The sequence below is a fragment of the Hermetia illucens genome, chromosome 2 (assembly GCF_905115235.1).
Source record: "Hermetia illucens chromosome 2, iHerIll2.2.curated.20191125, whole genome shotgun sequence".
NCBI classification, from domain to species: domain Eukaryota; kingdom Metazoa; phylum Arthropoda; class Insecta; order Diptera; family Stratiomyidae; genus Hermetia; species Hermetia illucens.
In genome coordinates, this window is record NC_051850.1 from 4,526,777 (window position 1) to 4,597,396 (window position 70,620).

Below are 70,620 nucleotides of genomic sequence, written 5' to 3' on the forward strand. Positions count from 1 at the left end.
GCACCATCTGTTCATCGACTTTAAAGCCGCCTATGATAGCATAGCCAGGGTAAAACTGTACACGGCCATGAGAAAATTCGGTATCCCGACGAAATTAATAAGACTGACTAGGCTGACCCTGACCAATGTGCGAGGCCAGATAAAAGCAGCAGGATCACTCTCAAGACCATTCGACATCAACAACGGTCTACGACAAGGGGATGCGCTATCATGCGTCCTCTTTAACCTGGCCCTCGAGAAAGTGATCCGTGATGCTGAGGTAAATGCAACTACTACTGGCCTATGCTGACGATATCGACATCATGGGAAGAACCACCCGAGACGTACAAACTGCCTTCATCCAGATCGAGCAGGTGGCGCGAGATCTTGGGCTGCACATCAATGAAGGCAAGACAAAATATATGGTGGCAACGTCAGCACCGAAGACGAACCAACCAAAAACATCAATCCGCACTGGTCAAACACAAACACGAAGAAGAATAAGGATAAGAGAATACAACTTTGAGACCGTTGATAATTTCTCCTATCTAGGGTCGAAAATCACAATCGATAACAACTACGATGATGAAATCCGCGCACGATTGTTGTCAGCCAACAGAGCCTATTTCAGCTTACAAAGACTGTTCCGCTCGAAACGTCTCACCATAGGGTCAAAGCTCTTACTGTACCAGACTATGATCTTGCCAGTCCTCATGTATTCCTCGGAAACTTGGGTTCTTAGCAAGAAAAATTGCGAACTCTTGGCCGCGTTCGAGAGAAGAATCCTCCGAAGAATTTTTGGCCCCCTACATGAGGATGGACGATTCCGTAGCCTACACAATGACGAAATTTATGAGCGATACCATGACCGTCCGGTTGTGGATAAAATCTGGCTCAATAGGTTACGGTGGGCGGGTCACTTCATCCGTATGTATGAGGATGATCCCACTCGGAAAATCTATAAGGGCAATATCTATGGTAGAAAAAGAAGACGAGGCGGACCCTGTCTAAGATGGAGCGATGGCGTAGGCCAGGACGCCAGACAGCTTTTAGGGATATCGAATTGGTGGACCTCGGCGCAAAACCGGGATGTCTGGAGTTCCTTATTAAGGCAGGCCTAGACCGGATACCGGTTGTTGCGCCGTTGGTGATGATGATGTTCAGTAGTAAAGGTGACTTCAAGTTTGCAGCAGCGCATCTCCTGAAAAATTTGCTGAGAAATTAGAATCGCCATCTCTATCGTTGGCATTGATAGAAATTGTAGAACTCGTCAAATTGACAATCGATCTGACGGTGATGGTAATAATCGTCGTACAAAAACTAACTCAAAGCAGAGAAAAGTGCATGTGGGGTGCCTCGCGCCATCGCCTTTGTCGTTATGAACGACCTTTGAGAACGAGCCTCAAAGAATTGCGGAAATTGTTTTTAGGTTCGTCAAGTGCAGTGGTCGAAGTGAGTTTCGCATGACGATTTTCTAGCATTTAGTATTGAAATTTGGTGTTTCGGTTCGGTGTTTTATTCTACATCTGTTTTCGAACGTCCGTTATTTTTTTAACATTTACTCAGACTTAATGAAACGCCGCTTTTCTTGTGAACCAATCCCAGAGCTCTGAGAGAGGGGTGAACAAACTTCTTCTAGTATTTTATAATTTTGTTATATCTTTTTCTTTATTTGATTTCATACTATCTTGGGGGAATGAGCAACTTGTGTATTTGACGTACGCAAGTGTGAGTCAAGGCGGCCTCTGCATCCCCCGTGATAGCAGTGGCGATACGGGTGCCACCATTTTGGCGACGTAACCCGGAAGCCTGGTTCCAACAATTGGAAGCGCAATTCGCGCTCCCGAGCATCACTATTGACGCCACGCGCTCGTCGGCTTGGACGAGGAGTCGATTGGACTCGTGGAGGACGTTCTAGATTAGCTACTCGAAATTGAAAGCACCCTCATCAAGCACTTGTCGGTAAGTGAGTCAGCAAAGTTGAATCACTTAATGACGGAGCTCACCTTAAGCGACCACTCCCTGGGCCAATTGCTGCATGAGATGAAGCGGTTAGGCGGGGGTAAGGTCGAGGTTGAGTTCCTGAAGTCGCTGTGGCTGCAGCGTTCTTGGACCTGCCGTCAACGTCAAGCCTAAAGAAGTGCTCCCCTCTCTTCAACATTTGATATAGGCCCTCATATGGTGGCTAGAAGGACCTCCGGGAAGCATCCACGTGAATAAAGACTTGTATGCAGACGTTCAGGTCTTTGAGAGTGTTAGCCTTCGTCGAAGAATGGCGGGACGGCGGGGGTGATTTTAATTTGCTCACGGTGTCCCAGAGCAAACGCAAAAGCCAGTGGTGGAAAAGGCTGAACTGGTATCGAAAATCGGATCGCTGGGGAGTCTCAAATTTTCCCCGTATACTAGCTCAGCGGAGCTGGCGGCAAATTCTTCATGATGCGCAGGCCAAGTAAAACGAAAAGCAAGACTTGTGACGACGAAGAATCATCGTGTGCCTCTATAGCGAACTTGAGTGTCCTACGCCAGCATTCCACCATCCACCCCCGCAGTTGCCCCGTTGCGTTTGAAGCCCAGGAATTTGCCTTACTCCGAGAACAGGGTAGACACGAACTGGACGGAACTCCAAAGCCTGGGATCCATTCCAGACAAAGAGCCTAGGCGCACGATTGTGCGGAAATGTCAGCCAGAAGTATTGCTTCAGTCCACCGTGTAAACTTATCGATGATTGTGAGACAATATTTGACGCCATGCGTATCTCGCAAGGGGCCAATGATATCAATGTGGACTGTCTGAAAACGCTTTGTAGGCCAAGGGAATGAACTTACTTCTTTCTGTACGTGGTTGGTGACTTTACGCTTTTGGCACGCGATGACTGTATGGCCCAGGAGTTAACATCCTCACTCATTGAGGGCTAGAAATATTTGTTAGTGACAAGCCGATTCGTTGTTCGAATGCCTGAATGCGAAAAATAGTGTATTGCTGAATAGTGTATTGAGCCGAAAAGAGGAAACTCCCGAAATTAATATTTGGACTTGTCCCCGAGGCTCCCCTTCTGTGCCTCGGTGATTGCTAAAAAGTCGACCGAGGCAGGGATTTTAACCTCTGAAATGTGTATCAAGGCGTCTGCAAATACATTGTCCTTGCTGTACACGTGCTGGATATTCAAAGTAAACTGGCTTATGAAGTTTAAGTGCCGAAGCTGGCGAGGGGTCGTTTAGTCGGGCTTCTGCATAAAAGCGAAGGTAAGGGGCTTGTGGTCCGTAAACACTGTGAGGGGCCCGCCTTTTAGAAAGTATCGGAAATATTTGACTGCCATGTACGCGGCTAATAGCTCACGATCGTAGTTGCTGTAGTTCTGTTGAGCTGAATTCAATTGGCAAAGAAGTTAAAGGGCTGCCAAATTTGGTTCACTTCTTGATGAAGGGCAGCACCTATTGCGATGTCGGAGACGTCGACGAATACGGTTAGGGGTGCATCTGATTGAGGGAATGCCAGAAGTGTAGCATCCGCCAGCTGTCGTTTGGTTAGCTCAAATGCCGGCCTCTGTGGACCATGCAATCACGCGTGAGTTTCTGATCTTCGGTCTAGACAAATAGGCGTTTAGGTTGACAGCCACGAAGCCGGCGATGGAACCGGGGAGGAGAATCACCCAGAAGACCAGTACGCTAGACGACCTGTTTTGGTCGCAGGTTCTGACCCTCGTTCTACTTCTCCTCCGGACAGCTAATCGAGAAGAATTTACTGTAAGTTCCGCGGACATTAGGTCGGTACTCAGCGCTACCGGTCTGTTGCGTCTGCTCAAGGACGCAATGCCAAAACTGAAGCCGCTACCACCCGCCAACCACTCGGAAACCGTGGCTAACCTGCCCAGGGATTTCGAATCCTGTACGCATGTCCTAATTTGGAAAGACGCTCCTCGGAAGCCATCTTATGAGGGCCCTTCGAAGTCCTGGAGCGAGGTCTACATCACATTAGAAGGCCTTTTTTCACGTACCTTTTGGAGTTTTTTTGTGAGAAGAATTGTTCGGGATTCAATCAAATTTAGACATTATATTATATTAGCCATATTCCGAACAACTTTTGAAAATTTTCTTGGAAAGTTTAAACTAAAAATAAAAGTGTTACGCGACAAAGTTGCGCTCAAGGTTGTAACTGAAGTTCTCCAAGTGCGGGACAAAAAGCCTTTCATTTTACATTACTAACTTATTTTCTAAGAATAAGAATGAATATATTTTACAACGACGAACTCGGCAACAAAAACGGAACAACAATTTGAGCATTTCCCCCTGTAACGTGCCTTCCCTGTATCGAACGCTGCTCAGCAGGTAGCCAATAACTTCGAAAGAAGAATCTTAGGAAAATTGTTGGGCCTCCACATGAAGATGGCCGATTCCGTAGCCTACATAACGACGAAATCTATGAGTGGCCCAATAGGTTGCGGTAGGCGGGTGCTATGTGGATCGACAGCTCAATGAAAAGAAAAATTGTAAACAAAGAAAATATAAAGTATTTTATTAAAATGTAAGTGGTAAGTAGTGGAGGTTATTCCTCGCTCCCGCGTTCCGTCAAAGAGAGCTCAACACTGAATGCCATCAAATTTTAGCAAGTCCGCATAGAAAACGGATGAAGTGGACTGAGGATATCAACCTCTTTATCATCCGCTCCTACTACAAGATAACAACAACGGAGGCAGGTGCAACATCTTACTGCCCCTTGTCTCATCAAAAATTCGTCGACAGTTGTAGATCAGTACAGCTGGCACAATTGCGGTCTTCATGAGGGCCGAACACACTCCCCCTAAGATTATTGCGGAAACTGGTGACCAAGAAACGATGGGGTAGAGACGATGGCGTCAACAATATCACGGTAACAATTTCAGTACTTGCCGAAGCACCCTTTTTCACCGTCTCCACTGAGGTTCGGGACGAATTCGAAAATGGATCTTTTGTATAGACCAGGCATTCCCAGGGTCTATTCATTGTCAACAAATCCGAGAATTCTACTTAAATCAATGATGAGATAGCGACTGAGTTGTGGCTCTCAGATTGGGGGAAATCGACTGTTATTATAAAAAGTGTATCGGAACTTATTGGAAGTTTGTGTTTTCTTTGAGAGGCCGGGTACTTTGGGACAAGTCTAGTAGCGTAGCTAAGGGCGGGCCTCCTGCGCCCTATCTTCGTGCCTGACCTACCCGTGATTTTCTCGCTCTTGGGATGGTTTTTGGGTCCTTTATAGATTGATCTCCGCTGCCCTTCTCTTCTTCGGTTCCGATGTTGTAGAGTGAGGTCTATCCTGAACGTTTCTAAAGGTCAAGGTTTTCTTCCAGATAGTGCAAAGATCATTTAGCGCCGTTGAGCCCTATTTCGTTTCTGACGGCTAACATGCTGACCTCAGACGTACTTTTACTGGCCTCTGCCTACTGATCAAGGACCTTAATTGGTTAGTCTTCGCAGTCGGTCAATATTGAGATTTGCTTCTACTCTCTTAATTCCAAAATTGTCCCTTTTTTGGTTGTCAGTATTGTGGAGACGTCCCTCTTTCTGATGGACCAGTTTGTGTGCGGTAGGGAATCCAGCTTTTTTCGTGCTTTTAGTTCGTATACTCATTCCACGGGAACGAGGGTTATAAGGTCGACCGTGCTATAACTCCACTGAGGCACGGTAAAGATAGGGTTGCCTACTGAGGCAACTAGGTGTCAATGAGGTTACGTCCGAATACAGTCAATTACCTCCGACTATCAACTATTCCATGGGTACGGTTTGCACGACACCCTGGATTCAGGAAGTACTTTGCGACTCCTCGGTCTAGATCCGTAGCGTTTTGTTAATAGTATGATCACCTAGTGAAGGAGCGGCTGCCACCACGCACTAACCGTCTTGAAAGGAGGGTTAGGCCCTTGAAGAGACACATAACAATTTTCGGTTGTGGTCCGTCTACTCTGCAGGCCACTGCTTCGCATGTACTTATGCTAATTGTAGGTTCAAAGTTTTAACCTCTACACTCAGAATAAAAGGGGCGGCTCGGTCTGATTATCCTTCAGGTTAAAGTTGCATAATTCGGCAAGTCCTCACACGACCTCCGCGTGGTGGCCGCTGGAAACCGTCTCCGGGCGGGCCAAGAGTGTGTAGGGCCGGGCTGGAAGTAGGCTCATCCAACTGACGAGGATCTGCTTGTCTGCTGGTCATGTGTTAGGGGCAAGTAGATCTGGCGGGGGGATGGACTGAAGCAACAGCCCGGGGATCGTCCTCCCTGCACCGGAGAAGGTGCTAATAGGACCCCAAGCCAAAGTGGAACACCATACGCCGAGGGCTGCGTGGCCAATGGGGAACTTGGTCTTTAGTATGCGAACTCTGAATACCTTGGGCACCTTCAGTTTCAAATAAGACCCTTACCCTGGTGGCCGGGCCAGCCAGGGTGAACATTCTTCCCGGACTACTCGTGGGACCAAGACATGGACTCAATTAACAAGAAAACTAAAACGACGATAGAAGAGGAGGCGATGATGCCAGGCGCATCATCGGAGGACGAGCTGCTGGCCTCCAGCCAGGAGACAGTGGCCGTCGAGAGCAGTACACTCGGTGCCAGCCGTAGCACCGTTGTGCTGAAACCAACCGCAGAGACCTCCCGGAGCGAGGTGTCAGACGGACTAGTGGCTTCCGGCCTGGAACCCACTGCCGTCAAGCTGGGTGTAGCGAGTACCGAACATAGTACTCCTGACCCGAAGCCCTCAGCGTCGGGGGATCGCTCGAAAGCGAAAACCGACAAGAATGTCGGTCGCCGGAAACCGGCTAAGAAGCGAAGGTCCACGGGTGTCCTGCTCAAGAGCCAGTACCAGAAGGCCATGCATATTCTCGGTAAGATTGCCAAGAATAAGGAGGCCGGTAGTATCGACGAGCGGGATGAAAAGGACCTCGCTAAATAACAGGCGATTGTTGATGAATACAACAGCAAACGCCGGGCTGACGAGCAGAAGGCGAAGCCCATCGCTCTAAAACGCAACCGATCTCAAGACGAGGTCGAACAAGATAAGAAGCGGAGCAGAGTGGGCAAGAGCGCGGATGACATAAAAGGTTTTTCGTTGGCGTTCTGGGGGAGCATTGCAGTCGTGCTTTAGTGGCGCTTGCGGTCCTGGACTCTGTTCATATTCTCAGAAATTGAACTATCCCAAATGGGGTGGAAGAGGAAAACAGGAATATTGATTTCTTATGTTTATTTTCCATTTCAAAACGTTACACAAAATCTTACAACTACATTGGAGGTGGTGGTACTGGCAGCACACCCATGGGTGGTGGCGGCGGAACCGGATTGAACATCGGCGGCCTAGGGGGAGGTGGCACTCCACCCATTCCCATTACACGTAGATTCGGCGGTGGCGGCGGAATAATCTTCGGCTCCAATTTAAAGGCGAACTGCAAGAAGAACTGCTTCGTGTCACGGTTCCAATAGGTCCAGAACTTCCCGTCGGTCTTCTCCACCTCCCGCGACGGCACCTTGAATGCAATCGTTTCGTACGGCTCAGCTGCAAACAGCAAATATTGCCATTTACGGTCTGGCGGTTCGATCTTCTGCTCGTATGCGGACATGAAACGGTGCCTGGGAATGATATTGTCCGAAATTTCAGGATAATCGATTTGAAAGAGAAGCGACTGTTGTCCCGTTTCCGGGCAGCGTTGTTTCGTCACCCGATAGCCGGGTCGTCCGATTTTTACGAATTTTTTAGGTTCAACTCGGGGTTTTTCAGGTGCCAGGAGGGTGGGCGCTTCTTTTGCTTCCTTCGCGGCGCGACGAGCAAGGTTCGCTTGATGTTTTTTGCCTTGGGTGTGGGCTAGGTAGCTGCCTTCGTTGTTGTGAAGGGTCAGACACAATTTGCACTCGTACGATCCCAAGTGATTTTTCATGAAATACGGATCCTTGTTGAGATCGATGGTTTCGAGGGCGAGTTGACGTAGACGTTCACGCCGGTCGCGATTCGTTTCCGACCATGAGGCTACGCCACCGCCGCCGGTTTTGCCACCGGGACGATTTTGAAAGTCCATTTTCTGGAAGTATCGAGTTTGTTAGTGACTTGGAGGTGAACAGTGGGAGGGAAAGTGTTTGGAATCAAGGGAGGGAATGGGAATGATTAGTGTGTTTTCGCTTTTAAGCGGGAATTGAAGCTGATGCTCTAGAAAATTGTGAAAAAGATGTTGAAGCGAGACCGGCATCGAAAACCCCCATAACCTCTACCAGCACAACAAAAATAATTTCTGTATACACGCAAATCATACTCAAAAAACGTATTCAATGAAATTATTGTACAAAAGAGCTTGAGATCGCAAGACTTTTGATATTTTTGCGAAAATTGAAGATGCTCTTCCACGGAAAGCGGGTGAGGGAGTTGCTCGGGATCGGAATCAACCTTTTTTGTTTAAATTGCTTCCAATGAAGGAATATTTTTGGGAAGGACCCTTGCTTCTTTGAACGCATATTATGGTCACTTACGTTTTATTTACTCGGTTTACTCTGAAAAGCAATTAATTCAACGATTGCAATCGAAAGAACACACTCCACCGCAGCGACAAGAAGTAAACACGTCAAGTTGACATTTCTGATCTCACCGCCTCTGGTGTGGTGAAAATAGTTCAGATTGGATCCTATCGCTCCTGTTTGGTGCTGCCATCGCGGGCACGTACTGAAACCTCACAAGATGTCTCTGCCCCCAAAGTCGCACAGCTGGCCCGCTATCGCGCTGTCAAAGTCCTTTCCTAATTGCGCAATTCGCGTTCTTACCGGATTTGTTTGATGTCCCATTTCCGGGAATTTGTTCTATTTTCGTCCGCACAGTCGCCTTGCCAAAGTGCCGTCTAATGACATCACCGTTTGTTGTGATTTCGGCACCGTCGGAAGATCCTGAACCCGTGCCCGCCCCCATTGCGCAGGAAGCAGAGTCCCACGTTGACATGCTGAGCCGAGCAGCTGCCGTCGCGGCCGCGAGCGTTTCGTCAGTTCGCCTAGCAGCGTCCGCGAGTGCACGTCAGGTCCGCGACAGGAGGAGAAGTAGCACCCAAGCTCGGGAAGCCATGAAGTATATTTTAGTGACGGGCGGCGTGATAAGTGGCGTCGGGAAGGGAGTGATAGCGAGCTCCTTCGGGACCTTGCTCAAGTCGTGCGGGATAGACGTGACCTCGATCAAGATCGATCCGTACATCAACATCGACGCTGGGACCTTTTCGCCCTACGAGCACGGTAAGTAGGAGGAAAGTCGCAGGTGGCATGTGTCGTTGGAAGCTGGGTGGTCTGGCCATCCCTGGCGACCCGTCCCCAGCAGGCAACCTGGCCCCGTTCGCAAAATCTTGACCTTGGACCTGTGCCCGTCATCTGTGGCGAGGAATGCTTCGCGTGGTCATCCCACTCGCCGTTGAGGTTAGGAATTCCGCTCGGAGAAGGGAGATTGCAACTACGCCAATTGGACTCGATCGGCGGTCGCGGCAATGGACGCCGTTCTCTGGCTTGGCGCGCTCCACTTATCAGTTTCCGCGTAGTTGGCGGAAATTTTCGATATTTTCCCGACGTCAGCTGACTCGGTGCAAACTTCTGTTTGGCCTCGCGGCGGCGGCGGCGTTTAGCTGGGTCGGCTCTTCCCCGGTTGCGAAATCCACACGTGCTTGCCGCGATCGGTCGGTCGCCAGCCTCGATAGTGTCTTGGACTTGTTTATCAAAAATGTGATGGACAATCGCGTGTTGGGCAATGTTGACCGCGTTGCATATTGCAAACTGCATTTGGAATGGAGTTTTGACGGAAAATATGATAATCAGCTGAGGTAGGAGAAAGGAATCACATGCGCACCTGTGGCTGGTTTCCTCCCCCAAAGTCACTGAAGTTAATGTCAGACACTCTCGGGAAGCGCATCATGTTGCTTCGGATGCTCAGAGTTTTCCTCATCTTCTTTACCTGAGGGTGAGGGTGCAGGAGGTTGTCGGTGGTTGGGCTTGGGAGTCACAGGAATATTCCTCAATGTGACGTGAATAGCTTTCGGGAATGTTCTTATGTAGAAGGATATCTTGGGGAAAAAATAATTTTTAATGTTTGTGGTGCAGAATGTGGGAGTATCTGGTGGGCCTTGGAACCGAGCCCAGTACCTTTGTTTAAGGATTTTCAGCTCTGGCCCAAAGTATGGCCGGATTCATGCTCAATATACTTCGTAGTCATGTCGTGTTCTCCGAATTATATAAAAGAGCAATTAACATCTGCGAGCCGCTTCGATTACGCTACTCTTAGGGCAGAGGTGAGGCAGCGTCTGATGATTTGTCTTTTTCCTGGTAAGAAACCGTAAAGCCGTCTTCGTCTTAATATTTTTTGGAGTTGACTTTTCTCAACACCTTGTAGTTGCCAACCTGGAACATAATGCGCCCAAAGCAATTTTTCAAGTCAACAAAAAATTAGGCTTGTTATCATCATCGGCTGGAAGCGACTGTCGAAAAAATCCGCGCTTTTTTCATGAACAAATCCGGTTTGCATGAATCTTATCAATTTGCATGCCCGCATGGAGTGGTGTCGTTTTCGTGGAGCCGATTTTTTACGAGATAAAAAGAAGAACCTTAGATTTTTGCTTCATGTGAGCCAATCATACTTCGAAGCATCGAGCTCAATATGGGCGGTACGGGAACTAAGGTAGTTGGGAGGCAAATTCTCAATCTGGTGCTCTAGGTTCGAAATTCGGTTGCGTCATGAATGTTTTAATTTGTTTTTTTTTTGTGCTTGCCCGGCAGCTGTAGGCTTATCGCTTGCCTACCATGAGTAACACATACACCTTGTCCAAGGGGAAAGCATTGCTGGATCTTGTCAATAATTGTTACTACAGCTTCTTGAACAAAGGCAATTTTACCTTCATGGTTTAGAGTGGAAATAGTTGCAGTCATAAGTCGGTCCTTGGCATAATCCTCTCCAATGAATCTAACACTGCATGGTCCTGGATCACTCTGGATTATGCCGTTTCCAGCAGTGACCATACTGTTATCTCGCTTACTACGTCGATCTTGTCCCATTATTCACAATAGGCTCGATGCTTGAGATGCTTCCCCCTTTCTTCCTTTGATAATCTCATCAAGGTCATTCAAAGCTGCATTCTCTGGGAAAGGGAAAAGGGCGATCCCTAAAGGTTGGTGGCAACCACGCCTTAAGCCCCCTTTTTTTAGTGAAAACAGCTGTTTTGAAACCTTTTAGAACCTGCTCCAACTGGGTCACTCATAGTCGGCTCAAGGATGATCAATTGAAATGGGTTGAAGTGGTCAATGCTGAGAAGAAGAAGCTCTGGGAAGCTACTTTTCAAGACGTCGTCTCAAATTCCAACATCAAGGACTTCTTTCAAGTCGGCTCACGATGGTAGCAAAGATGATAGCAGGAGAATTGCCGTCTGGAACAATCAAAACAATAATCGATATCTCCAATACCAAACCCCTCCTATCCCTATCGAAGCCCAATTTTTTCATCCCTTTGCCCAGAAACCGTTCTCTTCAAATGAATCCCACTTAGTTCTTGAAAAGCATAACGGCCGTTTGGCTCTTAGGGTGGACCAGTTCACATATCAATATGTGGCCTGGCTCAGTCCTGAAGTCAAATCGGCTCTTCTCGCCTCCCTTGACCTTTTCTGGCTTCACCTCGCGCCTCCGAGGAACTAGGCCGAGATTAAAATCATCTCTATCCCCAAAAATGGTAGAGATCTAAACAACTTGAACAGTTTCAGACCGATTTCTCTAATTTGTGTTTTTGCCAAAATCGTGAATTCTATTGTCAAGGACAGGCTGATTTCGTTCGGATCGATAACTGTTACCACCCAATTCCTATGTGTACAGAAGGGGCTTATCCACTGCTTCCTACATCAGCGACAGTCTCGTCAAAATCTGTGTTGCTAGGGACAAGTCTTTATGTATAAGCCGTCCCCTTTGATATAAAAAATGTCTATTAAAGGGTAGATTTGTTCATCCTGGAAAACATCCTCAGATCTTTCTATGTTCTTACTGGTCAGTCAGTCAGTCGGTCTGAGTTATCAGATATCTCTGACGCAGAAAGCTAATCGTTGGAGAAGAGGCCACTGAAGTTTTCAAAGGCATTCTTCAAGGTCACGGACTCAGTCCAGTTAATTTCATCAAATTCCTGGGTAGGACTATCAGTAGTTCGCTTTCCTCAAGGAATATACGGATGATGTGTCTTGCAATGCTAAAAAAGCTGCTGGGACTATTAGGTTTGCCTTGAGCTATACAGGAGGCCTCTGATCAAGCCAAATTCTAAGGATTTATAGAAGTGTCATCACACCCATTATCGACAATGCGCCCTCCACCTGGCTAGACACAAGTACATCGAATCAAAGCTGAAATTCTTAGCGGCTATTCAGCTCAAAACATATCTAAGCTTTACAAGAACAACCTTTCTCCATTTGGCGAGTGAACCTCCACCCAGGACGAAAAGGTTAAAGCTAAATGCCCAAACATTTTTCTAATAATAATAATCGTTGGCGCAACAACCCAATTGGATCAGGGACTTCACGTGTGTTAGATCACTTCATTCAAGACCGTAACGGTACACTACAGGATTACAGTACCATGTAGGAGGCAATGTGGTTAGTATTGCGCTCGCCCAAGATTATTACCCTGATTTGACTCAGGTACTCATTCACAGCTGAGTCGACTGGTATCCGACGTCAAATCACGATACAAATCCCACTGCTACCAGTGAGATTTGAACCGCGACCTTCCGTACGGTAGCCTTGTGCTCTAAACACTCAGCTATCCGGACACATTTTTATTGCGCAGGAAAATCCGGATGTGAAAAATTATCATCATCAACAGCGCAACTACAGGTATCCGGTCTAGGCCTGCCTTAATAAGGAACTCCAGACATCCCGGTTTTGCGCCTAAAAGCTGTCTGGCGTTCTGACCTACGCCACCGCTCCATCTCAGGCAGGGTCTGCCTCGTCTTCTTTTTCGTTTTGGATTATCATAATGTACCGTCTGTTCCTTGCCAGTAACAATACTATGCAGAAACCTTTCTGACTTCGTTGTTCGAGTACTAGTTCACACGTGGTTAATCGCCTTTCCATGACTCGGTGCTTCAACTCATATAGTATCCAATTTCCTTGCTTTTGTGAATAGCTATCAATGACGCTGCAAGTTCTTCTCGAAATCGCGGGTACCACTTTTGATACATTCAAACTGACGGAACACTTTCACCATGAACTTCGGAGAGCAAACAATGGTTTTAGGTTCCATGTTTGTTTATGGGAGTTATTAGTTTCCGCAAATGTAGCTCCCATGGTCCAAATTGTGATATTAGAGCGCTCGCTCGGCCCCCTGTGCCGATCTATTAAGAGACCGTGATTAGCCCCGTTGATGGTTTCCTAAAATGTGTTTCAACGCACTCTAAAAATAGTCTAATTGTCCAAGGGGTTATAGTATCCGGACGACAATGCGCATTATACTAACAGGAAGTCTAATCGCTACCGTTTTTCTGCAAGGCTAGACATCGTTTTGGCATACAATTAATTCAATTTTCGGCCAATATCATTGGCAGGCTCTTCTAAATGGTACGATTATGATATAGTAGCTTTTTAATACTTTTTATACGTTTTTGACGACGCTCAAACTAAAGCTTCATGGTAAGCCACACGTTTTCAATTGGATTCATATCTGGTGACTGTGAGGCTCACCTCAACGTTGTGACACCATTTTCGTGCTTGCATTCCATGCATAGTTGGCTGCGTTGTTTCGGGTCGTTATCCTCTTGAAGAATCCGTTCATTCGGATCTGTGTCAAGCCATTTACGGGTAAATTTTAGTAAACACTGATAAACTTCCTTCGTCCTTTTTGCGTTCAGAGTGTCAGTAAACAGGTAACACGTTCAGAACCCCTGTTTGCTGGATATGTGGTTTCCCGCGTACTGATTACGCTCGCTGTGGGTACTCCATGGTTTAAAAGACGCTTCATTAGTAAAAAAAGGTTTCATCGCTGTACTGCGATATCCGTAACCAGAGGCAATCAGTCTTCATTTATTGTTCTCAGACTAACTGAGATTTCTTTTCGCTCTAGCAAGTGTTGAGTTCGAAACAACGTTACCGTAGGATTCTGCTCGAATATTCGGACAATCTGTCCTGAGCATCGGTATTTGATCGTCCTGAACTTCGACCAGGTAGATCGTCGACTATTTTCGTCACGTTATACCGATTAATCCACTTGCAAACGAACTGATTCGACTTTCTTAAACATCGCGTTGCTGCAGAAATGGACATTTTTGGTCCTTTAGGATTTAAACATAAGAGCACAGCTTCAAAACATTTTGCGTACGGGGTACTCATTTTAATTATGTCAGATTTTTCCGAAAGCAAAGCATCTAAAATCTTAAACATCAAGGAACACTACGGATAATTAAAAGATGTCATAATTATCCAGGTAACAAAAACGGATTTTATTTTCCAGTCTATGCTTGATCTCTTTCTCCTCAAGGATTATAGGCAGAATAATTGTGGCTTTCGCGACGATGGCTGATTCCTAGTTCCTTTTCGAGAGAACTTTCTTACTTCCGTAACAATAGGGGAATCAATAATAACTGTGGCTGTTGTGCTCTGTGCAGGAGGATATGACGATAAGCGGGTGTTGATTGTGGTCAAAAGGCCATCGCCAATTAACTTATGTAAACACACGTGTAGAGGTTTGGAGGGATGTCTTTCGCAAGGGAATCTATTTATGTTAATCAGGAAAATCTAATCTGATCTGGTCGGTACCAAATTGAGTAGAGCTGTGATAAGAGGGGCAATATCCAACGGGTTTTCAAGCTGAAGTATATGCGATCCCAAGGGCGGTAAACTGGGTTATCGACGAGCGGTTGAAGGGCAGGAGCATCACAATTTGCAGCGATAGCCAAGCTGAACTGAGAGCGGTTAATAGTCCTTTGATCACCTGGTAAATCGTTCAGGAATGCAGAAACTATTTGAACTCTATTTCTAGATCTCAGATAGCTTAGCAGAAGAGGGTTCAATATCCTCCACGCCGAGACTGGAACCGGCAATTGGAGAATCAATAGCATTGGCTCATGCTGTTTTCATAAACTGGGAATAAGCCTTCCATAATGACAGGTGACAATGCGGCTAGACACACCAAACCTCTCTCGCAAGAACCTAACATGCATACCGCAAAGTTTATTTTGTGGAAAAGCAAGAAGATTTTCAGAACTATGGTAGGCATGTAGGACATATTTGGAGGATATAAATTGTACAAGATGATACGTGCCCTTCGTGAACGCATCAGACATCAGATCTTTGGAGCTGACGTGCTCCAGATGCAATGAGTGACATCACGTCCACTAACGAAAATCCTACGATACATAAACGCCCGAGATATTCCCTTGGACGAGGGAGTTGAGTAGAATGGATCACGATGCGCTGAGTCCTCAGAAGCTATAGCTTCTCTCCCATCACAAACGCGCATACGCACAAACAAAAGAACTGTTTTGCTTTCTTTGGTGGTTGGTTCACCTGGTCCAGTCCATTGTTTTGATGTTGTTTGGTTTCCGGAGTGTAATGATGAAACCAAGTTTCATCCGTAGTTATAAATCTACGCAAAAATTCGCCAAAATCGGGACCGAAACAGTTTGCTGGTTCAACTTCTTATGGAGCGTTAACTAAAGACGACATCCACACAGCAGAAAGCTCCTTTATTGCCAAATGTTCGCTTGAATATTTGATGATAGCAAGCTTCTGTTTCTTAGTCACCACGAACCCGACCATATAGGTATCCTTATGGTAGATTCGTCGCGTTTCATTCCTCGCCCTTTTGAAGACGGGTTATTGCTCTATGATGTCATCTTCAAATGATATGTAGTTTTTGTAAATACAATATTTTGTCCAAATTGACGATAATAACAACACCCAGTGATTCACTGGAAAATATAAACTGTTCGCACTTAGACCAAGTACTACTTATCTGTCTTTGGTTTTCAGAATTTTACTGAGTCATTTATTAGTCCGCGAATTTTCAATATCGAAATGAAATTAAAAATTCTCAGAATCATCTTGAACGTAATGATTGTGATGTGTTGTGATTCCTTTTCATCAAACTTGTTAGAGTTTAATGTTAATTGGACAGTATTTGAATCAGGTATTAGGTAAGGGGTTGATGTTCACCCGTGTTTATCGCATTCTAGAAGTTTTACATTTAATGAATTCCTTATCGTTGTATATGGAGTGGTTTTGTCACCCAAATTTAAAAATTTCAAGTTGGGTCTGTCTAAACATTTATACAGAGTTTCTGCATGAACAGTATTTCGGGAACCAGTTATTTCCTACTTTAGATCTGATACTGAAGAAAGGAAGCAAGGGAGATTGCTGGAGTTTCAAGTCTGGATTCAAAGCTTACGTGAGAGAAGGGAATGGGTTGTAATTCTTTCTACGGATAATTTGAAACACTTTTTAGGATATTAGGAGACAACAATGAGATTGGGGTGGAGAAATTATAGCAGAAACAAAAATAACTAAAATACTGATTCGCTCCATCATAAATCCATTTGTGTTGCAATAACGTGGACACTCAAATATCTTTTATTTTCAGAGATCTTTTTTTTTGTCACTGAATCATCAGAAGTAGGTTAAGATGAGTTCCACCTAACAAAAGCAAGTTTTTTTTTAATACTTGGGTGTATCGTGGCATAAGCAAGTTCCAGAAAGCCTTCACAAATGAAAAATACACTTAATTGTTGACCAAATTGACCGATGGAATTAGCATGGAATACAGTTCCTATTAATTATTCATTCAATTTTATGTCGGAATTGGTAAATTGTCAGTCGTAAGTTTGGTGAAAGAAAAGGAGAATTTTCAACCGTCAGTGGATAGCCTTATCCTTGTAATGTATACGACCCAAGATATCTTTTCAGACGCAATTTCAGTTTCACTATCTTGCCAAATACTTAAGTGAAAATCATGAAAGATAACTGAATTCTATTCGGAAGATAATTGAGAGTAAGTGATTCGAGAGGGTCTTTAAATAAGTTCAATTAATTTTTGTTTCATATTCTGCAGATCCAAGTGCATTTGTGTTGTCCACGCGCAAGTAATTGAGTTTCAATATTGAATAACTGATTGGAGTGTGTTATAACACTAGCATTGGATAAGTAATTGTTTTGATTTCTGGAGCTGTCCTGGGACCAGTTGAAAGCAAAACAAGTAGTGATGCCTTCAATTTCGTCGTAGAGAAACAATTTTATGAAAATATTGGAAAGATTTGAATATCAAATTTGCACTATTAAAGGAGGGATCTCTTGGCTTCAGACTAAAGCTTTCCTAACTGCCATTTAAAATCAAACCAATTGACGTGGAGATGCTATTTAGCCGAGGGGTCCACTGGTGTTCTGATCCGCTTCTAGTTTATTAATCATCTGAGACATATCCTCACACTTTTTCTCGCTAAATGTTTGCCAATTGGTATTGGCATTTGGCAGTGAAAAGTAAAATTACTTTCCATCATTCAATTTAGAAAACAAACGTCACAACCAGCAAATTTGGTTCTAGACGTCTGTAAAGCCAATGTTTATTTTCGTAAGAAATGTGGGAGAAAATTTTTTTCGTGTAAATGAAATTTTAAATGTGTTCTGAAGCTGTTTTTATGTGTATTTTATTTGAGGGTTATTTTTTTTTTGCACATGAACCTAAGATATATGAAAGAGAGGATTATCTCGAGCTTGTACTCTCTGAATCAGAGAAGAATAGATCCGAAAACGATTAGTTGTTTCCGAATCTTTAAATAGCATTTGTTTGACGATAATTGTTGATTATAAAGTTTGCACTTCATTTGTTGTTTAGTGCTTTTAAAGCCACCGGCATTAGCGACTATCGTCTGTTGCAAAGATCTAAAAAAGGGTTAGGAATAGTATGATAGACGTGGTCAGATGACAATCGCTCTCTTAGATACATCCGCAAACAACAAGCATGAATTATAAGTAATGTAAAATTGCATTGCTCAGGCCCAAATTTGGACAACCTAGTTTTTTGTATAAGGAGTCTTCTTCTTCAATGGCGGGACAGGCCAAATCGGTCCTTGGCCTTCAGTATAGACTTCCTCCAGTCACATCGATCCTTCAATCGCGTTCTCCAGTTGGAAAATTTCAGCAGCTTTTTTTTGGGCTCTTCCACTGAGTCCTCCCACAGTTTGCGTGGCTTTCTCACTGGTCGGGGTCTATCGGGTGTGCCTTTGAACACCCTGTTAGGTATTTGCTTGTCTATCCGTTCTACATGACAAACCCATTATAATTTCCGTGGTTTTACCACCACCGCTGATGCTGGGGCGTCACACTAACGATCATCATCTGGGAACCACTTCTGTCACGGTCCTCCCAGGGGATAGATCAGGCAATGCTTCCACTGTCCTGGATGAAGTCAGAATTGGTCTCTCTCCTTTTTGAAACATTTGTGTGCGTAGTCGAAAAGGTGGGCCCCGTTGGACAATAAATTCTGAGTAAGCTACTCTCCAATTGGTATGGTCCGACATTAAGTGGACGCTGACTTAGGACCCTTCAATCCTCAACAAAAAACGCAGACGGGGGTATCCCAATGACAGTAATTAAACACTATCAGCTTCTATTAATTACTATAAAATTATTCTACAAATCTTATGTAATCAATAAATAAGAATAAATTCATTGCGAACTTCATTGGCGCGTGTGAATCTAATTATACTCATACATATTACGCAATCCGATTTTGCCTCCATTTCGTTGAGAAATGATGTTTAATAGATGCAATTTGCCAGAGAGTCATTTGTCCAGTAGAATTTCATGAAGCATTCATCTTACGAAGATAAGAATATATGACTGATGTGAATTTCTGTTTTATTAACTTGCTTTGGAAATAAGACTTTCGTATTAGTTAATTACCCCTCGTAATTTTTCCTTTCGTTTGGCCTTATCAAAAGCAATCTGGTCACCAAAGAAAAAACACAACCTTTGCTAACAATGACCTCTCAGCGCCGCTTTATAGGAGTGGCAAACGAGATAGTACGCTGTGGTCAGTTTAGAAATTTAATGGATGAGCTGTACCCATCGCATGTTTCGTATTATACAATTTCACGTGTTTAGTTTTTTTTTTTAATGATACGAGATTTGCCGATGCGAAAATACTTTTTACCTTTTATAAAATTCACTGTACGTCGCCCTGTGGACTGGTGCTAAGGTTTCCTAAAGGAGGTGACATTGTGATCGTGATGGGATATTTGAATGCTAAGGTGTGATCTGACAACAACTTTCTCGGGCATGTGATGGGGAAGCACGGTCTTGGCGACCGTAACGGTAATGGTGGGAGGTTCGTGGATTTCTTCGAGCACTGAGCCTGCCAAAAGGTCAGTTTTGTTTCAATTGGGGTTGGAGAGCTGCGACCCCCTAAGTTCAACATCGACCGCTTGTATGATGCAGCTATCGCTTGACAGTGGGATAATATCGATGAGCATTGGACCGTCATCAAAATTGCTCTTTTCTCGGGTGCTTCACAGGTCGTGGCCACGTCTCGAACGTGCATCATAAGACTTGGCTGACTGTGGAGTCGTGGAAGGGGATCGATGAACGAAAGAGGTTGAAGGCTCTACTGACCGTTGCAAGTGATGACAGGCGTGACCCAGCGAAGTCCCGAGAAATTCAAAGTAGCGTACGCCCTGATAAGAGAGAATTTTGCTATTGCGCTGGTCAGGGAAGATGCCGCCGATTGCAATGATTTCAAAATTGCATACCGCATCACCAAAGAGCTTGCATGTTGCGAATGTTTCGATGGTCCTGCGAAGGTCGTCAACGGTCGAATTTTCATCCATGATGATGGATAACTGAAGAGGTGGAAAGAACACTCCACCAGCGTCCTTAATCGTATTACATCCGGTGAGGTTCCTCCTGTTATAGATGCGGATACGGACAGTCCCTCCAAGCAGAAGAGAAATTTCGGCCATCAATGCACTCAAATGGAGTAAAGCTTCTGGACGTGTTGGTCTCCCCGTAGATTTATTTATCGCTGCACTAGCAGGTACTGCAGATGCAATGCTTCCATTCGTACGGAACTTTTGGGAATTTGAGGCGGCAGGCTGGATATCGTTTCGGATCCTCTTGCATCGACCACATCAGCATCTTACGGATCATTTTGGAACAGTGCGCGGAATTTAGATCTTCGCTGCACCTGCTCTTCATCGATTTCGAGAAAGCTTTCGATAGCGTGCGCAGGGAGTGTAGCTAGCGTGCTATACACAAGAGGGGCATTCCGGAGAAATTAATAACCATTATCAGAGCGACATATGATCGCGCAAAATGTCGCGTACTGCACCGGGGGATTTTGAGGTTCGAAGCGGAGTCCGCTAGGGTTGCCTCCTGTCGCCGATATTATTTATTGTCATCGGTGACGTTCTTCATGTTGCCCTGTCCGCAGGACGTGGAGGAATTCTATGGACGATAACATTTTTCCTTAAATTAGTCATAGAGTAGATCGACTAGCGGGTTTTGGGGGTATATCGGATAAGACCATCTGCAGTTGATTTTTAGGGATGTTGGTTATGGGTCTGTTTGAACAGGATCTCGATTATAATAAAATAAAGTACTCGAACTTTGGTTGCTACGAGATTTGGTGTTTACAGGAACTACCAATGTTTGTCTAATATCACACACGGACTGTCATCACGAGCTCATCAAACTTGATAGGGTTTTCTGACTTATTGGGTAGTACCGTGTTGGTGTAATTTCCAATAATATTATATCTGGGGACATTCACATTATCCCCCGCTCTTTAGGTGAAAAGTCTGCTTTTAGAAAATCTACCAACATTTAGGTAGTTGCACGTTGGGCATGTGAAACCAACCATGAAGAATGGTTGAATGCTACGATCCTTAACTCCATTGATTTGTGATTAGTTTAGTGGCAGCGGTCAAGTGGTTAGAGCGGTGGACTATCATAGCGGAAGATCGCGGTTCAAATCTCACTGGTGGCAGTAGGATTTGTATCGTGATTTGAAGTCGGATACCAGTCGACTCAGCTGTGAATGAGTACCTGAGTCAATTCAGGGTAATAATCTCGGGCGAGCGCAATGCTGACCACATTGCCTCCTACAGTGTACTGTAGTGTACCGTTACGGTCTTGAATGAAGTGCTCTAACACACTTCAAAGCCCTGATCCAATATGGATTGTTGTGCCAACGATTATTATTATATTAGTGGCAGCGCTGCTCGTTTGTTTGAGCTGAGGCGAGGGCTTCAATTGCCTGTTTGAGGGCTGTCGATGTTGGGTTTAGGTCGGGCTGTGGTGATAGGAATTGCGTTAACGGTTTGCGCATATGAGACACCGGGATTGATGAAGCTTTGTCACAGTTGTGCCACCGTTTGCTTGTCTCAAGAAAGATCGATGGTTTTGTCGGTTTCGGCAGGTTCTCTTCCAGTTATAATTTTTTGTAGGCTGGGCATGCACAATAATTAGGCTACAATTGGAACAGTTTGGTACCTCGGTCGTGGACCTTAGACATTACCCATTCGGATGACTCTTTGTGCACTTTATACATCGGTGCACTATTGAGTAATTTCGGGCAATGTGTCCGAACTTTTGTCAGTTGTAGCATTGCACTTCTTCGTAAATCCTGACATTACTTTTTGGTGAAGGATGTATTTCGTTTCCACAACTTTACGGATTTCTTAAGAGCCCGAATTGAGATTGAATTGGAAGTTTGTGATTTTCGCTGCGAACATCCTTGTCCTTGCTGGTCACAAGGTTTGCAACCGAACGTTTTTATTCCGGGTGCTGCGTCGTTAATTCTAATTTGTAATTTACAGGATTTGTTTTCCTGTGAAAACTTCGATAAATCATTGGCAATGTCCTTACAGTTGGAGGGTTTTCGGTGGTGATGTTAAGCGCTGCTTCCCTCTCCCCTCCCTGGTCATCAACTCTGCAAATATGAAAGTCTTATCTGTCCTTGTATTTTTAAGGACACTTTAAGATTTTTTTTTTGATTTTTCTGGAAAGTTTTCCAAAAATTGGGAATGTTAGGATGATACTCTGTTATTGCAGAAATTGTCACCTTTTTAGGATCCTTGGACTAGGTTGAGAAAGGGCTTGGTATTATCTGCGGGGCACTTATAATTTCTGTGTAAACCTTATTTCTCTTGGCCTTTCGATGTTGAACGCAGTTAAGCGAGTCTATTTCTTCTTTGTTCATAATAACTTCCACGGCTGATATGAAAACACTGGTGATTGGGGCTTTGGTGTCGGTTCTTTGATTGTGGTCAGTTATGGTGCAAGTACTTCATCATCACTTAACGATGACATCGTTGCTCTTAACTTTGATTTTTCCTTTTGTCCACATTTCAATTGAAGCTCTTAAGCTTTTTATTCTTCTGTCTGAATTCTATGATGGGGTCTCGCTGCTCGTCTGCTCTGATGGGATCCTCTATCCTCTGGGACGTTTCCAGAATGCGGAATTTAATGCGGTTGAATATTTAAAATTCTTTTGTTCTTGTACAATCTTTGGAGAATGATAGTTTCTCCGATAAAAAATCTTTTTACTTTGATGAAGTTACTCCGCCGATCGCGTAGTCGGACAAAATTTTCGAATTTGTTGGTTCCAAAATCAGCATGTTGTCAAACAGAAATAATGCATCTATGAAGTCTAGGTTTGCTGTAGTCTGGTTTAGTCTACATCTTCGAGTCGCACTTCCTTCGTAACGACAATGGCTGGAGCGCGAGATGTTGGAATACTTTATCTAGATAGAATTGAGCGGTATGAGCTTGTGTAACATGTGATTTCAACAAAGTGGTTTGACGTCTTACAAAATGACGTTAATATTTTGCGCTTTCCTCAAATGGTAGACTTTCTTCTTTGGTGTTATGGCTAAGTTCATCTGAACCAGTCCCAAGTAATTCTAGGTCTGAAGTGCCTGGAAAATGCTGGATAAAGTTGCTACAAATGCGGTTCATCGGATGGCCTTCCTGATGAACACCGAGGTGACCATCTAATGGTCGTTTTATGTTTCTATTTTTACCAGGTTAGTGAAGAAGTAATGTCGTATTGTTCGAGCAAATTCAACTGTATTTTTGTATTTGACCAAATAAACAGAATTAATCGAGATATTGTCCATTATTATCTATGGTTTTTTGCCATCTTTCTGATAGGGCCATGATTGCATCTTAAGCTTCTCGCGTCCGGAAACCGTGAAGGATTTGCGGAGGTTCTTGGGCATGCTAAACTTCTGTCGTCGTTTGCTGCCCAAGGCCGCCCAACACGAGTCCGTTTTGAACGCGTTCTTTTCTGGCCCCAAAACTAAGGACACGCGAGAGATCGCGTAGAATTTGTGTCGTTTGTTGGCAAAAAACTGGGACAAGGGATTTTCACAGGCGTTTTTTGAATTGAATTTCTTTCCCTGTAGAGTGCTGGTGCCATTGTTAGCACTAATGAAGGGAACAAGTGGTTCCCGAAATATCGGTCTTTGCAAAATAAAAATCAACACTAGCGAATAGGTCTGTTGGAAAAAGTCTTAGTCATGGGATTTCGTCAATTCTGATCGCTTTTTAAGGTTTTGTATAAACACAAAACCTTATTAAAATCGGTTTACTGTCTGTCTGTCCGTCCGTCTGTCCGTCACACGCATTTTTCTCGGAGACGGTTATAGGGATTCACACCAAATTTGGAAGAAAGGTGGGAACTGTGAACGCTCACGCATACAGTGAATTACATCCTTTTACGTCGAATTTAAGGGGGGTCCCCATACATGCAAAAGGGGGGTGTAAATTTTTTTTTCATCAAATATAGTCATGTGGAGTATCAAATTAAAGATCTCGATTAGTGCTTTTCAAAGCCGATCTTAGTTTTGGCATTCGTTGGAAGGGTGGGGAGCGCGGGGATTGAAATTGATCACTTCTTTAAGGAGGCCGTTCTCAGAAACTAGCAAACCGAAAAATCTGAAAAAAATCAGGAGGCTGCCACTGTATGGTGCCTGGGCTCCGAAATACCTTCCATGCCGATACCTGTTTAAATAAAGTTAATAATAGTATATTGCTACATTTTTTTATAATTTGTTAGAAACCCCCCTTAAGTTCATCCTAGTACCATGAAATTTTGCAGTGATATAGGCTATAATATGGAGCATGATTTTACCAAGTTTGGTGGAAATCGCACTATTACTAACAAAGTTATAATACCTCAAATTTGTTGCTTCTTTGAAAATTGAAGACTATGAATGTCAATATCACCCGAAAGTGGATACTCTCACATAATATATGGATATATTACGTGCTACGTACTAAGAAATACACAAAACCTTTCGTATCTGAAGCGTCCAGCTTCCGGTTTCCCGACTTGTTCTTAATTGCTTCACTTAGTTTCGTTAGTTGTTGGCAGTAGAGATCCGAATCAGTAGTTTGGTCAGGCTGGAATAGCTCATAGTGCATGGAATGTTAGATCAGTTAGATCAAAATACATTTTAAGGTCGATGGTTACGTCTAGTTTTTAAAGTTTGAAATTCGAAATTGCAAGTCTCCATGCATGCAGGGAATGACATCGATGTACCTTAGGGTAGTTTAGGGGGGAGGGGTCTCTATCATGTAAAAGAAAGTGTTAATTTTTCTGCACCGAATATAGCCATGTGGGGTTTTCAATGAAAGGACTCAATTAAGGCTTTTCGTAGCGACTCTTAATTTTCATATCAGCTGCAAAGGAGGAGAAGGGGGATTAGAAAGTAGTCTCTTAATACAAGAGCTTACTCTCAGAAATTGCCCAATCATTCTCCATTCCGATGGCTATTCAAATAAGACTCAAAGTAGTATATCATAACACTTTAGGGGTTTACTGCAAACCTTCTCCTAAGTGCACTTTGGAAGCATAAAATATGCCGCGTTATGGATGGAACATACTGGAACGTTTAGTGAAAATACTACTATTATCAATAAATTGTCTTTCTTAGTCAACGAAATAAGGATGCATTTTTGTCATCTCTGTATATTGCAGTAGTAGTCATGTAAGGTATCAGCGGATATTACTAGTCTAGGACAGACCAATTGACTCCATTTCAACTCTGATTTTCTTTTTAACGCAAGTGCGTGATAATTTTCCCAATCTGCCTAACATATTCAAACTGACTAAATTTGAAATGCGATTAGAACCAAAGTAAGAAATTGTCCGTTAATCAACTTGTTTTTGAGATTGATATAAAACAAAACTTCTTCAATTATTTATAAGAAAAGAAGTTATTTAGAATTGCGATTGTTTTTCAGCCCTATTACGTGAATTGTCCAGATTACGCACTTCAAACTGGATCTTCTGTAAACCTTGCTTATACCTATATTGTCAATGAATATTTACAGCAATTAAATATTTATGAGCATCGAAATCTGAAACCGAATTCAAGTTAAATTTCGCATTTGGGCGTTGTAAACATCGATATGGTTACTAACGCTTCACGTGGGAACTTCATTTGAAGTTGTTTGTTTATGTTTTTAGAGCCAGCATTCATTTTCTCCTTTTTGTCAACCACTATTGCTGATCATGCATTATTTTAACTTCAATGGGTTCAGATATTGGAACGATACAGATGTTTATAGTAGTTTACAGATGTTTGAAAATATCTTGAATAACTCACGTAAACATTTTTCTGTTAATGTTTTGAAATGTGTAGGTTTTGTTTATAAGTTTGAAAAATTGTTTCATGTTCAAAGTTTCTGTTGTTTTGACGCTTATGAAGGGGGTGATGTTACGTAATAACTTAGTTAAGGACATTTGATTTTTAAATTGGTCATAAATGTTCCTTCTCATCTTTATAAGACGTGATTAAAGAGTTTTATTGTACGTTTCGAATGCCATTCGAAATTTACGCTGGTGTTTACCTGAATGGTTCGTCTAAAAACCTCAGAACAAGTCTTCCTGTTCCAATCTTCTGCGAGTATCCCTTTTCATTAAATTTGACTTTTATCTGTTGCTCCCCACGTACCCGAAGAGGGCGATCAGACCCGAGTCTGCAAGGGACTCATCTGAAGTGGCTCTGCCACGAAGTCTCACCGGAGGTTATCTGGTACCATGGGAACCGGGATGGCCCTCTGAGAGCATATGCTCCAGGAGAATTCGGTTATTTGCGGTTGGCCCCCTAGTGGGAGTTTCATGATGGTTGTGGTTATGCCTACATCGCGGGCAGAGCTCCTTGGACCTCAAGCGTGGAGTTGCGCTGTACAACTCGGGTGCCGTACCCCTTAGTTGCGGCAGAGGTGTTAGATAGACCTCGCATCCATTGGTATGAATGCTGACCCTGCACTCAGTATCAACAAGGACCGCTGTGCTTGCATGGCGGGGCTCTGATTGTGGTTCCAAAATCAATCCGTGTCCGAAGAGGACCGTGGGATTATGCCTACACGGCAGGTACTCACCTTAAACCCCCCTCCCAGGACTTTATCTGTTGCTGGCTGCAGTTAAAATTTGGCGAAATTTTTTTTAGGGAAGAACTAAGTCGCCGTACGGACCAGAACCTATGCGCGTTTTGATTGGAGGGCGAAAATGGTGGTCGGTAGGCAGGCCTGACCAGAGCGGGCTGGAAAAGGGTGGATTCCGGACTTTAATTGGGGGCCCGCAATACAAATTTCATTGAAAAAGATAATATGGGACCCGACATAATTGTTCAGACCCCGGGCCCCATATAATTTTCACCCCGGGCCCGATTTTATCTCATAATTTTCACCGTTGGCCCGTATTTCCTGTACAGCCCTGTCGGTAAGTCGTACGTTGAGAATGAATGGCAATTCCATTGTTAGTATGCTATACAGTTGATTTCAATATACCATTAGGGCCAACAAGGTTACTCTAGAACCACGTGACATAAAAGAATCGAGTATGGGTTTCCCGGGAAGTAGTGGGGAGAGATTGTCAGAAGGCCAATCATGGTGTGTAGACATAATTGACGCGTTATATTTTTTTTTTTTTGTCTTTCATAATTCTAAAAAAGATTCTCTTGAGGTAGAATACATGTATATCCTCTGACAGGCGTTTCTCTTCTCGGACTTTTAATTCATCTGAATGTCACTCTTCTAAACATGTTTTTGAAATTAATGAATGTGAAGCGAATATCACAACGGAATACATATTTTCTTGATGTGCTAAGTATTAACTTAGTTTTTCTTTTATTTAATGAGTGGCAATGTTACTTTTTACTATTTAATTCCGGAAATGAGTGAAGTGTTCGTGACTCAGGTGTTTTTAATGGAATGATTCATATGCTAAGTCTTGTAGACGCCAAATGCTGAGTGTAGTTTTAAGCATGCAATTGCCACGTCTTATTATTATTAAATATATAAAGAGAAAGATTGTTTTTTTAATTGAGAATAGATTGTGAATACATTACATGATTTATTTGAGACAATTTTTGAATCTCGATTTTATCAAGAAAGTGAAGGGGTCATCTGGCTCCTGAAATATCGGCGTATGTCATCAAATATACCGGGTTGGTCCTTAATTAAAAACAATCCTCTGTTATTTATTCCGCTTCCCAATATATTTTGCTAAAAGGAGGAGATTGTGTATCATGTGAAAACATAGGGGTTACTAACTTTCCCAATAGTACAGTCTGACATTGAGTAGGAGTGAAGTCAGGTTCCGGCAATATGAGGGGTCCTGTTTTGGACGGAGGTGAATACATTTGTATGTAGACTACATAACAAAAAAAAATTATGAGAAATATCATGACCAACCAGGGCACAGTGGAAGACCGGCGGTGTGTTGCAAGGTTATGACACAGTATTCTTCACCGATGTATGAAAGATAGTGTGTCGAAACGGTGCGGGGTTTTTTTTTTCGAATACACACAGTGTATCCGAGTCGTATGGTTTCCCAGGTTACGCCAGTGTATTCCAAGCGAAAGTACTGGCGATACTGGAAGTCCGTCGAAAGCTGGAGTATAATCCGAGCTCCAAGTATAACATAGCCAGTCTGGCCGACGGCCAAGCGGCCATTAAGACTTTATACTCAGCAACGGCAGGGCAGTGCAAAAAACCCGTTGAACATTCTGGGTGGCACGCTCAAGGTCACCCTACTCTGGATTCTTGGGCATAGGAACATAGATGGGAATGAGCGGGCTGGCGGGTTGGCCAGGAGGGGCTTTGCTCTTGGCAGTCCTTCAGCGGGTACAGTCAGTGTCTCGCTAGCGATTGTCAAGGGTGGAATCTACTCCTACTACCTCACTACTTAGCAGCCACGGGCCTTAGATGGAGAAGGCTTACCACCTGTGCCAAGTCAAGGAGGATTTGGCCCGCTTATAACATATCCCGATCATGACAGCTCCTGTGCCAGACGCGTGCATATGCATAAAAGATTACGGTGGTCGGTACGGGGCACTGGGCCACAGAGGACCATGCCGCCAGTCTCGGCATACCCTATAATTTTCATTGCTGAAGCTGCGGAGAAGGGAGGCAGGCACTTCCTCTGCTATTGCCCAGCTCTAGCTAGAGGCTACGGACACTGGGTAAACCATTCTTTGGGCACCTCAGTGAAATTTCTAGCTGCAGGGTGGGAGAGCTGCTTTTCTTACTGAATGCTACGAACTGGCTCTGAAGATCTGAGCCGCCTGGACTTTGCCTCCCTGGTCTCATAACAGCAGTCACGACTTAGGAGTTTGAGGGATCAAAACGGCGCACCACAGCGCTAATTGGGCTTCTCGGAGTGGCCACTAATACCTACCTACCCCATTATGACCGTTCGGTTGTAGATAAAATCCACTTCGAGAAGGCTTTAGGGACAAAACCTATGGTAAAAAAGGCGGGGGAGATGCGCTCGGAAGCTAGGTGAATTTTAGGTAGGTAAATCGGTGGACTTAGGCGTAGACTGCAGTTCGGTTATTATACCGTTGATGATAGTGTGTACGTGTTTGAGTAGGATCAATCAGATACGTGGAATTTTCGAACTCCGCAGCACATAATAAGCTTGACGGTTAATAATCACATTAACTTTTCCAATGACTGGACTAGCAAAAGCGTTCACTGAAAATCTGATTTAACAATACTAACTGAGAAAGCTGTTGCTGTTGTCCCTTTGCTGAATCGTTTCCTTGATTCACTGAGGATTTGAACATACAATTTCGCATTTATTTTTTGGTGATATTCAGGCAGTTCACCATGAATTATAAATGTCCCGCCAGCGACACCATACGTCCAAATTGAATATTTGCCTGCTAGATTGCGCTTTTTCCGTGCGGAGTCACCCTTTTCCATGCTTCTTGTTAATATGAATAATCGGGCATGAGTTTTTGGATGCTGTCTCGCTGTTGTATTGCAAACAGCACAAACGTACCCTTCATTAACGTGGAGGTCACGATCTTCCCGCTCGTTGTTACCCCAGTCCACCGGCCGTTGTCCACTGTCGTTCCCGCGTACTCGATGAATTCGGGTTACAGGGACCCATTTGATACCAAGGAAACCGGAATGGCCTCTGAGAGCGTATGCACTAAGAGAATTCCTGGAGAATTTGCTCTCTGTTCGGTTATTTCCAATTGGCAGTTGTGCAATTGTGGCAGTTTCATGGTGGTTCTGCTTGCGCCCATTTCGGGGTTCAATGCGTGGAGTTGTGCTGTGCAATTCGAACCGTAACTTTTGATTGCGACAGGGGAGGTCTTGCATCCATTGGTATGAATGCTAGATTTCTGAGCCTGCACTCAACCTAAACTAGTACCGCTGTGCTAGTCATGGTGGGACTCTGATTGTGGTCACCAAATCAATTCGTTTTCGAAGAGAACCGTGGTATTATGCCTACATGCCAAGTACCCATATATTAAACCCTCAGGACTTTCATGGTTATCATATGGTTGCCATTTACCCTCTTTGTGGGCTTGACGAGTTAACCACCCCATCGTTTGTGGTTCGCTGAACTGCGCTTCAGCTCCCAGGATTTCCCAAGATGCCCCTCTTCCACTGTTCTGTGCGAGGACTCACCCGTCGGCGTCTTGAGAGAATGGGTTCCACTGCATTACTTAGGTGGCAATGTAATTGTGGCCTCTCCTTAATATGTGACCTATCCACTGCCACTTCCGCCTTCTGATCACATCGCATACAGGTGACAGGCCACATAAATTTCGGGTTGTTAAAGGGCTCTTCTTTCTGGTTATTGGCTGACAATATCTGGAAAGTCTTGAAGGCGACAGATATTTTTTTTATCGTCTTGATTTCCAAAAATAAATTACTTGCATTACTTCGAGCTTAATTAAAATAAAATTATTTTTACTATTTCAGGAGAAGTATACGTTCTAGACGATGGCGGCGAAGTGGATTTGGATCTCGGAAACTATGAAAGATTCTTGGACATCACATTGCACAGTGATAACAATATCACAACAGGCAAAATTTACAAGCTCGTCATTGAAAAAGAGCGTGCTGGGGAGTATTTAGGCAAAACCGTACAAGGTAAGTTGGAACTCATTCAAAAACCATTGCCGACATCACCAAAGCTCTCTCATTTCCTTCCAGTTGTTCCACATATCACAGATGCCATCCAAGAATGGGTTGAACGTGTAGCTCAGCGTCCTGTTCGCGGCACAAATAAGCCACAAGTTTGCATAGTTGAACTGGGCGGAACCATTGGCGATATCGAAGGAATGCCATTCGTTGAAGCTTTTCGTCAATTTCAATTTCGTGTCAAACGTGAAAATTTCTGTGTTGCTCATGTCTCTCTGGTGCCAATGCCCCGTTCCACTGGTGAACCGAAAACCAAACCGACCCAAAGTTCAGTTCGCGAATTGCGAGGATTGGGCTTAGCTCCTGATTTGATTGTTTGTCGATCCGAGAAACCTATTGGGCAAGAGGTTAAGGACAAGATTAGTAATTTCTGTCATGTGGCACCTGAACAAGTAATTTGTATCCATGATTTGAGCTCGATTTATCATGTCCCGTTGCTGATGGAATCACACAATGTTATAGAGTTTTTGAATCAGAGACTGCAACTACATATCCCGATGGAGCGACGTGACAAGTGAGTAGATTTTTTTGTTAGTTTTTTGATTTGTTTTAGACGAAAGATCCCTGCAGTGGCTAAAAACTGCAATTGAATTTCTTAATTTCGAATGGAAAAGTATCTGTTGGGGACGCCTTGAATTGGTTGTAATTATTATTTCTCTATTCCGCAACCAGATGTCTTCAAAAGTGGAAAGACTTAGCCAGACGATCCGACACCCTACACAAAGAAGTTAACATCGCCCTTGTCGGTAAATACACCAAACTCGAAGACGCATACACATCAATTTCGAAATCTCTTCAACACGCCTGCATAGCGGTTGGCTACAAGCTAAACTTGCGATACATTGAAGCTTGCCATTTGGAACAACAAACCCGCGAAAATTCCCCTTCTCTTTATCACGAGGCGTGGCAGAAACTCTGCACCAGCAATGGTGTCCTAGTACCTGGTGGATTTGGGTCCCGTGGAATGGAGGGCAAAATAGTAGCGTGTAATTGGTGTCGTGAGAAGAAGAAGCCATTCTTGGGCATCTGTTTAGGTTTACAGGCGGCAGCGATTGAGTTTGCACGAAACGTCCTGGACATGAAAGATGCCAACTCGACAGAAGTTAATCCGAATACCACACATCCGGTGGTAATCGACATGCCTGAGCACCATCCTGGACAGATGGGAGGTACCATGAGACTGGGGCAACGTGTTACTACTTTCTCTTCGGAACACAGCATTATCAAAGAGTTGTACGGAAATCCGGAACATATTCGCGAACGGCATCGTCACAGGTATGAGATCAACCCAAAATACGTGAACCAATTTGAGGAGAAAGGACTTAAATTTGTTGGATACGATGCTGAACAGACACGTATGGAAGTTATGGAGCTGAAAGACCATCCATACTATGTAGCCACACAATATCATCCCGAGTACTTATCACGACCCCTGAAGCCTTCCCCGCCATTCTTAGGATTCATCCTAGCATCAGTTGGCAAACTGCAAAACTATATCATGCGCGGTTGTAGGCTGTCACCGCGACAACAATCCGACGTGAGTTCTGACGAGGAAGAGATCTTGTTGAAGAGCTTGAAAATTAATAATACAAATAGTGGAGAGAAGAAGAATTTCTTGAGTTCGGCTGACGTTAAGGAGCAGAATACATTTAATAATTCGAATGGACATGTTAGTAATGACGAGGAGCCGAGTAATTGAGGGGAATCCTTTTAGATTGACGAACAGTATGTGCAAATGCAATATTCTGCCCTTGGACTAAGGCGCTAGGCGTGTATGGTTAGGAGATAGGATTGTAATAGAAACTATTTTATTATTATATTTTTAAGTGAAAAGGATAAAAATGTTCTTATTCCACATTTCATTGTTTTTACAATAAAATTATCTCGAAACTAAATATTGATATTTTATTGAGAACTTTATAGAAATTCTTCACTTTTCAGTCTCTAATTTAGGTATTTTCCTGGTCATTGGTAGTTTGGGTGGGTCATCAAATCTGCGTTGCCGACCACAAATCTTTAAAATAGGCGTGGGTCACATTAAATGGCAGTTCTGCTTAAAAAGATGGACTAACGGTTTCGTCCAGGGCAGAGGCAACTCATCAGACGCTGCCTCATCTCTGCCCTTGTCGTGTTTTTATGATTATATAAAGAAGCGTTTTCCATCTGTTGCCGCTTTCGACCACGCCCCCAGGGCGGAGGTGAGGCAGCGCCTGATGAGTTGCTTCTGCCCTCGATGAAACCGTTAATCGCTCTTTTTGAATGCTTGGGTGCTATGCCGAAAACGAGAGGTTCGTGGACAAAAAAAAACGTGGGAGTAAGTTGCTCTCCATTTGGTCCGGTTCGACATCAGGTGGCTGTGGACTTAGCGTCCCTCATATCTCAAACAATAGTTCTGCCTAGTTTGTCGATTAAATAAAACCACGCACAAGTCTAAAAAAAGTAAGGCATTATTATGAGGCGGGATTTTCTAATGATGCTTTGGAGCTCTATGAGAATGGCATTTTCCGCAGCGAAGAATTCATCTTATTGCAAACTGATTGTAATTCAGTACCAATAGATATGGTTGCTATTCACCCCTTAGTGAGATATAGCGCGTCAACCACTCCCATGCCCACGTCCTATACAATCGAGAGAAAATGCCCTTGAGGATTTTAAACGATGAAGTGAAACACATTTTGATGTTCATAACGAAACTTGTGCAGAAATTCACTTCATCTAACAGGAGAACCTTAACAGTGGATTACTTAATTCAGGTATTCCTTAACGAATTTAAAATTAAAATTGACGATGGTTGGATGACGCTGTGCTTCCTCCAGCATCCAATACTGGAGGAAAACTTCCACACTACGGTTGTCGGCGGAGGGATAGATGGGGAGGTAGAGCAAGAAAGGAAAGGGGAGACAGAGAGAAGAGACAGTAGAAAGCGGAAGCAGGCGAGAAAAGGGGGGGGGGCGATGAGTGGGTTGATGGCTTTACGTATTGTGAAGGGGAGTAAGGGTCGGTGAAGAGGGTGACTCTTCCTTCTTCATCGAACACATTGCCTTGTTCTAGAAGATCGAGGATAATCTGTGGGAATTTGTTGGATATGAGAAGGTTGTTCTGAACACAGTCTTTGTTAATGGAGTTCGGTTGGTCTCTGCACTTCGGAAAAAAAGGAAGCAAAGGAATTTTATCGCCTGGTTGACAGGGAAAGCGTCAATGCGAGGGATTTCGCATGTGTTGTAGAGTGTAGCGTTTGAAATAAATTTCGAGTGGTCTTCATTGCGGTAAATTTGTGCAGTGTGCAGTAGGAATCGTCTCTCCCTGCGGCACAGTCGCTCCACCTGCGCCAGGGCTGACTTGCACCAAAAAATGAACCCATAGGCGATTATCGATCTTGTGAGCTGTTTATAGCACATAAGATTGATCTTGCATGGGGTTGGCCTTCGGTAGAGTAGAATGGGACGGAGGGGGCAGACGGCGGAGTTGGCTTTGAGGAGGGCTTTCGTGATGTGGGGAACATTTCATAGTCAGGAATTCATTATTGGTGTTTGGGGTGGTGGAGTTATTTATCTGGAGTGACATATTTTTGATGGAATGTTTTGATAGTTTGAGCCGGCCTTGGAATACAATCGCTTGGCATTATTAGGGATTCAGGGCCAGCTTCCATCTAGTGAAGTAGTTGTACAGTTCGTTAAGATCGGAATTAAGATGGGGTTCCCCGAACAGAATACTCCGAGGTGTACATTATTAGATCGTCTGCGTCTTGCAGAATTCTGATGGGGTTATGGAGTGAGGGTGGTTTTGAAAGGTCATTTGTGAAGGGAGAGAATAAGGTGGCGGATAGAACCGAGCCTTATGGGATGCGTGCCGGGCAGGAGTATTGTGGAGAGGTGGTTTCGGGTATCACTATCTGCACCGAGCGATTTTTTAAGAAGCTCTGTATGAGTTTGCATAGATGAGGACGGAAGGAGAGGGAGTGGTGTAATTTATGGTCTAGTCCGTGCTGCCAGAAGGAGTCGAAAACTTTCTTTAGGTCAAGAAGGCATGCTATAGTAGGGGTTTTATTGTTGAGGCCCAGCAAGATGCCCGTTTTTAGGACAAGGAGGGCGTGTTGAACTGAGTGAGCGGGGCGATTAGCAAACTGGAAATCGGGTATAGCGTTCGTGTCGTCAATTTGGTTGTCAATGAACGTTTTAATTGTTCGTTCAAAGACTTTTCCAAGGGAAGGGAGTATTGAAATTGGTCGGTAGCTGCTGGTTTGGTGTGGGTTTTCCTGTTTTTTTTTTAGGATGGGGACGATACCTGTGCATTTTCAACTTGTGGGAAAGTGAGAATAACTGGGGGGATATGGCCAAACCGATTGATAATTTATTTTTGCTCCTCTGAAGATGGTTCGTAAATATCTTGGAAAAGTGGTGTGTCTGTAGGTAGGTGTTTGAAGAATCTAGTTGGGAGATTGTTTCCACGATTTCCGACTCTGTTGGGAGTTTTGTATAGACGCGCTTCGAGGAAGTGTTCACAGAAGTTTGCAAGGACTTTTGGCTTTTCCAGGTGAAAGCTTTTCGGAGCCCAGGAAAGGATTTTCTTAGTTCGCGGAAAATATTGATATGTAGGATAGCATTTGCTAGGCGCAACTTGGTGTGCTCTAAATACAGAGTACGAATCCTGGTTCTGATTGATAAGTCGAGGTCGTATATCTTGGCTTTTGGGGTGTGGAAGTGTGGCGAGGATTTGTTTCTGAAGAGCCGAAGAGTTTTTGAATTTAATATCTTGGAGAATGTCATTGGGGAGTGTGATGAGGCTCCTGTAGCCAAGAGCGCGTTGTGGGATTAGTTCGTCGCATGAAGTTTGCATGAACTGTGTGAGCTGGTCGATTGCGGCGTTGTAGATTTGGTGGGAGGCGTGGAGATGGATATTGTTTAGCTGTCGCTTATGTGCTGGTTAATAAGTTTTCAGTTTGCTTTACTGAAGTGCGGGATAGAGCGAGAAGAGAGATTTTTGATTCTTCCTGGCTCTTTGCGGTCAAGGATGACATCGTAACGGTTGCTGGGTCCCAGGGTGGTTTCTAGCAAAGGGAAGGTGTTAAGGTTTGGGACGATTGTGATTTTAGAGGAGATCAAGAAGTGATCTAGATAGGAGTGGTAGTTGGAACGGAAGAAAGTTGGCTGGGGTGATAAGCGTTCACGTCTTCGCTTACGACGAGGGCCCAGGATTTGGCTACCTCATGAGATTGAGAGGAGCAAAAGGAAATAAGGTTGGAAAAGTCAGAAGAATCGAATCGTTCTCTACCGACAATCTAGTTGATGTTTAATTCAATAAATCTAATATCCATTATTGGAAGTTAGAGAATTGCCCATCATCGAGAACATGTCACAGAGTTGTTGCATGTTGATGCTGTTCGCGGTGGCGGGTCAGGAGCCGGGTGGTGGGTTGGGTGCGCGTGACATCGACATATGATAACGAGGGGTGCATGACAGAGGGAGTGTTGAAGGTTTGTGGGGCTTTATTCTGGGCTGGTTGAGGTATTCGTGTGCGCCTTTGCGCGTTCAGCTTGGAGACGACCAATGGACAGGTCGAACAGTTTTTATAGTTTGCTGGGTGATCGTTGGAGCCAAAGTTAATGCGCTTGGGCTTCTCTTCAACGGTTTTCGGACGGGTGGACGGACTTGGTCACATTTCACGTAGCGGTAGTCAAGGCTGCAATTGAGGGCGGCGTGGTCGATCCTTTGTCAGTTTTTACACTGCAGTATTCATCCTTTTCCGATTTATTCGAAACGGACGATAGTTCGCTGAATGGCTTTGATTTATTTAATCTGCGCCTCCGACAGGTGTGCGTCGAAGATAATGAACCAGAGATCGAGCGTGCGGTTTTCGACTTTGGCTCGGGTGGTCAGGTAACATTTGACCGGGATAATATTTTGGACGTCTTGGTTGTGTCGATCGTCCATTATTTTTTGGGGTGAGAAGGTGCTGTTGAGACTGCCGATAAAGACACCAGTTGTTTTCTCAGACAGGAGGGTATAAGTGTAAAACTTGGTCTTGCTTTTGACCAGTTTTTTTTTGAGGAATTCAATCCTCTTTGGTTGTGACAAAGATTTGGAGGGATCCTGCATCTTTAATTAGGAAATCATGAGGGAGGGATTTCTGGAGAGTTGATTTTGTGGCAGAGGAGTCACAGGGGGGGGGGGGGGGCTGCTACAACAAGTGGAGGATCTTGCTTACCTTGGTTGGTGCTGACTTCAGGGTGGTGGTAGCTGAATTGCTGCTGGTTGTGGGACTGTTGGAAGTATCGGGTTGATGGCTGGCTGTGCTCCTTTGTACAGCAATGGAAGATGTCCTGGCTGGGGTTGGGTATGCGGGTAGACGCGTGGAGATCATCGGTTTGATTGAATTGATCTGCTGTTGTAGACCTCGAATGATGGTGCGGAGAAACTCCAAAACCATCGCCTTTCCTCGCTGTGTGTACCTGTTGGCTAGACTGCGTTTTACATTGAAACCCACAGGGTTCAATCATGCACTCAATTGATTTGCCAATCAATTTTTAGTAAATACTGAGTATCATCGTATAAGCGGGTGTAATTCTTCAAGAGTAAATGGATTAAGTACTTATGATATCACGGTCTTCGGCCGATTGTAAATTTCAAATTGTATCCTGGATCTTTTGGATAGCGCGGGGAAGCTTGTCCAAAACGGCGCGACACAGCGATACCTACTCTTTTAGTGGCTCTATTTCTCTCGACGCCACCCCCAGACGCCCATAGGGATTGCAGATCTTGGAAGGCGCAGACATGGGAAGACTTCACCCTTCTCAATGCTCTCAGGCGTTTCTGATCTTAGTGGCGCGTTAGCTTAGATAAGCCGAGGAGAACTGGTCCTCGCATGCTTTAACGTAGTATCCTCGGATAATCTTAGAGAAGTCAAAATTCGGATAGGTCTCCCTTAGTTCCACAACGGTATCAATTGGTGTTACTTATTCAGTTTTTTAAATAATGAGCGAAAGTTTAATCAAATTATCACTATTTTACACTGAAATAAGGTTCTCATAGTCGAAGTAAAATTTCTTGAACTTCCTTGCTTTGAAGAGGTGCCAAAATTTATTAGGTTGCCCTGGCTTCTCCTATATGTCAATAAAGTTGTACAGTACGCCGTGGCACTGCTTTATACAGCTCCAATTTTAAGAACCTAGTAATTGGGGAGGGAACATATTTCTTTACGGATTGGTTGAACATTGTAAATATTTTTAATTGATTTAAAAAGTAGAAAATAATAGGCCTATTATGCAAGAGGTCCTTCTTCGTGAAGAACGATTTCAGTGAGTTCAGAATTATGGTTTACATTTCCGCGTAAGGGGAGGCAATGCCTGATCATCTACTGCCCACTTAATTGACAGCCAACGAAATTCGTACTGATATAAAGTCCTTGTCAGCAATGAAAGCTTCCACCCCTAACGCTGTCATCTCCAAAATATTTCAAGGACCTGTCTTAATTCAATTTGAAAATATGTTGAAATTTACGTTAGTCATGATGATATTTGTTTATTTGATTTGTGAAACGCACTCGAATCAAATGGGATGGGGAAGGATATTTCATGGGTCTAATGCGCCATTCGGACGATATCCTTTTGTGGTCAGCTTACAAGAAAAGGGTATTAAAGCGAGTTCTTGTGGCGGAACTTTGCTTTCGTCGAAACTCATTATCACCGCAGCACATTGCATTGTGCATCCCTATTGGGAGGGGATGATTGCCGTGGCTGGAACCGTGAATGCAGAAAACTGGGGTAAAGGTCACCAAACGGCTAATATAGTGAAGGTCATCCAGTCAGGCCCCTTTCCGGTAGAAGACAATGTAAACGACCTCGCCATGGCTGTAGTTGCACCTGACTTTGTAGAAACCGATTTTATCAAATTCATGCCTTATCATAGAATAAGCGTGAATATTAACGACGAAGTGGAGATCATTGGATGGGGTATCATCAATGAAAGTAACAAAACAGTTTCCATATTGCAGTACGCGAAGGCTCAGGTTAATGACTTTAGGATCTGTAGCGCAGAGGACGCGGCCCATGAGGTATTTGTGTGTGTCCGTGGCAACATTCGTCCATATACTTTCCCTCGATATGGCGACTCGGGAAGTCCAGGATTGTATAAGGGAAAGATCTTTGGAGTGGTTTCAATGGGGATACCCAAAGGAGACAATGGTGCACTCTACGCGAAATTGTCGTACCATCATCATTGGATTGAGAGGATTTTAAAGAAATACAAGTATACGCAGCTGAAGCTACGTACAAACGAAGGTATCAGACATTCTGGCCCAATTTGGATAGTGGCCTGGTTTTTCTGTGTCTTTTCGATAATAGAATAAGAAGAAATCAAGACTTCTCGATGAGGGGCAGGAAAATGCAAATAACCCCTGTTGGACGTGTGTAATTTCAAAGGACTAAAGAGTATCAAATTAGGGAGTTGACAACTGGGGGATAATTGATGCCGTGGGATTGACTTAGTAGAGCTGTAATGTGAATATCTAACGAACAAGGACTCATTTCGAGTCCTGCAAAGATTGTAGACAAATGATTGCTAAGTCTCCCAATTGACCTGAAATGAAGCCACTCATCACATGAGTCCTCTCAGTTTTCCATTATTTATATTTTTAATGTTTTTGGAAGATAATTTCTTCTAATCTGAATCTTTTCGATTGACGTCAACTAATTTTAAATATTGTGGAAATTCAATAGAATATTAAAACAATTTCGGAAATTGAAAAGAGTTTTGATTTAAAAATTTGACGGACATTAGTTGTGCATATCTATTCTGGAGCATATGGAACAGGATAAATTTCCTCAGTAGGTTGAGTATCGCAAGAGTGTTAAACAGGTTTTTAGACCCGCATTCAGTCTGGACTACTACCGCTATGCACCGGAAAAAGATTGTGGGATTCAGCCTATACGGTAGGGACTAACTTTAAACATCCACGATTGCCCATGCCACCAAGTGTTAAAATCGGACCCTGGTTTATCAGTTCATATGCGTTAAATCATATAGTGCCAATGATCACTTCCCCCAATCCTGTCTGTGGTACATTGGCGTACCAGCAAGTCTTCTTCTGTCTGCTGGTCATATTTCAGAGGCAAGCGGATCTGGTGGAGGATGAAGTCAAGGTGGAATACGCCGGGGCTGTATGGTTAAGTGGGGAGCTTGGTCGCTGGTATGTGGATTCTGAGTACCTTGGCATCTTCAGTTACAAGTAAGACCCTTACCCTGCTGGCCGAGTTAACCAGGGTAGCATTCAGACAGGAGATAGTAGTCGTCGAGGATAGTACATTCGGTGCCAGTGGTAGCACTGCTGCGCTGGAACCAACAGAAGGCACCTCCGGACGCACTAGCGGCTTCCAGCCTTGAAACCATTGTCGTTGGATTGGACAGACCGGGCCACAGTACTCCTACTCCGAAACGATGTGAGATCCCAAGGAACAAGGGTCGACAAGAATATCGGCCGTTAGAAGTTAGCGAAGAAGCCGAGATTCGCTGGGTTCTTCCTCAAGAGTCAGTTCCAGAAGGAAATTAGCGATGCATGGAACGGCGTAAAACTTCAGATAATCTCATACGACGAAATTACCGGGAGACTGGTAGCTCTCAACTCCCCAAGATCGCCATGTGTGACCGGGTAGTAAGAAAAAAGGAGGAGGAACTCCAGCTGAATAGCTTTTCTACTCCGCATAAATAAAGAGTGCCTGGGCACAGGAAAAGGCGTCAGTTTTTGCAATGTTTATTGTTCCTTTTTCCCTCGAAATGCTATAATTTCGTTTTAATTTATTAAATACATAATTACAATAATTGTCCATACTTTCAGTTGAAAATATTGTATCCTTACAGCAATCCAGGGAATGCAAAGCTTGACACTATCAGAAAAGAGCTAACCGCTTCGTACAACGTCCTCATTTCTTCACCATTCCCATTTCTCGGTACAATACTTACGATCCAATCATGATACGGCGAAGTTTTGGTATACAAGCTTCCATAACTAAACATCGAAATTCCCATCGATACCACACCAAATATCTTTCCACGATAAATTCCAGGACTTCCCGAATCGCCCTTTCTTGCCATTGTCAACTTTTTGTTATCCCCGCGGATGCAGGCAAATCCTGAGTGGTTCAGCAAGGGTGCATCTCCACCGCAAACGTCAAATTCATTTGTCTTAGCCTCTGCCCACTGCAAAATTTTTGCCATTTCACCTGACTTATTAAAGGTACCCCATCCCATAATAAGGACACGATCTCCTATCGAAACATCGCATCGTTGATATGGTAGGACCTTAATGAATTTAGTCCTGGTGAACCTCTTGTTCGGGCGAACCAGAGAAATATCGTTCAATATCCCCGGGCCAGAACTATTGCCGGGATAATAAATTGACTTGACTCGTCGTTCTTGATATCCTTTGTCGAATTTCACACTATTAATAGTGCCAGCTACTAGGACCATGTTAAGACCTAAAGCAACTGAACAGTGAGCCGCAGTCAGAACCCAATCCGATGCAATAAGGGCTCCTCCGCAAAGACTTTTCCTCATACCCAACTTTTGGATAGAAATCATGAATGGAAATTGGCCCCGGTGTGCATCGCGACCATTCATTATCTTTTGATTGTCCGGAGTTTTATCTGTGAAACCAATCGGCACAAGAAAATATATAATTAATGAGAATCTGGTCATTTCGCTTTGATTTCTAAAATTTCGTAACAATAAAATTTGGATTAAATTAGGCCGTAAAGACTGAGACTTTTGAATCTGAACACCATGACCTCTAAAACTTTAAAATGTTCTCCGTACGTCGAGAATCCTTTCAACTTTGATAGTTAAAAAACTGCATACTCGTCCTGCTCGATTAATCTGCCTGGTGTTGATTTCGCGACCAGTGTCCAGTGACAAGTTGACGGAAAAAGCATTTGCTAATATGCAGCATTTTTCCTTTTTCACTATTGAGCACCCCTTAGCTTCTCCATTAGTAATAATAATAATAATAATCGTTGGCGCAACAATCCATTTTGGATCAGGGCCTTGAAGTGTGTTACAGCACTTCATTCAAGGCCGCATTTTTACACTACACTGTAGGACGCAATGTGGTCAGCATTGCGCTCACCGGAGATTATTACCCTGATTTGACTCAGGTACTCATTCACAGCTGAGTCGACTGGTATCCGACGTCAAATCACGATACAAATCCTACTGCCACCAGTGAGATTTGAACCGCGACCTTCTGTACCACAGCCTTCTTCATTAAACTCCTTTTAATTTCCTTCTTTAAATATGAAAATTTCCATTTTGTTTTTAATAATTTTAATTGCAAATCCCTCCCAGCTTTGAGATATCCCAAAAACCTAAAATATATTTAAATATTTTCAATTCTAAAATGGAGATTCCCCAATATTCCAAAATGATCATTAACATCTTCTTTTTGTTGTTGCTACCGTCATGCATGGCATGGCGCGGCTGTAGACCTAATTATGCTTTATATTGGAAAAGCATCTCCAGGCGGAAGGTTATGCTTGCAAATGACAATACGAAGGCGAGGATATTACGGGGACTTTTATTGTTGGACCGAGACCGGCTTGATGAAAAACGTTAGAAAATTCTATCTGAGCACAGCTGCGCAGAGCAGTTTTCGTTCTTGACCGAGCTAATGATGAATTCCGGGTTCATTGTCACAGCCAAAATTACCAGCATATTGAACCATTGATCGAGGGTGGACCGGCAAACCTTCTAACTGCTGCCAAGATTCTTTCTTAGTTTTTGGGAGGAGTTAGTTTGGTCCGCTCAAAATTACCGATAAGTAACGTTCGTGCTCCGTGGCGACATACAAAAGGGATCCGCAGCTCGTCGTATGATCCCTTGAAGATGACTGAATGAAACGGCCTCGGTCAGGTCTAACAAGAGACGGGAATCCCCTCCGGCCTGGGGTGGTCTCGCGGACCCGGAATAGACAGTTCAATGAAAAAGTGGGATAATATGGAGTCCGGACAATTTTCACCCCAGATCAGTATAATTTTCACTTACCAGGCCAAGATTTCCTTTCTACGGCCTGGACTCGGTGTGGAGTAATCTAATTAGGAACGTCTTAGCGCTCTTAATTCGCAGCTCCACTAGCTAGGTCGACCCGTTATATTGTTTTTATTTTCCAGTTTTCACTAGCAGAGTCAGGCTACGGTCACTGGGTGGGAGAGCTCGTGAATTCAACGGGCAGACTCCGAAGATCTGAGCTGACAGGACTTGGCCTTTCTGTTCTGATACCAGGAGACAGGGTCTTAGGAGTTTGTGGCATAAAAACGGCACCCCACAGCGCTAATTGGACTTCTCGGAGCGGCCACTCAAACGTACCTAGCTATAATGTCTTGTTTTCGCCTTCGGCAACATTTTCGGAAGCTGCCTTTTGACATGAAAACTCTAGGTGTAAAATCCAGTTTAGCATCCATAATCACCCTAAGGTATTTGATAGCCAGCTTTGAATCGCCCGTGTGTCCACCGACTCTCACTTTTACAGCGCTCTTCTTTCTAGTGTTCGTTACTATGCCCGCTTCCGTTTTCTCATCCACCAAGGTAAACTCAGCTCTCTGGAGCCACGACTTCACCACTCTCACTGTTTTCGTCGCGTAGACCTCCACATTCTCTAAGTGCTTCATGGTAAAAACTAAATCATCCGCAATACCGGAAATCCTAGCCTCTTCTGGGACGGGAAGAACAAGCACAATATTATACATCACATTCCACATCAGAGGATCACTAGCGAGCCCTGCAGTACCCCCATTGTAACTATGTACTCTTGGAAGCCCTCCTCGATCCCGTACTAGAGAGTCCTTTCTGAGAGATAATTTCCAGCCAGACTCGTTAAATATCCCAGGATACCTATATCAGCCAACGCCCCTTTGATTGGGTTCCAGTTGGTGGAGTTGAAAGCATTTTGGACATCTGATACCAACACGGTATAACAACGACCAGGAAGCTTTTAAACCTTTTGCCAGATCCTCCAACATGCTTATTGCAACCATCGCCTAATTGGCGCCCCGATGTTCGTACTGAAACTCCGACAAGCCATTGCTGCTTCCAATGATCGGTGACAGTCTAGTACAGATGACTCTCTCCATCATCCTTCCCATTGTATCCAACAGGCAGATCGAACGAAATAATGTTGGATCTTGGTTTGGGATGCAACACCAACCTTTGCTTTTTCCAATGAGTAGGGAATATTCTTTCTTCTAGAAATGCTTCGAAAGTGTTGACGAGAAGGTTGGGCCCAGTCTTCATTGCCAGTTTCAAAACTAGGTTAGGGATGCCATCCAAACCTGGGGCCTTGTTATCACCGACTCACCACATATTTTCTACAGGTCCTCCTCAGTTACTGCAGGTATAAGCACTTTATGAGCTGGAACACCGTTTGCCTTCCGTTATTTTCGTAATGGGAAACAGGATACCAACAATCTTTTTCAGAAGGTGTGAGCAGGTCACCAAAGGCCTACCCTATAGGCTTCTCCCTGAGAAATTATATTGGTACAGTCGCAAAAACTGTCTCAAGCAATTTTTTCCTCCCCTGAATGGCCTCTTTTAAGCGGCTCTATAAAAGACCGTCGCTACTTGGCTTGACCCTAAGACTCTTGTGAGGCCTCCCTGCCCGGAAGCATATACCTCGCAAACATGCGATTTCATCATTCCATCAGTAGTTGGGTTGCCTACTGGGGAGCAATTGCCTTCTGAGCAATGCATTCTGTCGTCACCCACCGAGCGATTTGCGCGTATCATCCCGAGATATGTCGGGCTTCAACGCTGTCAAAAACGTGTGCCCCCAAAAGCTTTCACCCAGGCAAACCATCCGGTTCTGCTCTTCTTCCAAGTTGATTCGCTCTTGAATTCCATGCAGTTTACCTAGTGGTCACTGTAAGTGTAATCTTCACTAACTTGCCAGGCAACTTTGCTTTCTAAAGAGGCGTTCGCGTATTTTAGGTCCACTGTAGACTCCTAGCCCCTTTTTCTGAAATTCTACAAGGTCCCAACATTTCCGAGAACCTCCCCTAGCTCTGCCAATGCTTCAAGCAAAATATGTTCTATCACATTCATTATCCGACTTCATTAAAATCCTCCGCTATAATTTTCGGCCAACGTCCTCTTACTTCCAGAAACAGAGCCTCAACATTCTGCTAGTACTCGGCAAGTTTAGTGCTGGATGAAACACAGCAGCAGTAATTTGAACTATTGCATGCCTTGGAAATGTGACCAAAGTAAATGCATCTAAGGCGTCGCTCCAGTGTCACCCGATCCTTAAGCAGACACATAACCCAGCCTATTCTTAGACTTAGAAGTCTTCCTGCTACACAACAGACGACGGTTGGTGTTCCACCGTAAACTCTCCATGGCATCTTCACCGGTAACTCTTGTAGTCCGATAGGATTGAGTTGCTTTTTCATGTATATCCTTGCAGACTATAGTGATCTCCAGTCGGCTGACCCTTATGTCAGCTTCGTACCTTAAAGACTTTCCAATTTGACTCAAGAATTTGTCCGTCGTTACATCCTTGCATTTCTTAACTCCCAACATATGGTCTCCTTCCTGGGACCGTTTAATGTGATCTTTCCTTTTTCGAAGTACCACCTTTCTCCTGGCTTCCACATCCTCCTTGAAAAATCCACTCCCTTCTCCCCGAATCGCAGCTGCGTGAGTTTCGCTGGGTTGCCAGGTCGTCTCCTGTGGAACATGATGTAAAATAGGGTCTTTGTTCGTCCCGTGCCGAAGTAGGCACACTCTTGAAGATGATCAAATGTAAGCTAATAAAATCATTAGCACCATAAAAGCGTAGTCGGGAATGGTTCCACTTGACAAAAAGAGGGGATCTTGATTAAGAATAATAATAATAATCGTTGGCCTAACAATCTAAACGCGGTTGTCAAATACTTGCGGGTAATCATTAACGCGAGGATTAATTTCAAGGAACAGTTGGACCATGTCACTGAGAAAGTGCCAAGTACCAGCTCATCGTTAGCACCAATGACGACATACATCGTCGCAAATTACTTGCAGCTGGAGTGGTTTGCTCTAGGCTATTATCTGCAGTACCCGCTCTGGGAGGAGTACTTACCGCTTAGTAGCGCAAACGGTGCGCAACCCCTTCAGGACAATCTCAAGCGAGGCAGAGTGTGTTATTACGAAAATGTCTGTCTGACAAGAATACAGAATACCCCAGAACGACAAGGCCCTGAATGTGTTTGCACACCTGAGAACCCATAGCATTTCATGTCCTACTTTCCACGAGTTTCCTCAGAGAGGAGGAACCTGAAAGTCTCTCTTGAAATCAGCCTGAACCCCACAATATTGTCATAGACACGCAGATTGCTTCAAACATCTTTGTGAAGAGGTAATCTCCGGCCTGAGACAACGCACCTCCTCTTGGGCGTGGTTTTCCTGTCAATACTGTCGACAATTAAAGAGAAAACGACCCCTCTTGACACGTGCCCTGTATGAATTTGGGAGACAGTTGCCGCACTGGTTCCGGAAAATTTGCCCTTCTCAATGGTATCAATAATTGCGAAGACATGCCTTCGAATATGGAAGACGAACTTACGGACCGCAGCCCTATCTCTTTTCGGCCAAGATAGGAGTGCCACTGGGAGAGGCGGCAAAAATTTTATGCAACTTTCAAAATTGGCAGCCCAGGAAGGGGCCGTAAAGAGAAAGTCCCGGCCCAAAGTCTTGTGGCCAACAAGCCCCGGGATGAAAATGATATGGGTCTGAAGTGAAAATAATGCGCGTCCACTTACTATCACTTTTTCAGTCAAATTTCTTTTTTGCCCCCCCCCCCTCCGGAAAAAAACCCAGGCTCGCGAACCCCCCCCTCCCCCTCCTCTCTTTGCACTTCCTCTCCTCAGGCCTGGCCCAAGGATATACAAATGCATTTCAATGGAAAATTCGGACCCACGAACAAAGCCCGGTTTCTGCATATTTCAACGGCCCGAATTACCCAATATTTTGCTTCCGGGGAAGGAACAAGGTGGACCCTAACAACCCCCTCCCCCCAACTCTTATGCCATGCACAGATAATAAAACTGCAAGTCTTTATTAAGAATTTCACATCGATAAATTTACTTCAAAAAAAAATAATTTTGAGGTTCATCACATAAGAGAAGATTCTGTTCTTATTTTTAACGAAGCCATTTTCTTAGCACATCAAATAATGCCCGTATCCAAGCTGTTTCGTCTTACTTTGAATAATACCTCAAAACTCGTTAAAACAAAATTAAAAAAAGAAAGTAAAGTAACAACTGATCAATTTGCGGAAGCGCCAAGCTTATTATGCCTTCAGAGCCAGCCCGGTTTTCTTTCAGTTTGTTTGAAATCCAGTCGTGGTAACTTGACATTTCAGAGAAAAAGGCACTACTGTTTCCCGCAGGAATACCCATTGAAATCGCCGCAACCAACTTGCCCTTAAAGAATGCCGGACTTCCTGGATCACCCTGTCTCGCCTGCGATGTTTGGGAAACCCTCTGGATACACACAAAGAAGTCATCGTCAACGGGGGCTGGACCGCAAGTATCGAGATCTGTTACTCTAGCCTTGAGCCACTGTAGAACTTTATTGTTTACGGAATTTACGCCCCATCCAACGACAGCAACTTCATCCCCTTCTGTCACTTCTGCCGGTTGAAATCGCAGGAATTTAATGAACCGAGTTTCATGAAACTTATTTTTCAAGGTTAGAATGGCGATATCGTTTACATTTTCAGGATTCGGATATGGACCGGGTGTAACTACTTTTGCTACCTCGCTCTTTTGGTAGCCTCCTTCCCAATTTTCTGCATTTCGAATGCCTGCAACCACGATTAGGTTATTGACGAAACTATGCTCAACGCAATGGGCGGCGCTGAGAACAAGAGACTCCGTAAGTAACGTGCCAGCACAAAGATTTCTATAGTCGCCTGCAAATTGCAAGCTTACTACGAAGGGATATTCCCCGCGGTCTAAATCTCCTTGGTCACTCCCGTAGGTTCCATAAGGACTAAGGGCCGGAAAAAATAAAAGAAAAAATAACGAAAAATTTGGCATGTTGCTCAAATAAAGTAAAATAAAATAATGAGTTGCTTGGCATTTGCACGCATTGCAGCCTTGTTTCAGATCGTTCGGGGCAAGTTCAAGTTGGCTAGACACTTTGCGAATTTTATTCAAGTGTAAGTAGTTTTAACAAAAACTAGTTAGAGCCTGTACTAAAATTAATAGGCTTAAAAATACGGCACACCTGGTAGAGCTAGGCGTCTCACTTTATTAGAAATCTCTGGAGTCTTTAGTAAACCTGATGAATTCAAAAGGGATGTGGGCTCTCAAGCTCCTCAACGGTAAATTAAGGTACCGAAGTTCGAACACGTCACACTCTATCCCCCCCCCCCCCCATTGCCGCGATAGTAAGAACCTCCAATTCCAGCAAAAAAAGAAAAAAAGTCCAATTTTCACCCAAATTCCCCGGGGCGGCTCAAGTCCGGCCGAACCCTGAAAGCCAACCGTCATGAGGTTTGGAGATTGAGGTTCTCCACTCCTACGAAAAGAAGCGGAATGAATACGCGAGCGAAGCCAAGTGACCATCAAGGGACGACCTCGTTCGTTCTGCATTTAATTACTCATAGAAGGCCTTATTCTCGTACCCTAATCGGAAGTCTTCGTTGATGCCTAATACGGCACTATATTCCCCACTCTAAACCAGAAGTCGGCTCCCAAGGAATGACGGTGTGCCTAGTGATTGTCGTAAGTATTAATCCGACACCGGATCCATACTCATTTGCGCCACACTTACCAGAGTGTCTATAGCGCCACGGGAGGGAGAGGAGTTCTTCCCGGAGCCCTATCATCTTACCTGAGTTACCTGACTTAACCCCAAAATTCTTTCTGAAGTTGAAACAAGCCAAAGCCGGCAAAAAGCAATCACACATTCCAAAACCCAATCATAAACCGTTGGTAAAATCAAATCGTAGCCGAATAGTCAATCCGATCTGAATAAGAGAGAGCCTCCTCTAGATTCTTCCTTTTTCCACAAATTTTTGACAGTGGGGGAATGGGTGGGTTCTATAGGGCTCCATCACAACTTGGGCAATCGAGTGACGTCTTCAGTTTAAACCTGTATAGGTACTAGCGATATCCACTGTGCCCAGTGAAGAACTGGGTAGGATTTTTATTAATACTACCGTGCCGTCTCTCCAACCAGTTTTTGATGGCAGAGATGAGCTTGTGTGTCCACCGACCCTTTCCTCCCTTTCCCAATGCTCTTGCTATCTATTTATAGGTCTCTCCCTTTCGTCGTTCTTTCTCTGCGATAAGGAAGAGGTAGGCTAGTCATCTCATCTGCCAAGATATCAATCGATATCATTCCCAGGATGACAAATGCAGCATCCACTAAGGCAGATCTCACCCTTGAGGCTGCCCTCCTGAAGACTGCACTCGGTTTATGAGCGTGAGCTAATATCTGCAATGTCTTTTTCCAAACTGGGGCTACATAGAGTAAGATCAAGTTCATCACATTGGCTATAAGCAACCCAGAAGTAGGCTGTGGTCCGCCAAAGTTCCAGTGGTTCCCCACATAATTCAAAGAGAATTACCTGGTGATCGCTGTGGGGCTGATGAAGGTCAGGTCTACAATTGAGCCAGATCTTCCCTTCAGAAAGGTGTTTACGTGATCTTCGTTAGCAAAGAAGATAGCCAACTGCGCAAAAGCCGCTTTACATTTGCTTCGCTTTCCAATGAAATGCCCAAACGTTGAAGTCACCGGCAATCAACTTTGGACTTTTTCCTATTGCGCCCGGAACAAGATTGTCAAGCATTTCCTAGAATTCAGGCAGTGCCAGAATTTGTAGGACGTAGCAGCTGTAAACATATACACCACGTATTTTCGCCGATCCGTTGGTGGTCTGCTCAAGGAAATCCTAAGCGACCATTGAATGATTAATGGACAGTGTTCCATGCATTTAAAATCGAATTGTTCCTTTCACACTGCTGCCCTTCACTTCAATAAGCCTTAAGAAGGTTCTATACGGGAAGAGAAGGAGGTGACTTTGATGAGTAGAAATCCCTAAAAATCCCATCCAGTGATCGGTTAATATTGTCGTAAACACGCTAAACACAAAACAAACACTAACTGACAAATCGAATTGACACTGACAAGTTTGACAAGTTCCACACTAACAGGTTCCACAGACTGCGAGGAAATCCGGCGAGAGTACGAAATTAGTATAACCGCGATTAAATTGAATTAGTAAAATAAAGTGTGTGTGTAAATAAAACGGAAAATAGTGTTTTTTTTTAATCCAAACGAACCCAGAACGCATATAACATTGGTGTCAGAAGTGGGATTAAAAAAAGAAAAAGTGACTGTGAGTGACTCTGAACTGTGTGAAAAAAAAACAGAGCAGTGTAAATAGTCGGAAATGCCGCGAGATATTTATTCGCTTAAGGTGAGTGAGCTAAAGGCTGAGCTCGCGAAACGAGGATTGCCGATGCGAGGTAATAAAGCCAGCCTTTTAGCGGAATTAATAGAAGCCCTCACGAACGAAGGATTCGACCCGGATACCTACAAATTCCCGGAAGCGAAAGAATTATCGGATGACTCGGAAACTGAACAATCCCCCGAGCAGGCACCAACCAAAACCGACAAAATAATGGAAATGCTGTCAGCTATGACATCGACGATGAATCAACGACTCGAGCAACAAACTGTATCGATAAATCCAATAACATCAGCGATGAATCAACGATTCGAGGAGCAATCAACATCAATAACAACATCGATAAATCAACGCCTCGAAGAACAAACTGTGTCGATGAATCAACGATTCGAGGAGCAGGCAACAAAGACGACGGTTATTACCGATCAACTGGCGAAAATCGATTCGAGGTTCTGCGAAGTCCGCGAGGAAATCCGGAAAACGGAAGAAGGCCTAAATGACAAAATCGAGAAAGTCGACAAACGAACGTTGCAGCTCAAGGAGGAAGTTGATGACAGAATCAAGGAACTAACCCAGCGGCTCGAGGGAATACAGCAGAATGGTAGCGTGACAATTGAACGAGCAGCGGTAAAGAGCCTGAAAGCCCCAATATTCGACGAACAAATTCCATGGGGCGTATACAAAACGCAATTCGAAGCAGCCACCATTCATAACCGCTGGACCGATGAGGAGCGGGCGACCGCGTTGGTATTGGCATTAAAAGGACCAGCTGCCGCTATCCTCCAAACACTTCCTGCAGAGAAACAGGAGCATTATGGTGCTCTTATCACAGCCTTGGAGACTCGATACGGTGACAGCAACCTAATCTCCGTCTATCGATCTCAGCTACGAGGACGAGTGCAGAAGCCTGGTGAAACACTTCAGGAACTTGCCCAGGATATCGAGAGGCTGGCACTTCTTGGCTACCCAGAGAGTCCGGAAAGCCGCACCGTGCAAGGAGTCGACGCATTCATCAATGCTTTACGAGACCCTGAGCTGAAACATGCCGTGACGATGGCCGAACAGAGAAATTCTGTCCAACAGGCGCTCTCGTACAGCCTACGCTACCTAGCCAGCAGAGAGGAGTGCAAAACCGCTGCAAAAGTTCGAGAGGTAGCTGAAGAACGGGTTCACGACTGCGAGTGTCGACGAGCCGAAATTTTAAAGGAGTCATCGGCAGCAGGAGCACCAATATGCTGGAATTGTGGGGAAAAGGGTCACCTAAAACGTGACTGTAAAAAGCCACAACGGGCATATTTCTGCCAACATTGTGCAGCTATGCGCAGACGAACGGCGCGCAATTCTGCCTCTCCCGCTTCTCCCGTCGAGGAAGCGGGAAAGGAGTAAAAGCCAATTTCGTGGGGCAGAAGTTGGCTAATAGAATCTGTGGCCCCGACGACAACACCACCATAATCGCCCGTCTTCACAAAAACGATCATGACTTCAGCTTAAGCGGACGGATCAACGGCGAATGGCGAGTTATAACTATCGACACTGGCGCAATGAAGTCGATTCTGAGGCCAGACATAGCGAATGTGAGGTTATTTGGATCCAGTAACTACGTGCTTAGAACAGCGACAGGGGAAGCAGTACCAGTACTAGGAGAGGTCAACCGAAAGGTTCAGCTTGGCGACCTGGAATTCAGGCACGATTTCCTAGTGGCGAATATTACTGACGAATGCATCATCGGAATGGATTTCCTCAAAGCGCACGGCTTCTCACTCGACTTCAAAGAGCGACTCCTTAAGTGGCAGAACGTCGAAGTTCCGATAGAAATCACACACATGGAAGCTAAAAAGCTGCGAGTGATAATAGACAGCAATACGACCATTTCACCGTTATCGGAAAGTTTAATATCTGCAAAAATAGACGGCAATCCGCAAGGCCACAGGTTCTATCTCGTGGAGCCAACGAAAACGCCAGCCGTCAAAAATCTAATGCTGGCAAGAATACTGATCAAACCACGCGACGACAATGTAATACCGATAAGAGTCCTAAACACATCGGAAAGGCCGGTAGCCATAAAACAGGGTGACGTAATCGGTCTCTGCGAACCAGTGGCAACGATAACGAGGCTGGAATCGAGTGAAATGAAAGCTGAGGTGCCATTGCGACGAGTATCTACTGAGGTTCTGGAACCAAACCGGTTGTCAGCTGAAGGAGTGGACGAGTTTTCTGACGGCTTTGCCGAAAGCAGCGATGATCGCGGAAGGACGAAGCTGGTAACTCATCGAATCAACACTGGAGATTCAAAGCCTATCCGGTAGGCACCTCGTCGACTACCACTTGCTAAGCAACCTGAAGTCGACAAAATGATGGCCGACATGGAAAAACAGGGAATTGAGCCATCAAATAGTCCATGGAGGTCACCGGTGGTCTTGGTCAAAAAGAAGGACGGAAGCACTCGATTCTGCGTAGACTATCGGCAACTAAATTATGTCATTAAGAAGGATAACTACCCGCTGCCGCGCATCGATGACATTATGGATACACTTACAGAATCAGTATGGTTTTCGACTCTGGACCTAATAAGTGGATACTGGCAAGTGGAAATCGAGAAAAGCGATCGAGAAAAGACTGCCTTTTCTGTTGGATCGGGGCTATGGCAGTTTGTGGTGATGCCATTCGGTCTACGGTCTACGTTCGAAAGGCTGATGGAATGCGTACTTCGAGGACTCAGCTGGCAAATTTGTCTAGTGTATCTCGACGACATAATCATGATCGGTCGGAGTTTCGAGGAACATCTGAAAAATCTTCGAGAAGTATTCCTAAGGCTACGATCTGCAAACCTAAAACTTAGCCCGAAGAAGTGCACCTTGTTTGCTAAGGAAGTAAAATATCTGGGCCATACAGTTTCTGCCGATGGAATTAAAACCGATCCGGATAAAATCAAGGCGATAAAGGATTGGCCAACACCGAAAGACAAACGTCAGCTACGCAGTTTCCTGGGGCTAGCCACATATTACCGACGATTCGTGAAGGGCTTCGCGCAAATCGCCAAATGTTTACATCAACTGACGGAGAAGCACCGGCCATACAAATGGGACGAGCAATGCCAGAATGCGTTCGATACACTCAAAGCTAAACTGATCGAAGCACCCATGCTGGAATATCCACGACCGGGAGTAACCTTCACCATCGACACCGATGCCAGCAATATCGGGATAGGCGCAGTACTGTCACAGGAAGTGGACGGCGAGGAGAGACCAATTTCATTTTACAGCCGAGTACTGTCAAAGAGTGAAAGGAATTATTGCGTCACCCGCAGGGAATTATTGGCGGTTGTAGAGGCGACCAAACATTACCACAAATACCTGTATGGCCAGAAGTTCATAGTCCGGACCGACCATGGAGCACTACGATGGCTGTTAAATTTTAAAAATCCGGAGGGACAAATTGCCCGATGGATCGAACGATTGCAAGCCTATGACTGAGCCTATGAAATCGTACATCGGAAAGGTCGCACCCACAGCAATGCTGACGCATTATCTCCACAGGATTCCAAACATTGTTGGAAGACGGAACACAAGGCGACCGAAATCGAAGTCAACGCGTTAGCGGTGGAACCAGAAATTGGATGGTCTGCGGAAGAAATACGCAAGGCTCAATTGGACGACGAGGACATCGGTTTAATCATTACAGCGAAGGAAAAGAGCCAGCGTCCTGCCTGGGCGGATATATCGGACAAAAGCGCCACATTGAAGAGCTACTGGGCACAATGGGACTCCCTGCATATTGAAAATGGTGTTCTGAAACGGAAATGGGAATCACCGGACGGTCAGCAACATCGGATGCAGCTACTAGTTCCACATTCCAGGGTAAAGGAAGTACTGGCAGAACTGCACGAAGGCGCAACCGGAGGACATTTAGGTATCAACAAAACTTTGGCGAAGGTTCGTGAGCGTTTCTACTGGATGCACGCGCGAGAAGACGTTGAAGACTGGTGCCGTAAATGCCATGCATGCGCGTCTGTCAAAGGCCCAAAACACAAACCTCGTGGAAAAATGCAGCTCTACAATGTGGGGGTACCCTTCGAGCGTATCGCCATCGATGTCGCAGGACCATTCCCGGAAACAAATGATGGTAACCGTTACACTTTAGTGATCTCGGACTATTTCAGCAAGTGGTCTGAGGTATACGCAATCCCGAACCAGTAAGTTTTGGAAACAATATCGGGATGCCAGCAGATCTGAAATTCGGAACACCGCCGGGATATTCAGGCATCATGTCGGAGTACGTTAGCGAACTGAAAAACAAATTGAATTATGTACACCACACACCAGAACGCATATAACAATATCAACTTCGATGTTCAAACCAATCTGCATCTCCATCGCTGCAATTCCATATAGAGCGCAGATCACTTCATTTCGAAGGTGATCAAACGGTGTCACACCACTAGTCCAACCTAACATCTTCGTCTCCATTACCGCAAGACGCGGTTCACTGTCTTTTATAGTCGAACAACACTCAGAATCATAGAGGGCGACAGGACGGATGGTATTGCGGTAAATTTTGTGTTTATCAGTTTTTGATCCCTTGTGGAGCTGCTTTTGCTCTGAGTTACCTGACGCTACCATAGAAAACGCAACGTAGCAGTGGAAGCACTAACTGATATAACGTATTGGGGTCTAGTCTTTGAGGCACAAGTCCCAGGTCGTGCCGCACAAACCATCGAATATTTGGAACTCTGACAATACCCAAAAGATGCGGCACCTTTGGTTCGTCTATGTTTATGGACGTAAACATTTTAGGATTTTTATTTAGAAAAGGTATCAATATATTGAATAATTATCAAATAGTAATAACAATTAAAATTATAAATAAATGTTGTCTTCTAATAAAGGACTCTCAACAGAGCAGCAAGGCAAACGTAAAACCAAATGCTATAGTCAAATAGCGAGCATCCTCTGGAAGCCTTTCTTAATGTCCGCACACTCCCCTTGCCGATCGTCCTCAGAATCCAATCATGATATGTTGAAGTTTTGGTGTAGTAAGTTCCATAGCTATCCGTGGGAATTCCCATCGAAACTACACCAAATATTTTCCCATTATAAATTCCCGGACTCCCTGAATCGCCCTGTCTTGCCATCGACAATTTTTTATTTCCACGTATGCACGTAAATACTGATGTCAACACTTCGTTTTCGTCTCCCCCGCAAATTTCAACTTCATTCACTTCAGCAGATGCCCACTGAAGAATTTTTGGTGCTTCGCCGTACTGGTTGAAGATCCCCCACCCCATAATGGTGACATGGTCTCCTAATGAAATGTTACATCGCTGATATGGCAAAAATTTTATGAATTGAGTTTCACTGAACAATTCAGTCGGTTGAACTAGGGAAATGTCGTGTTCATTTCCTGGAGCTGGGTATTCTCCGGGGAAGTGGGCCGATTTGACTCTTCGCACCTGGTAGCCTTCGTCAAAATCGATACTGTCCAGGAGACCAGCTATCAGAACTATGTGCATATACAGGTGGCGAGTACAGTGAGCTGCTGTCATAACCCATCCTGCCGAGATGAGAGCTCCGCCACATATATTCCTCCTTTCGTAAGGCAACTGAATTGAGATCATGAAAGGGAACTGCCCTCGTGTTGCTTCAGTGCCGTTCATTATTCTTTGTTTTTTGGAAGCTCCCTGCTCGAATCCAATCACAAAACAGTAAAATATTAACGCGAATTTGATCATTTTTATATAGAATTAAAAATTTCGCTGAGCTAAAATTTGAAAATTAAAACTAAGTCAATTTGAGTGAAACTAGTTCCGGAGGGTTTTCATTGGCGAGGGTCTGATGATCCTTTTGACACCAAGCTTTACTGTTTCTGAAACTTCAAAAATCTTCCTTAAAAAAAATTTATTCTTTTTATTCTGAATGAAAAATCACGGCTTACTCAATGACAGTTTAAATCTCAATCGGTTAAGAAAGATACCTCAGAAAGATATGAGAGGTAAAGAGGCGTCCATCCAAGAAAACTTGCAAGGTTTTGAGCTTAATACCTTGATCAAGAAGTAGAAGCAAAGGTGCAATAGAAGAACCGCTAGTTGGGTCCACATAATGAATAGTCCGTACTACGTCAAGGACTGACAACATCCCCCTGGATTAAGCCCAAAAATCAAACTCGACTTAGTTCGACCTCAAGCCATTTTAATGATCACGGTCCATTTGAAAAAAGAACTTCAACCAGGAAGTACGATCACTTTTCAGGATGAAAAGCAGAAATACCTTATTTTCAGAAATTCCGAAAGTCAAAACACCCTGTAGGTTCCCCCCGGGCGGGAGGGGGGGGGGGGGGGGAGCTATGATATATGAAGCCGGGCTGAGTCCCTTTCCCACGTAAGAGTCTGACTTCGTAAACGTGGATCCCAAGCGCTTTTGGCTGCTTAGTTAAGAAGGAAAATCTTGGATCAATCGGAGATAGATCCATATCCCCATCCATAAACAGTCCAACAAAAAAAAGAGTACCCGAAGGTGAAACGTGATTTTCCAAAGTTTCCGGAAACTCACCATTTTCTCGTCGAAAAAGCTACTCTGTGTTGGTAGGTGGAGTCACACTCGAGTAGGGCCGGAAAATGGGCCTGGACGAGCTCAAATTCTACGAGTTAATTAGGAGTCCTAAGATAAAAGGCATTGCAAGGGTGAAAATAATCTTTGACAGGTCCGAGAATGCAAACGATTTTTTTTCCGAACTCTAAAGTCAAAGCGCTCCTTCTAAAACCCTTCATACCAGATAACTTCGTCTACCGATACGGAATAATCAAAAGAGCCCTATTGGTTTTCACGGGGGATGAGATTCTCAAGGATGATTTCTGAGACGTTAAACTGACCAGGTTCTCACGCCTAAACAAGAGGAACTCTGAGAATCCGCCCCCCCCCCCCCTCGTTTGGGTTATACCAACAAAAACTGCAAGTCTAATAATGAAGAATGTTAAAGTTGTGGCAAAGAGGGCAAATGTGGGGAGGCTTTCCAACGGAAGCCTTGTCTTTTATACAAGGGCTCTGAACACAACGCTGTGGATCACAAATGCCCAAATTAGTGGCCGCTCAAAACGCTACCATAGGAAAACCAGCCGAACTTTTTCCAACTGTTGCGCGGAACGAAAACCTTTTCCCCAAAAAGACAAGGCGGGGCAGGGTAAGCCAGACAGTTCCTCCCAGGCCACAGACACTATTCCAGTTTTCGATAGCCCTTCATACTTTTTCATCTCCGAATATTCAAAAAAAGGTATCGCAAATGCTTAACACCGTAAAACAGGTAGCAAATAGCTCACCACGAAGCCAAGCAATTTTAGACCTTAAAAGTACTAGGGACAATCTCAACATTAACAACGGCATGGACTTCATCAAGGTGGCAAATGGTACGATATTCAGCCTGCCGAAAAGTTAATCATTTCTAGACTTCTATGCTTTCATGAAGCGATTACCATCTGTCGCCACTTTCGGTCACGCTGCTCCCAGGACAGAGGTGAGGCAGCGTCTGATGAGTTGCCTCTGCCCTGGACGAAACCGTCAGTCAAGATTTTTTCTTTTTGAACTTGGGTGCTTAACCCAAAAAGGAGGAGTCCGTGGACCACAAGAGAGGAAGTAAGTTGCTTCCCTAGTGGTCCGGTCCGTCATCAAGTGTATGCGGACTCAGGACTCCCAACATCCTCAACTTTCAACCTAAATTTAAACTCCCCTCGTAACCGGATTTCAGGATAAGACATACTAGGCAAGTCCAGAATAGTGGAGTCGCTATTACTCTCAGCATGTATATCCGCTTTCACAAAATTAAATACCCCACCCCCTGGCGTGTTTTTCCAAATATATAAAGGAGCGTTTTCCATCTGATGCCACTCACGGTCACGCTGCTCTCAGGGCAGAGGTGAGGCAGCGTCTGACGAGTTCCTTCTGCCCTGGACGAAATCGTTTGTCCTATAATTTTTTAGCAAATCTAAGTCCTAACCTGACAATAGTCTCAGCCTATTTCCTTTCATCCACTGATTGGAATGTTATCACTGCCGAACTCAATGGACCAATCAATTTCTTTGATATCAGACAAAATATCCTCCTAGCAACGGATCTGAATGCCGGCGCAGGGCTCACTGGAGTCTCCGTTCATTCTCCTAAGGGTCGCTGCTTCGAGGAGACTGTTGGCAGCTCTAACTTCCGCCTTCTCTCGTCAATCTCTAGTCGAAAGCAGCAAAGTCACCCAAATCAGAGTGTTTAAAATCGGTTACTCTCACCTCTATAATAGGTTTTCCACAATTGCCCCTCCCTCAGGTATTGAGAACATATCTGAAACAAAAAGAAATCAAATCTCATTCCCTATTCTAAAATAGATGGCAGGGGCTCGATCCAGAAACCCTAGTGATGTGTGGAGTTAAAACCTCTCTTCCTAGAAAAGCTGATGACTTTTAGGAACTTCAGAAGGATTTGAAACCGGGATAACTTCCTAGTTTTCATCGATCCAAGAGACAGCTGGACCCGTCCAGTGAAGGAGGCGAAGAGGGCTTCGGAGCGCAACACATAATGAACATTTTCGAACGTAACTTCTCCCAAGAATTTTGGGGGCAGATTGACCGACTCAAATCGCTGCAAAATCATGAGGAGCATCTAGCCGCCTGGGACGTCACGAACAGTCTCCACTTCCTGAACCTCGTGATAGACCACTACATCACCGGTTCTGATGTTTTCTCTCTGGCTCAGGTATCACCATATGTCACTCAACTTTTCTCTACCGATGATATAATGATACCATCGATGATTTCATGATATCCTTTTAAGCACCGAAAGTGGTTTGTCTCTTTCACGGATGGGATCATATACACTTACGCCCAACGGCTTAACCCTGCGGCGCGGAAAGCTCTCCTCGAGGCGCTGAATGAGATCTGTCTCAACCAGACCCTTCCGGATGACTGGTCTGACCTCAAACTGGTCACGATTCTGAAGGGCGGAAAACTCAGAAGGATTTAAACAACTTCTGACCGATCTCGCTTCTAAATGTGTTTTCTAAAGTTGTAAACTCTACGGTGAAAGCTAGACTCAATCGTTGCCTCCCGGACTACCATATTCACCCCAAGAACTGCTTCGCCTATAAGAGGCGCAGGTCTGCCACTTCCTGGCTCAATCAGCTTTTTCTACACATCTCTATCGAGAGAAGCCAAAAAAGACATGTCCTCGGTTATCCATTGACATCAGTAAGGCTTATGATAAGATGAATCTGCCATCCTTGATGAACAAGATGTCAAACGTAAAGCTCTCTTTGACATTATCCTGTGGATTTGATGAACCATCTGCAACTGCCAACTGTCTATGTGCGGTCATCAGGCTTCGGTTAGCATAGGCCTGTCCCAACGGTGTGTTCCGAGTCCGGTAGTATTCAAGATCTACACATCCGCCTTTCGTGAGAAGTGCTCCAATAAAGTGGAGACCTGGATATCCTTATTGCGGTAACAGGGAGGAAGCCTGGGCTAACAGGCGTGTCTACGTCACTAACCAATGTAGCAGTCTAAAATCGCCCATTAATACTGAAAAATTATGTACCACTGCCTTCTTCAGGGTCTGCATAGATGCATGTAGACTAAATATCAACAGCGTTCTCCTTGAATATAAAAAATCTATTTCCTTCTTGGAGGAAGGATCTCAGTTTCATTAGCAGTAAAGGACCATATTCACCCCATTACTAACGAAGTTAAAAATACTACAAAGGAGCTCGTTTTGCGATGAGAGAAAATTAGGGTCTCCACCCAAAAGAGATCCTCAAAAATATAAAAAAGGGGGAGGGGGGAGGAAAGACCCGCTGGATTCTGCCTCCTTAGCAATCTTTATGCCTCCCTGCGGCGATATCTTGCTGTTACTAGACCCACTCCAATTTCTGTCGTCTTTGCCTCCTCCCTCTTCCACAGAAATTCTGCTGACGGCGAGAGAAATTCTGAATGCCAAAGTCCTTCATCCTTCTCTCCACTCTCTCTGGTTCTATGAAATATCTCTCGGTTCGGAGGATGTGAAGACTCTGAATTGATTGTCCACCAACTTTTCCTATGGCAAGGCTTTCCTTACCAATATTGGGGCAGTTCCTTAGCTAAGCTGTAACTGCTTTGGAATGAAGAATCAAATGACCATATCGGCTTTCAGCATGAGAAGTTTTGGAGGCAAAGAGCTGCTGTCAACCGGACATTTTAACCGCTTTCAGAATGAAGACCATTTTTGTCCGCCTCCATGTCCTTGGTATATATACTCACTCCTCACTCTCAGAAGAGACCCTAAGATACTTTCTATGCCTCTCGAGAGTAGTGTTGGGAAAATGCTATCTACTCCGGATGGTTTCAGTGGTTTGAAGGTTCCCACTGCTTACCATACCCTAGCTTCCGAGCATACCTCCTTTGTCAGTTTCCAGTTATTTTTTTCCTTTCTGTTCGTTGTTGGGGTGTCAAGCAGAAGATTGTCGCCTTTCTCCGTAGAGTAGCTACCCGAGAAATGAGTTCTGAGAGGCAGATGTACTCTGCCCTCCTCATTCTCGATTTTCCTTCTCCAGACAGGGAGAAAAGATTGCCCTATCTTTGGCTATCGTTTGCATAGTCAGAATGTTCATGTGGTTTGTTCGATCCCTTCATCTTTCCCTGAAGCTGTTCCGTTTTGCTTCCGCTACTTTACGGTTTGTTTTATCCGGTTCAAGAGTTTTCGGAACTCTGTTCTTATTATGGCTAGGTTCCTGTTCCACAAGGGTATATCCCTTGATAACTTAATTGTCTTAGCCGAACAGATGGCTTCATATGCGCCAACGACCACTTTGTTGCCGTCTTCCACCAGTGTTTCTCTCCTGATATCACCATGTTAGTACTCAGGTGCCTTGCATAGGAGTCCTGAGCTGTTCTTTACGGATTTTTTACTATCTTTCTTATTTTTGAGTTGCTTTTAATGTCAAAATTGATTATTCTGTGATCCAACATTAAGGGCTCATCTGGCACGTTTTTCACATGAGGAGTCCCAAATTACCTGTATACTTCCTCCTTGCAGATCATGAATCTGCTACCGGTACACCAACGGTTCTTGAGTCATTCCAATATTGTCCCTTAAGTTTGTTTTGCAATTACTACAGATACAATTCTTGCATGGTGAAATTTTACCGGGGCTATCTTAGTGCTGACCATTGCATACATTAGTGTTTGGAGCTCTTCTCCACTGTTGGAGTATCATCCCCCTCGTCTGATTTGGCGCTTTTCCGCATATCGCTGCCTACCTTGAGCCCCAGTAGATCTAGGTCTACGTCGTTTAGCTTCTCTTACTCCTTCAACCTCTATGGCATCCGCGATTCCTTCGGGGATCTCAGCAAGTTTTTCAGTCGATGTCTTACGCAAAGTATCTTTCCTCGGTTTTGTTGTTTTGGTCTTGGGCCTGCTCCTTCAACCTCTATGGCTTCCGCAATTCCTTCGGGGATCTCAGCAAGTTTTTCAGTCGATGTCTTACCCAAAGTATCTTTCCTCAGTTTTGTTGTTTTGGTCTTGGTCCTGCTCCTTCAACCTCTATGGCTTCCGCAATTCCTTCGGGGATCTCAGCAAGTTTTTCAGTCGATGTCTTACGCAAAGTATCTTTCCTCGGTTTTGTTGTTTTGGTCTTGGTCCTGCTCCTTCAACCTCTATGGCATCCGTAATTCCTTCGGGAATCTCAGCAAGTTTTTCAGTCGATGTCTTACCCAAAGTATCTTTCTTCGGTTTTGTTGTTCAATTACCAACTTAGGATTATTTCAGAGATCGGTCATCTACCCCGATAGTGAGGAGCCTGCCTTGACCTTTTACCTTGCTTCTCAAGATTTCCTTAATCGCGTACGGACTCCGTTTCTAGCGCTGCGGCATTATAAAGATACACTATCCCGGTGTCTGCCTCTGGTATATAATCCCCAGTACACGTCGGCAATTCTGCTCTTTTCTGTTCTGGCGATTTAGGGACTATGATCCTAAGCCAGACCCCAGTGTCTTCCTTCGCGCAACTCACCAGTATATGACCTGACTGAAAGCGTACGCCGGTGAACACGAGCTTCACACTCCGCCCCTTGCACATGCTTGACGACAAGGTCTTCGATAATTTCCTATTTCTCACGAGTGAGTATTTGCTGGGGAAACGTTTCCGGCAATATAGCTTGCCGAGTGTCTTTGACCGCGTTAGCCTAGTTAATGGCGCGCTGCCTGGCTCCTGCCTTCGCCCCTAGCCTACTCGGGATTCTTCCCCTCCCCCCTTGGGATCGAGTTTGGTTTTCTGGTAGTATTCCCCTCTTGTGGACTGATCCCCGCTCCCTCCACTTTCTTGGCTTCGATGTTGAAGTCTTAGGTCTGTTTTGAGCCTTCTTAAGGACCTTTTCTGGTTCCAGGCCTTCTTTAAGGTAGCGCAGATACCATTTAACACCTGAGTCACTTAGGCATGCCTCCTTCCTGATGTCTAATATACTGATCTTAGAAGTGTTTTTACTGGCCCCTGCTTGGCCTTTGTCGATCGCGCTGTTCGTAGTAGGCGAATGTTGTACTTGGCTCCACTGCTTGACTTTCCAGCTTCTCCTTTTTTGGATGAAGTCACCTACCTCTCAGCATTGCTAGGATTGTCGGGGTTTGGAGGTAAGGACAAACTTACTCATTGAGGCAATCAGGTATCAGTGAGGGTCCGTTCGCAAAGAGTCAGTTACCCCCGACTACAAATTATCCAATGGGCACGGTTTGCATGATACTCTGAATTGGGGGAGATGTTTTTGGACTCCTTAGTCTAGGTCGGTGTCATTTTGTTAATAATAGTGTCGCCTCGTAGTTGTGGCTATCACCACCTACAACGGCCTTGGTACACGGAGGCTTGGCTTCAGGGGAGTCACGTATCAGTATCCAAGAGAGGTAGGTTGGCTTCCTGGAAGCTATATTTTGCGTTATTCTATCCTGCGGTCCAGGGTTTTGTTACATAACGTAGGAGTGGGGTTGAGTTGCTAATTGCTGATGACATCTTGTTTCCGGGAGGATCTTAAGTTGAGTTAAGTTGAGAGACGTTGTTACTGTGTCGGATAAGTGTTTATATGTTGGATGAATATTGGTGAGATGTTGAGGAGGAATGGACATGGAAATGGAAGGCGTAGGACATTTTATTAATGCATGTCGTTAATAAAGCTTTTTACAGAAATAATATTAAAAGGTAAAAATGAACAATGTTAGCTAAAAACCTTTGCCCTATGCTACATGTATTTAATGTCCTGACAATCCAGTTATGGTAATAAGATAATTTACTGTAATAAGCTCCATATTCAGGACTAGGGATGCCCATAGAAACGACTCCAAATATTTTCCCTTCATAAAGTCCTGGACTTCCCGAATCGTCCTGTCGGGATGACGAGATTTTAACGTTTCCTCGTACGCAAAGTAATGCATCCTTGTTCATTTTTGGTTTGTCAGATCCGCAAATTTCATACTCATTTATTTCAGCATTTGCCCATTGTAAAATCTTAGGTTTTCCTTCATTCGAAGTTCCCCATCCAGCAATAAGGACCTCGTCTCCTATTGACACCTGACATAGCTCGTACGGTAGGAATTGGATGAACCTTGTTTTAATGAATTTTTCCTCTGTGAGTAGGATCGCGATATCATTTATCCATTTTTCATTCGAAAATGGTCCGGGAGTAAAAATTGATTTTATTCTACTCGTTTGATATCCTTTGTCAAAGTCGACACAATTGAGGATGCCAGCTACAACAATTCGGGAATTAATTCCGCTTAGAAGGCAGTGATTGGCTGTAAGGACATGGTTTGCTGAGATTAGTGTTCCTCCGCATTGATTTTTCCTTTCGTCAGGAGATTGTAGACTAACGATGAAGGGAAACTGTCCACATGATGCCTTCGTGCCGTTCATGATCCTTGAACTTTGAATGTTACTTCCTCCGAAACAAACTATTAGAATGACACTAAAATTTAACAAAATTTTTGACATGTTTGTCCTGACTTCGCAAAATTGAATAATGCTAAAATTTGGCAGCTTAAACAAAGTAGCTTTGAACCGTATTCCTGGGATAAAACCTGTTAGGGCTTTCGTCCTTTATTGGAAATGGTAAGGCCGTACGCCATGAAGATTATACCTAGTAGGTGAAACTCGAAAGAAAAAGCCGGTCAAAAAAGGAACCATCCGGTTGGAGGTCGAGGGAATGTCGAAGTGCGGATATTGGGAGAGTCGACCAAGTTTCATCAGTACTTGGTGGCAACTCTATACGTGTGCTGATAGTTTTCTGTGTACCTCTCGCCCTGTAAACGTAGATAACCCAGCTGTTGGATACGTCCTTTGGCAAGGATCCGCTACGGCTTTAAAGTTATTCCGGAAGAGCTAATCAGAGAGCCTTTTCATCCGCTTTGTACCGATTCCAGTCAGCAATGTTTATACGGTGGGCACCTACCTAAAGTGAAGCTTAATGCCTTGGGAGGATGTGGCCCTTACAGCAAGGTTTCTTCATAAGCTGTTCGAATTGATCGGTATCTTAACCGGATGAATAGGTGTCGCAATGTAAGACTCATCGATTGGTTACGATAGCCTTGGTTGCAAACGAAGACCGAGTCGTTGCTGGCGGAGCCTTTTGGGCCGCCGCTTGGTCCCCCCCCACTAATCCTTTTCCTGAATTTTGACACAATCCAGAGATTGTGGTTTGAGCGGAGGCGGTTTGCTCAAAGGCAGTTCGCTCAAAGGCAGTTTGCTCGGAAGCATTTCGCCCGGAGCTAGTTTTACCAAAGGTAGTTTGTCCAAAGCAGTTTGTCCAGGAGCATTGTTTTGCCCGAAGGCGCTTTGCCTGGACGTGGTTTTCTCTCTGAGAACAGGAACTTATCCTTGACTGGAAGGAACCTGAGGTCCAGTCGACACCATCTGCTCGTCCGTCAAAACTCCTCAATTTGATTGGTTTCCACTTGAATACGTGTCTGAGAATCCGACCCTAGACTCAGTTCAAGTCTTCCTGCCTCTCTTTCCGAATCCAGAACCATTTGGCCAAGGTCCATGACCCGGTGAGAGAGAAAAAAATATCATTAATGTACTCGAGGTGTTTGTGGAAAAATGTCTTCGTTCATTGAATTTCTCCACATCTTCCGGACAAGGTAGCGTGAAGAACGTCGTGTCATCGATAACAAGAAGACATAATTTCGGTTTTGACCTCCGAAGGTCCGAAGGTTTTTGTCCATTTGGATGTAGCCACAACCGTTGTAAAACCTCCACTGGGAGGTCAACTGCAACAACCGTGTTGAAAGGACATGAACTAGGAATTCTCCTCCATGTGAATTCAGAGACTATCTCGGGTTTCATGGTTCCAGTATATCCCTGGTAAGGTTTCGTGACCTAAACCAGCTTCAGATGAGTTCTCGTGCAGACTCGGTCTGATGCCCTTATTAAAACTTGGAGCATTCGTCTACTGCAGTACGACTTGCAAGCCAAAGTGAGTATAGTGTTTTCCGGTGCCACCACATGGAGGTTCTCCTCGGCCACGTGATTTTGGTCTGGTAGAGATTGGACGTTTTCTCCGAAACTCTTGGCTAGCATTTTGCAATTTAATACTGATGACCCCGGAGAAAATGACGAGGATCGATACGCGTCACATGTTAACCAGTTTGGGATGTACATAAGAACCGTGGATGAGTGCATTGCCCCAATTTCCTTCAATCAGTTCTCGTCTATAAATGTCGCAGAGGCAATTCAAGTCGGGATTGAAGCGTCATTGCAATGCAATTTTCTGCCTTTCTAGAAATTGAACCCCGGGTTGTGGTTCTTGAAGGCCGAGGGAGCGTTTGGCTGGAAATGAATACGGTCCAGGAGGTGGTTGGTCCTTTGAATCCTCCTGGTGATACTCGACCGTACTACAGAATCAGTAAAACAGTGACTGCATTAGAGTTTGGGGATAGTTAGCCCTTGTAGCTCCTCAGAGAGATGCGCGCATTCATAGGATTGATAATCATCGTCGAAGTGCTACAGCTGAAGTGGCTGGTCCTACTGCCTTCAAACGTGAGTGGATTGCTGAAAGTGCTCAAAGTCCCTAGTCTCGATGAGTAGACAATATTGGAAGATGAGCTCGTTTATTCCGTGTCCTCCATCTTCCCCGTCTGTATATGTCAACAGCGCCACTCTGTTTTCCCAGCAGACGTCAACCCTGTGGCAAAGAAATTAATAGCGCTTCAAGTGATATCTTTGATAAAGTAGTCGATTGAAAGCCAGGCAGCCGCATACGCCATCGACCAGAGCCAGCGGGGGCGTTCGAGGCCAAAACGAACCAGTCCGCCAAAAATCCGCATCAACTCTTCAGCAGGCAACCCCTCTTCAGCTTCCGGGCTTTCCAGAAAATTACGAGATTTCCGCAATAGGGACCCCGATCTTCGAACAGCCGCGCAGGCTTGTCGGATTCCACCTCAAAGCAGCCATGAAGCAATTTCGTGATTTACAGGAGAAGGTCATTATTCGACCATCGTCCAGTCAATGGGTCAATCTGTTCCAGCTCGCTAAAAAGCAGTGGGCATTTGGATACAGGCTTCGGGCCACTATCCGTTACTTATCATCGAGGATTTACTACAGGCCTTTCCAAGGCCAGAGACAGCTTTCGAACTCTGACGATTTCTGGGAATGGCTTAATTACTCCCGTCGGTGACATATTGGCCCTATTGAACAAGCTGTTCAAGGGACTATCTGCCAACGATAAAAAGTCTCACCTTATCAGCAGCGTCCGACGGCAAACTCATTCCTGTCGACTAACGCCACTTTAGCCCTCAAGGTAGACGCACTAAACATCGTCATGGCCTCCCTTGAGCACGAATTCCCCCTCTGAGCTCCTTTTCCAGGAAACGGTCTAACTGTCCTGGATTGCAGAGGATAAAATCACTCCAGCCGAGCAGAGTTTTGATATCCATGAGGCCGACAAACTAACCGAATGCGCAGACGGTGTCAACATACAAAACGCAGCTTTAGGTCAGTGTAAGCGGACTTTCCATGGTACTAATATACTCCTGGAAATGTTTCGTGATCCAAAACCACTTCAGCTGAGTTTTCGTGCAGACTCAGGTCTGATGGTCTTTATTAAGCTTTGGAGCATTCGCTTACTATATCACCGCCAGGAAGCCAAAGTGTACACAGTGTTTTCCGATGTCATCGCATGGAAGTTCTCCTCGGTGACTTGATTTGATTAGGCCGCCACCTCAGAGCACCTAAGGAGTTCCTACAATAAAGTTGAATTGTTGTTTGCAAGGACTTTGACATTACGACGTGAGAAGCGTTAGATATCGAGGAAAATCTACGATCGCGGAGCCTCCGGGGAACCAGAGAAAACTGGAAATGTTCATGACCTGAGGGTTGTAAAAGGGATTAACATTTTGGGTGTCCTTAGCATCACGGATCCCGAATTTTCTCGGGAGCTCGAATTGCAGATCCACATTGAAATAGCTAAATGGATTATAGGGATGGAAACACTCAGGATTTGGTCATCTTCTTTCTCGACTTCAACATCGTTCAGAGAGCAGCATATATGCTCATCTGATGACTCACAGATTCGCCAGACAGGCAAATACATATGCTACTCACTGAATTGGAGCGTGGTGGCAGCAAGTTTTCATAACTACTCAGACAAATGCGCACTCGCAGGATCGGCTATTACCGACGACACGACGGTGTCCCACGATGAAGTAGCTAGACCTGCCAATGTGAGTTAGTTGCCCAAGGTCCTCAAGGCTTTCAGTTTCGACAAGCAGGCAATATTCGTAGATGGCCCGTTTCCTCGGAGTTTTCTGTTTCTGCCGTTGGTACGCGCCCAAAGTCTCCCTTATCCGTTCCTCCTCCCTCTGAGATAATTAACAGTGCTTCGGCTCAACATAACGCACCTGACATATCTCACCAGATAGTTGATTGATAGCCAGGTAGTCGCCTCCGTCGCTCGTATGCGCAAAAATTCAACCTTTTTATTTTTTTAAACAGTTGCAATCTGGCACACTGTTAAGGTCGCCAACTTAGGCGGCAAAGGTTGGCACTATTACTTCCGCAAAAAACTGGCTGTTTGTGTTCCATCGCAATAATGGAATCAAGTTCCTGATCGAATCAGGTTCCGCTATCTACTTGCTTCCTAAGATTGATAGACATACGATAACAGTGAATTTGGGCCTGCGATGTCTGTACTTGTGGGAGTTCACCATTGCAGATCTGCAATCAGCGGTAATCGGAGCAGACTTCTTGAGTCAACACGGCCTCCCCATCGGCACCCCGGATAAGAGGTTATGGGAATTTTTCCTGAATTTACCTTGTACGACACCAAAGAAGCTACTTCTGTTCATAGCGTCTCTACTATTTTGAAGGTTGGTATACCTTCAGGAGAATTCGAGCGTCGTTAAGCGGCTCGCAAAGAAGAATTCGAGGACATCTGCTCTCTACTGAGTACAGCCACCTCACATCCGGACCTTCGAGTGAATCACGAGATTCATACGAGGCCCCCGATCATCAAGCACTCGCGCAGGTTTGTTTGGCTACGCCTTGAAACAGCTATGAAGCAATTCCTTGATTTACTGGAGCAGGGCATCGTTTGATCATCGTTCAGTCAACGGGTAAGCCTAGGTCTAGGGATGGTTTATTTCAACCGCCCCTGCGTTCCGAGAGCTGTTGGAAACTTAACTTCACTGAACGAGGATTATCCGCCAAGGATAAGAAGGACCTTCGTCTAGACCCTCAAGCGGAAATTACACTTCGAAGCAGTACAACATCAGTCGCAGGCGCGATGGCAGCCTTGTTTGCCGCCATCGGTGGTTTCCTCTAGCAGGAATTTCTCCGTGAAACTTGGTGTCCTATGGGTTTCTTTTTCAGGAAACTGTTTAGCTTCGAGAAACGTTACTCGGCCTATAATCCAGTGCTGAATAGACCATATTCACATTGATATAATATAGCAGTCGCCGGTGCAGGGAATTCAATGTTGCTTACCCTGCCTTCGGTTCCCCGCTCACGCTTATGTTGGAGGTACGCTGTTTGAATCAGCGATTATCATCAAACCAGGGTCCTCGGCAATAACTGAATCTGAACCCTCCCATCGAAAGCAATGTAGACACTACTTGGTCCGAACTACTACCAATATTCCACCTCAGCCTCTGAACAGTTTTCTAGGAAGACTTTCAAGCCTCACCAGCTGTGACGCTATTTGGAACGACCCTCATCCCGACTCCCAGGGGTATATTTCTCTCTGTTGGAATACAAAGAGTCGAATCGCTCGTGGCGGGCTTGCGTCATTTCGCTCAGTTTTTCAAGATTACACCAGCATTTAGGTGTGTCACGACCTAGAAAGCATTCCATTTCAGAGGTCTCTGATGTTGTTTCCATGTTTTTAAGCTGGTCAACCCAATTTGAAAATGCAAGCCCACATTAGGTTACTTGCCGGATTGACAGCCGCATGTCTATCATTGACATCCGTGGCAAACCGTGCGCCTACTCCATCATTATCATCATCAACAGCGCAAGAACCGGTATCCGGTCTAGGCCTGCCTTAATAAGGAACTCCAGACATCCCGGTTTTGCGCCGAGGTCCACCAATTCGATTCATCGACCATTTAAAGGCAGCCCATTTTCAAGACATCGACATGAGTTCCTCCGGTACTTGCAGAAGTCGATGGTGCTGAAATAAGGTATTGACCACCTCCGTGAAAAATCAAGCATTTCTCATGTCCTTTTTTTATTGCAAATACAGGATCGGAAAAAAAAAATCTCAATAAATTATTAAATACAATTTTTAGTAAATATTTGCATTTAGTTGTTTCAGGGAAACAATCCTTCAGTTTTGGCAACTGAGCGGGTTGTTCTCGAAACACCTACTTTTTAGCTAAGCTAAAAATATTAAATAGTCATAAAAACTTCCCTAAGAGGTATCCTTTTCCCACGGTTTGAAGCAAGGCTTCCAATAATACTAAGGCAGCAAACGGAATACATAATATTTGAACGTCGGCCCTTGGTGTAGAGCGGTCAGCCCGCATTATGTGCAATGAGTGGTCTTCCAACACTCTCTTAATCCATGCATGATGAAAGGACGTCCTGGTGTAGTACATTCCATATTCTGGCAAAAGAAGCCCCACCGCAGCTACCCCAAATATCCTTCCATTATAAATACCAGGACTTCCAGAGTCGCCTGCCCGTGGCACGGACATGTTCCTGTTCCCACGTACGCAAACGTAGGCCTCTTTGCTAACTTGTTCAACTTCAGAACCACACACTTTAAAATCATTCACAGTGGCCTTTGCCCACTGTAAAATCTCCGGTCTTCCCTTATTATAGATACCCCATCCCATTATCTGGACCTTGTTCCCTATCGAGACCTTACAATGTTTGTATCGCAAGAATTTGATGAATTCGGTTTGAACAAATTTCTTCCGGGTTCGAAGAAGGGCGAGGTCATTTTGATCCTCTGGATCAGGAAGCTCACCGGGGAAATAGATAAACAAAATTCTGCTCTCCTGGTATCCTTCGTCGAAGTTGACACAATTCACGGTGCCAGCAATGACAACCGACTTTTCCCCTATCATACCCGTACAATGGGCAGCTGTCAATACCCATCGGGCTCCGATTAAAGCTCCCCCACAATAGTTGATTCTTTCGTCTTTTATCTGCAAGGATACCATGAATGGAAATTGTCCAGGCTTCGCGTCAGTGCCGTTCATTATCCTTATGTCACTGAATACGTGTTTTGCAAAGGAGATCAACAGAATAAACTTTAAAATTAACCAGAATTTCGCCAT

General features: G+C 44.5%; 6 protein-coding genes across 7 annotated transcripts; 2 read left to right on the forward strand and 4 right to left on the reverse strand.

Moving 5' to 3' along the window:
• Nucleotides 1-7,174: 7,174 nt before the first annotated feature.
• Nucleotides 7,175-8,575, reverse strand: LOC119648178 (splicing factor 3A subunit 2). The gene is made up of 2 exons (XM_038049758.1): nt 8,461-8,575; nt 7,175-8,018 (listed from the first exon to the last, which is right to left on the reverse strand). Exon 2 carries the CDS (start codon nt 8,013-8,015, stop codon nt 7,227-7,229), a length of 789 nt encoding a protein of 262 aa, XP_037905686.1. The 5' UTR covers nt 8,016-8,018; nt 8,461-8,575; the 3' UTR covers nt 7,175-7,226.
• A 114-nt stretch (nt 8,576-8,689) lies between these two features.
• Nucleotides 8,690-32,320, forward strand: LOC119648385 (CTP synthase). 2 transcript variants are annotated; one of them, XM_038050122.1, is made up of 4 exons: nt 8,692-9,204; nt 30,204-30,374; nt 30,438-30,939; nt 31,098-32,320. In XM_038050122.1, the coding sequence occupies exons 1-4, from the start codon at nt 8,826-8,828 to the stop codon at nt 32,122-32,124; spliced, it is 2,079 nt and encodes a 692-aa protein (XP_037906050.1). In that variant the 5' UTR covers nt 8,692-8,825; the 3' UTR covers nt 32,125-32,320. The 2 variants fall into 2 exon arrangements, with proteins under 2 accessions (XP_037906049.1, XP_037906050.1); XM_038050121.1 differs by having other exon boundaries at nt 8,690-9,204; nt 30,204-30,939.
• Nucleotides 32,321-40,270: 7,950 nt separating this feature from the next.
• Nucleotides 40,271-49,241, reverse strand: LOC119647527. Its single transcript, XM_038048510.1, has 3 exons — nt 49,144-49,241; nt 46,859-47,434; nt 40,271-41,126 (listed from the first exon to the last, which is right to left on the reverse strand). The coding sequence occupies exons 1-3, from the start codon at nt 49,239-49,241 to the stop codon at nt 40,271-40,273; spliced, it is 1,530 nt and encodes a 509-aa protein (XP_037904438.1).
• Nucleotides 49,242-51,403: 2,162 nt separating this feature from the next.
• On the forward strand, nt 51,404-52,168 carry LOC119647531. Its single transcript, XM_038048511.1, has one exon. It carries the CDS (start codon nt 51,404-51,406, stop codon nt 52,166-52,168), a length of 765 nt encoding a protein of 254 aa, XP_037904439.1.
• Nucleotides 52,169-54,642: 2,474 nt separating this feature from the next.
• LOC119649146 (chymotrypsin-1-like) lies at nt 54,643-55,773 on the reverse strand. Its single transcript, XM_038051158.1, has one exon. The coding sequence runs from the start codon at nt 55,588-55,590 to the stop codon at nt 54,739-54,741; it is 852 nt and encodes a 283-aa protein (XP_037907086.1). The 5' UTR covers nt 55,591-55,773; the 3' UTR covers nt 54,643-54,738.
• Nucleotides 55,774-62,926: 7,153 nt separating this feature from the next.
• Nucleotides 62,927-70,542, reverse strand: LOC119647537 (serine protease 7-like). The gene is made up of 3 exons (XM_038048525.1): nt 69,932-70,542; nt 63,139-63,809; nt 62,927-63,021 (listed from the first exon to the last, which is right to left on the reverse strand). Exons 1-3 carry the CDS (start codon nt 70,540-70,542, stop codon nt 62,927-62,929), a joined length of 1,377 nt encoding a protein of 458 aa, XP_037904453.1.
• Between the last annotated feature and the right edge of the window lie 78 nt (nt 70,543-70,620).

Coding starts and splice junctions, on each gene's coding strand:
- LOC119649146 (XM_038051158.1), bottom strand. CDS start 55,590: ATGATCAAATTCGCGTTAATATTTTACTGTTTTGTGATTGGATTCGAG.
- LOC119647527 (XM_038048510.1), bottom strand. CDS start 49,241: ATGCTTGACAATCTTGTTCCGGGCGCAATAGGAAAAAGTCCAAAGTTG. Junction 47,435..49,143: donor CATTGGAAAGCGAAGCAAAT/GTAAAGCGGCTT, acceptor TCCGGCCCTTAG/TCCTTATGGAACCTACGGGA. Junction 41,127..46,858: donor CCGGCATTCTTTAAGGGCAA/GTTGGTTGCGGC, acceptor ACGAAATTTTAG/AAATCAAAGCGAAATGACCA.
- LOC119648178 (XM_038049758.1), bottom strand. CDS start 8,015: ATGGACTTTCAAAATCGTCCCGGTGGCAAAACCGGCGGCGGTGGCGTA.
- LOC119647537 (XM_038048525.1), bottom strand. CDS start 70,542: ATGAACGGCACTGACGCGAAGCCTGGACAATTTCCATTCATGGTATCC. Junction 63,810..69,931: donor CTTTTGCCAGAATATGGAAT/GTACTACACCAG, acceptor GTTAAATTTTAG/TGTCATTCTAATAGTTTGTT. Junction 63,022..63,138: donor TGAATATGGAGCTTATTACA/GTAAATTATCTT, acceptor TTCTGTAAAAAG/CTTTATTAACGACATGCATT.
- LOC119647531 (XM_038048511.1), top strand. CDS start 51,404: ATGAAGTCGATTCTGAGGCCAGACATAGCGAATGTGAGGTTATTTGGA.
- LOC119648385 (XM_038050121.1), top strand. CDS start 8,826: ATGACATCACCGTTTGTTGTGATTTCGGCACCGTCGGAAGATCCTGAA. Junction 9,205..30,203: donor CTTTTCGCCCTACGAGCACG/GTAAGTAGGAGG, acceptor TTACTATTTCAG/GAGAAGTATACGTTCTAGAC. Junction 30,940..31,097: donor CCGATGGAGCGACGTGACAA/GTGAGTAGATTT, acceptor TTCCGCAACCAG/ATGTCTTCAAAAGTGGAAAG.